This window comes from Gymnoscopelus braueri (genome assembly GCF_963280865.1).
Source record: "Gymnoscopelus braueri genome assembly, chromosome: 23".
Taxonomy (NCBI): domain Eukaryota; kingdom Metazoa; phylum Chordata; class Actinopteri; order Myctophiformes; family Myctophidae; genus Gymnoscopelus; species Gymnoscopelus braueri.
Window position 1 is genome coordinate 6,954,844 of NC_137625.1, and position 72,089 is coordinate 7,026,932.

At 41.9% G+C, this 72,089-nt stretch overlaps 1 protein-coding gene across 1 annotated transcript; it reads left to right on the forward strand.

Annotated features, from left to right (window-relative positions):
• Positions 1 to 8,632: 8,632 nt before the first annotated feature.
• Positions 8,633 to 50,046, forward strand: shisal1a (shisa like 1a). Its single transcript, XM_080421837.1, has 5 exons — positions 8,633 to 8,741; positions 22,542 to 22,755; positions 42,510 to 42,660; positions 43,333 to 43,565; positions 49,462 to 50,046. Coding segments are annotated over exons 1-5 (660 nt in total). The 5' UTR covers positions 8,633 to 8,680; the 3' UTR covers positions 49,463 to 50,046.
• Positions 50,047 to 72,089: the final 22,043 nt, after the last annotated feature.

Below are 72,089 nucleotides of genomic sequence, written 5' to 3' on the forward strand. Positions count from 1 at the left end.
CTGTGCCAAGTGAAGTTTCCCTCATCAGCCATCATAAATAAGTCAGAGCTAATTTGAGTTTCTGCAAAGACAATTATTCCTCCTACAGTAGTTGAGGTGACACTGACACCCATGCACACTCACATGCACGCTCGCATACACACTCGTATGCACGCTCACATGCAAGCTCACATGCACGCACGCACGCACGCACGCACGCACGCACACATGCACAGGCAACCCCTGCAGTGCTGCATTCTCTCCCACTGATCGCTGTACTGTGAACTTCTTCATCACAGTACAGAGATTATAGCTTAGCCACTTAAAAGTACATACTGTTTAGGTCTGTATGTCTGTACACTGTAAAGAGATTACAGCTGAACCACTCAAATCCTGTACAATTAGTTTGAAAGGGGTCACCCAGGGCTCTTGTTGCGTATGGGTCCTCTTGTACACTTTTAGTGTTAAATTGAGAAAGAGAGAGAAACAAAATGTAAATTCATTGCATTGATGCTTGATGATTAGTTCTGTAACAGTTCATGACCACTTAACTCACAATGTGTTCGACACATTGTGAGCTTGTAGATCTGCTATTTTTGGCTAAAGTTCCCCCCAGAATATGGACGCTGGGGTTCTAGTGGTTTAGCTTGATGAGTCTTCCTGTAACACCTGACAAGCAACAGAGGATCTCCGGATGACCACTGACATGCTGCTGTCCATTCACACAACATACATGATCATCATCATACTGTTGATGTGAGTGAGTCTAAACAAAGGAAAACATGACATTTTGCGCATGATGTCAGTGTAGTTTTATGTTTTTTGGGCAGATGTTGCAGGAGGTGGGGCCTTATTTCTAACAGAAATATCAGAACTTTTATCTATCTGTTCCACTAATTATGACAGAACTCTGATTACTGGAGATGCTAATCTACATGTTGACATTGTTTCGGATGTTGTGGCTATGGGTTTCCTACAGTTACTGCACAACTTTGACTTTATTCAACATGTTGTTGGGCCAACACATAAACATGGCCATACCCTGGACTTGGTGATCACTAAAGGTTTGAATATCACTGTTGACAGTATTATTGATAAGCCCGAACTAACAGACCACTATTTATTGTGTTTTAATATGACTGTCTCTGATCTAGGGAAAAACAATACAGAATATACTATAAAAAAACGTTTTTTTAGCTCATCTGCAGCAAACGAGTTTCCTCGTCATCTGGCGTGTGTGCAGGTGCCCCCCCTACTTGATGCTCCCTCAGTGAATGATATGGTTCAACATTTTAATCTCAAATTAGAGTCAGCTCTCGACATAGTGGCTCCTATGAAAACTAAAAAGAAACTTAACTCTAGAGTAACACCCTGGATCGACGCGCACATGCGCTCACTCAAGAAAGAATGTCGTAAAGCTGAGCGAATTTGGAGAAAAAACAAACTCACTGTCCACCTAGAGATCTTTAAGAAGTCAACAGTGGCCTATAACAAAGCACTGCGCTTGGCAAGGCAGGCATATTTTTCACGCATTATCAATGACAACAAGCAAAATGCCAGAGTCTTATTCTCTACCATTGAACATCTCTTAAACCCCCCCCAGGCTTACAAGGAGTCGCTCCCTGCTTCTAAAGCTAAGTGTGATGAGTTCGCATCCTTTTTTGAAAACAAAATTTTTAGCATTCGAGCTGGTATTATGAATGCTGCTGCTAGCACTGCAAATGCGGCAAATGGTGCATGGTGCAAAAATGTAGATCCCTCCAGAGGAAGCCTAATATCATTCTGCGCAATTAATGAAGAGGAACTCTGTAAAACTATATCACAGATGACATCATCATCTTGCTCACTGGATGTAGTACCCACCCCGTTTCTCAAAGAGGTTTTAGACAGTGTTATTGGAGATATCCTAAGAATTGTAAACAGCTCTCTACTTTCAGGCGTCTTTCCAGACTCACTGAAAACGGCTGTAGTCAGGCCGCTACTCAAGAAACACAACCTTGATCCATTGGTGCTGGGTAATTATAGACCAATCTCAAATCTGCCATTTTTGGGCAAGGTCTTAGAAAAAACTATCTTTCATCAACTGGATGTGTTCCTACAGAACAATAAGGTTCATAACAAATTCCAATCTGGCTTCAGGAAAGGTCATAGTACAGAAACAGCACTTGTAAAAGTAATTAATGATCTAAGGGTGTCCGCTGACGACAAAAATGTATCTGTTCTCCTACTTCTTGACTTAACCGCTGCTTTTGATACGATTGATCACACAATTCTACTACAACGTTTGGAGTACTGGATTGGTTTGTCAGGCACAGCCTTGTCTTGGTTTCACTCTTACCTAACAGGCAGAAGCTATTTTGTCAGTCTAGCTAACTTTGACTCAGACAAACACAACATCTGTTCTGGTATTCCACAGGGCTCAATTCTGGGTCCCTTATTGTTCTCCCTGTATATACTACCGCTGGGAGAACTCATCGCCGATCACGGAGTGAACTTCCATTTCTATGCTGATGATACCCAGCTGTATCTTTCAGTAGCTCCAGACGACCCCTGCGCTCTAGACCCATTGTTGACCTGTCTGTCCAGTATAAAATGCTGGATGAGTGAGAACTTTCTTAAGCTAAATGAGGATAAAACAGAAGTTCTCATAATTGGCTCCAGTGAGCAGAGAGAATAAATAACAAGTAGACTTGGTAACCTGGCTGTAGAAAGTAACACCACAGTAAAGAACCTGGGGGTGATTATCGATTCTGAATTGAATTTCAATACACACATTAATCATGTCACCAAGATTGCTTTCTTTCATCTTAGAAATATTGCGCGAATTAGAGACTATCTGTCGTTAGACGATGCAAAGACGCTGATCCACGCTTTTGTTTTCTCTCGGCTTGATTACTGCAACGCACTCTACTCTGGCCTGCCAAAGAAAACAACTGACAGATTACAACTTGTTCAAAATGCGGCAGCCAGAATTTTAACTAAAACCAGGATGAGAGAACATATCACTCCAGTTCTTGCTTCACTACACTGGCTCCCGGTTGTTTTTAGGATTGATTTTAAAATTATTTTAATAGTTTATAAAGCTCTAAATGGTCTGGCACCTACCTACCTCTCTGACTCTCTAGAGAGATATGTTCCAAACCGGGCCCTCAGGTCTTCAAGTGCTGACCTGCTCGAGGTGCCTACAATGACATATAAAAAATACGGTGAAGCAGCATTCTGCTTTTACGGACCGACAGTGTGGAATAAACTCCCATTACACCTAAGACAGGCAGCCTCTGTCGATAGCTTTAAAGCACAGCTCAAGACCTATTACTTCACTCTTGCTTTTAGCTGATTCTTTGGTTGATTTTTAATTCCTCACTGTATTCCCTATTTTAATGTTGTTTTATGCCTTTGCTTTTGCCTTTGCTTTTATTTTATTTTATTTTATTTTTGTTTGCTTTATTGTTAAATTGGTTCTAACTGTAATTGTATTCTTGCTCTGTAAAGCACTTTGAGCTGCATTTCATATCATGAAAGGTGCTATACAAATAAAGTTTATTATTATTATTATTATTATCCTCACATGACATCTGTTGAAGAACACCTCCCATTTATAGAGCCAGATCCACTCCCTAGGGAACACACCGATGACTCACTGATTCATGATGAAAAACACAGTGTGTGTGTGTGTGTGTGTGTGTGTGTGTGTGTGTGTGTGTGTGTGTGTGTGTGTGTGTGTGTGTGTGTGTGTGTGAGAGATTGAAACAGACAGACAGACAGACAGACAGACAGACAGACAGACAGACAGAGAGGGAACAGAAGTGGCGAGACACTGTTCAGAGACTTTACTATGTAGAAAACGGAAACAAGACAAAATAACAGACCAGTACAAGTCTCACAACAAAATCCTGAGCGAGTACAAATGGTTACATTTGTACACTCTCGTTGGTTAAACTTTTACACTCTCTGAGTTACAAATGGATGAATTAACACTGAGTATTTGACAGTGTGTGTTTAGTTTATTCCCTGTTAGAAGCCCATGTAGGGAAAGTAAAGTCTCCACTGTGGTCCTGGTGACCCAGTAGGTCGCCATGACGACCACGTGCTCATTATGGGATGCAAACTGCATCCTCTCCTCTCTTTGGTTGTCGGCCTTCACCAGTATCTGTCTGATAAATCACACTCTTTAAAATTCTCTGCCACTGAGTTTACAGTAGCCATGTTGTTTTTCGCTATTTTAGTTGTCTAGAAATTGCATGAATGTATTTAGGCTATTATGATTTTACTTTTCTGTGTGTCTCTGCTACCCCCCTCTGTATGTCTCTGCATGCATTTTCGCACGCATGCACACACGTGTTTGTGTGTGCGTGCTTGCGCCTGTGTGCACATGCACCAGGGGCGTCACTACCGTCACGCAGACAACGCGGTTGCGTTGGGGCCCATGACGTTAGGGGCACCTCCCCAGCCAGAAAAAACGAATGAATTAAAAAATAAACCTGGGTGGGCCCTTAACATTGTAATTGTTAAGTAGTTGTTACAAAACCGTTGTTTATGTACCCAAAATCCGTCACAAACCTGCGAAAAAAGTATCAGAAACCACTAATAACCGCAAAATTTTCGCGCAGTCCGGGCACACGCGCGTTCATGAGGGCCCGCTGTGACCACCTCGCGTCGGGGCCTACTGTTGCCTCGTTACGCGACTGACATGCACGCACTTGTGTGTCAGTAAATCGTAAAGCTGTGGCAGTAATTCTTCTAGTCTCAACATTTCTCCCTGCCGATATAACACCCATGAGGTCGCATTGGCCTGTGTTGAGTTTTGACTTAACAGTTGCAAAATATATACATTCAAATGGGACTTTTCATGTACAGTAGTAAAATGACATGCGCCATCGCAATAATTAAAGACATCTTACAGCAGGATACAAGCGGACAAAATGACTTTTCTCAGGAGGGTGGCTGGCGTCTCCCTCAGGGATAGGGTGAGAAGGTCAGTCACTCAGGAGAGACTCTGAGTAGAGCCACTGCTCCTTATTTGAAAAAGGAGCCAGTGAAGGTGGTTTGGACATCTAGTACGGATGCCTCCGGGGCATCTCCCTAGGGAGGTCCTCGGCACACGTCCAACTTGCCAGAGGCCACGGGGCAGACCGAGGACCAGATGGGGGGATTATAATATCTCCCACGCTGGCCTTGGAACGCCTCTGGCAGTTAGAAGTAGCTACTGTAATGTGGCCAGGGAAAGAGAAGTCTGGCATTTTCTACTGGAACTGTTTCCTCCACGACCCGACTCTGGATAAACAGTAGAAGATGGATGGATGGATCTTAAAGCAGATGTTCCAATGAAGACCATTAGAACATTACAGCTGGCAAAGTTGTAATGTCTGTACAGTATATGAACCACATGTGTGCTAACCATAATTTGAATAAATAAAATAGAAAATCGGTGCACCCTGGTGACTGACAGTTGGCCCCCTGTTCAGTAAAAAACAGGCAGTGACATCGTGACTCTGTTTGTCGTCCTCTCTCTCTCTCTCTCTCTCTCTCTCTCTCTCTAGTGTGCCGTTTAATCATTCATAAAAAGTCTTACAAATTATTAATAATGAACGATCGCATTACACACCGTGTTTAAATATTGCATGCACACACAGTAAAAATCATCAATGTTAATTTACACATTGCTGACTCCGAGAGGGTACAAAATGTAACCAGATGGACCCTCAGAGTTAGATTAACACTGTGTCACGGTCACATGTCTCTGTCATTCCCATTTCCCCTCTGTTACACTCTTCTCCCCAGTGCCTTGACTGTTTGAGTCACCTAAATTCACCTGTGCCTGAGGCTATACATCCCCACAGACTATAAGTACCATGCTAACTGTGTGTTCGTCGCTGGTTCACAGTTGCATGTCTGAGACTTTTTTCTCTTTGTTCCAGAGTTGTTTGTGAGTGGTTGTGTTTCCTGTTAAAGGTGCATGTCTTGCAATGTCCATGTTTGTCTTGTAACATCTGTCGAGTAAAAACAGTAAACAGTTAAAGCACTATATTCTGATAGTAATCATAGCGTTTGTTAAAACCCATTAAAACCGGGAAAGCATCTGTGTCATTTTAGATTTTAGTGTTGGCTATAAATAGAAGATATACAAGCTCACAGTGCATCACTTTGTGCTGTGCTGCGAGCTTGTACATCTGCTATTTTTGAACATTTTTGAAAGATCTTAAAAGTGTGAGAAAACTACCGAGGCATTTGTAGAATCGGCCTCAGGTCTTAATGCGTTAAGTAACAGGGCTCTCCCCGTCTCTCCTCTTCAATAAACATAAAATAGATGTTCAGATGGGTCACCAATTTCATCCAATCTGAAGAGAGATCTGAAGAGAGATTTATCAGTTTTATTTTATACTGTAGTGTTGCAATTTTGTCCGCTCACTTTTTGTTTGTTTGTGTCATCACTTCAAATTGAATTTGTACATACATGAGTTCAACCACTTTAACTCTATACATCGGCTACGACGCTGTTGTGAGCTTGTAAATCGGCTATTTAAGAAAAAATGTAAATCACAAATTATTTTCAGATGAGGGTCTGTGGACAAATGCATATTCATTTGGGGGTCTTTGATTTGAAAATGTTTGGGAACCACTGTTGTACAGTATGTGGCTTTTTCAAACCATTAAAATGCTTGGGGTTTCAGTACAGCTGTGTTTGGGCAAAGATCTCCCTGACCCTGCATGGTAGGATCTAATGAGAACCATGTCCGTTGGTTTTTCCTCTCTGACTGACTGTAGCCATCGTTATGATTGGTTCAACATCTGTGTAAGTTGTGGTCATTCTCTCTCACACACACACACACACGCACGCACGCACGCACGCACGCACACACACGTTTGTACAAATTAGCATGCAACAAATGTACACTCAACTCACACTCATGCAAGACTATTAGAACAAACACTGTTGTTGTGAGCAGCACAAACATGCATTATGCACACGCACGCACACACACACGCACACGCACGCGCGCACGCACACGCACACGCACACACAATAAGCCATGGTGGTTTCCTGTGTGGGTGTATCACCATAGTGAGTTTCCAGTCTGCTAAACCTTGTTCTCGATAGCTGAGTTTATAAAGTGTGTGTGTGTGTGTGTGTGTGTGTGTGTGTGTGTGTGTGTGTGTGTGTGTGTGTGTGTGTGTGTGTGTGTGTGTGTGTGTGTGTGTGCGCGTGTGTTTGGAATGGAAGGAAAACATTGCATTGTATCGATTCAATTCACAATGCAACCTTTTGTGTATTGATTCCAACTAATAGGAGGTGGTTGGCAGCCCTGACCGAGCCAAATAATGTTTAACAACTCTTGGAAAAGTATACAACCGCTGCAGTCATTGTGTGTGTGTGTGTGTGTGTGTGTGTGTGTGTGTGTGTGTGTGTGTGTGTGTGTGTGTGTGTGTGTGTGTGTGTGTGTGTGTGTGTGTGTGTGTGTGTGTGCGTGCGTGCGTGTACAGTACAGTGACTGCTGCTCTTTCATCATCCGCAGGTGTGTGCTGAGGCCAATTCAGAGACGTGATCGACGGCAAAGGATCCTGGGTACCAGCAGCTCAAAGAAAACCTGGTGAGCAAAAGTGGATTCCTTACCCCCAAAAAGCAGTCCTTTCAAATCAGACACCTGATGTGCTAGTCAGCATAAGGTGGAATGATTATTACCAGAATAAGGGAATATTGATAGCCTACTGACACCAAATATGTTCTACGCAGGGGCTGTGTGTGTATGTGTGCTTTAAAAACCCTTTTTACTTGAATTGGCCAACTTTTACAACTTTGTGCCGGTGTGAGAACAGCCAGGTCCTGCGGATGTTGATACCGCTATTCTGCAACAGCTCCGAATTCTGAGCACCATTTTCAAACCATAGACCCCTAAGGAACCAGCGGCAATACTTCCTTGCGGCTCTGCTTAGACTTGTTGGATTAGCTGTCACCCCTGGTATTGCCACCTCAGGCTTTCAGAAAGAAAGAAAAACAGAAACACAATTTGAATACGTTTGAAGATGACGAATCGCTTTATTTATTTCACAGCACAGCACTGCCTGTTGAGACACCCGCAGCTACAGCCAATATAACCGGTTGCAATTGGAGCCCAGGGGTGCCGCAACAACGAGACCAAGCGTGAACTAACCCTCCCCCCAAGACAGAAGGTCCGACTGCGGCCGGATTCACTGGCACTCACAACAAGAAGTTGTTGTGGACCTTCCATCCGTCCATCCGTCTCCAACCGCTTATCCGGAGTGGGGTCGCGGGGCAACAGTTCCAGCAGAGAGCTACAGACTTCCCTTTCCCAGGCATCATTAGCCACTTCAGCTTTTGGATTCCGAGGCGTTCCAAGGCCAGTGTGGAGATATAAACCCCCATCTGGTCCTTGGTCTGCCAGGGCGTCTCGTCCCAGTGGAACGTACACCAAGGACCTCCCTAGGGACTGGGAGACGATCAGGAGGCATCCATACTATATGCCCGAACCACCTTTAGCTGGCTCCTCTCCAAGTGAAGGAGCAGCGGCCTTACTCCGTGATTCTCGCGGATGACTGAACCTCTACACGCCAGAATCTGGTGGAGGGTAACATCCAAGGATTATCTTACTTAAAAGACAATTGACAATGAGGGCCGTTTGATTTGTGATCTTTAGAAGAGCCCGCTCCACCATGAGCCCTACATGAAGATCTGAAGGTGACCATGACCCAGCACTGGTCTGCTCATGTCCAGGTGGTTCTGTTCCTCCTGCTAACAACCGCAGGTAAAAAAAACACTCTCATTCTCATTTTTTTTCCTTTTTATTATCAGAATTTCTTACGCGCCTATAATGACCTATAATGACCTATAATGACCTCGCCTATAATGAAAATAGGAACACCGGGGTCAATTAGTTAATGTGCAGGTTGTTCCCTACCTCCGCTGTTATCTGCTGCAGGAAATCATTCATCATTTATATGCCGCTCTCTCTGCCTGACTCCACTTTCTCTGCTTGACTCTTGACTTGTCTAAGTTTTCCAGGCTTTGCAAAGATTACTGTTTGGTGATACTGTGATCTATCTTTCTTTTCATGTGCAGGCAGGTCAATTACTCCTTTTATCTGCTGTGGATACACTGTTGTTCCATCATTTTATCCTTTCATCTTCCAATTCCATCTCCTTTCATGTCAGGGTGGCGGCGTTCATTCTACTCTGGACCGTATCTCACTATCTGTCCATCTGTCTTTCTATCCATCTGTCTGTCTGTCTGTCTGTCTGTCTGTCTGTCTGTCTGTCTGTCTGTCTGTCCATCTGTCTGTCTGTACATCTGTCTGTCTGTCTGTCTATCTGTCTGTCTTTCTGTCCATCTGTCTGTCTGTCTAAGGGTCGTTACAAATTAACGATTCAACAAACTTGCCGGGTAACATGACGAAACGGACACGTTTTCGGCTCTATGGCTTCATCAGCGTGATGATTACGCTTGATAAACAAGTACCAGAAGGACAGAATGTGAATGCTGGCATAATTCACTGTCTGTCTGTCTGTCTGTCTGTCTGTCAAAGTGCATCTATGTTTGGAGGAGATAATTATTGCACTATAAGACCTTTTGCTACATCATCTTAACCTCTTTAAACCCTATATACGTCATTGAACGGGGGATCCCCAGGGGTCTAAATGTGTGCCCCTCCTTTGAGTCCTTTGTAGCGTAGTGTCTGGATTTAATGAATGTGCAATGAGGCATAACAATTTACACAGATTTCTTTATTTTTTGCGATCTGTACAGGAATGATTACAGGTCCAGTGCCAACATATTTTTTCATATTGTCCATGTCCTTGGCTCTCACAACCGGCGGGAAAAGTCTGTCCTTGAGTGTTGAGCTTTGAGACACCTCACACACATGCCAGTCTGCATCAGTTGCTTTGGCAAGCTAAACTCTGCTAAAGCGATAGCATGTAGTGAACTGCAGTACAGATTCTAGACACAAATGAAACAACAATCCTCTCTCCAGGGTAGTTTCGCTGAGCACGAATGCTCTTTTTCAGCAATGCCCTGATTCTCTCTCTCGCTCTCTCTCACGCACGCATGCGCACACACACACACACACACACACACACAGTTCCACCTGGAGCTGCTCAGTGGCCAACACATCTAACTGTGGTTGTACTGGGCAGCTTCACAGTTACACACATATACACACGTGGGAGCTGCCCAGTAAAACCACAGTTAAATACTGTTGGCCACTGAGCAGCTCCGCTGGAGCAGCTGGGAGTTCGGTGCCTTGCTCAAGGGCACTTCAGCGCTGGGTGTTTAGGGATGTTGGTCATTCACAACCCTCTCCCACATGTTTCCTGCAGTCCAGGGGAATTGAACCGGGAACCCTTTGTCCACAATTGTGTTCCTCTTAGGTCCATTTAGGTCACCACTGTGCCTCTCTGCTGCCATTCCTCCTGTACTGCACCTTTTTTACTTTTACTGGAAAAATGACAAATTAATGTGCATGTACGCATGTATGTGCATGTAGGTGTTTTAGTAGAGAGTGAGAAAAGAGCTCTTTAAAGTACAATTAAACTTTGGTAGAGTTTTGGGTTATGTAGTTACCTTGATGATGTAACTACAAGGGGGCCACCTAATATTTGAGTGATAATATGTATATTATATATATATATATAATATACATATATATACAGTATAATATATATCATTATTATTATTAATATTATTTTCACATTCACCACTTGAACCCTAGCATAGCATCCTTATTCTGGGGGTAACATTCGTCAAAAATTGCTCACAACGCGTCTCTTGTGATCTGCTCTTTTCGAGTTATATTAAAAATAAAAACTAACGAAAAAACACTTATGATAGAGCTGTCAAACAAGATATCTATATGAAATCTATACAACATCTGCAACACAATTTTATACAATATGTAGTGGAGGGTCCCTGCTTAAAGGGATATTTCACTTTCAAAAAACTTTGGGTCATTTTATCGTCTACTCAGGCCTTTGTGAGCCCAGTAGACAGTTTTTAAGTTGCTTGATTCAGTATTTAGATATTTGATATTCATTTTATCAGACACGCCCCCTTCCTATACAAACCCATTATATTTTCAAACTCAATTTTTAACATGTTAGACTCATCAAAAACACCCGTCCTTGGTTCTGGTGACTCACCCTGCCCTCCTAATACGCGAGTGTTTTTTCATTTATTTTTAATATTTCTTTTGGAAATTGAAAAAAATTAAATACAATAAAAAAATTAAGGGTAGGGTAAGTGATTTTCTTTGGTTAAAATAAGTGTTAAATAGCTCCATATTCTGATAGTACTCATTGCTATAGAGTGTTTGTTCAGTAAAAGGAGTCTCCTTGTCTCTCCAGCTCTTTATAAAACAGAAAATGCATTTTCGTTTCAGTTTCAGTTTCATTTCCAATTTTATCTAATCAGGATAGAGAACTCAATCAGGATATAGATTAAACAAGTGAAATTGGAAGTGATGACACTAAGAAATAAGCAGGACAAATTGGAACTGGAACACAATAAAAATGAAGCTTAAAAATGGGTACTTTCTACTGATTGGCTGAGATTTTGACACCTAGCGGAAAATGTATTTTCTGTTTATTAAAGAGCTGGAGAGACAGGGAGACTCCTGTTACTGAACAAACACTCTATAGCAATGTTTACTATCAGAATATAGTGCTTTAACCTTTTAACAAAATACTTTTTGTTTTAACCAAAAAATATCACTTAGGCCTACCCTACCTTTAAATAAAATAAATGAAAAAGGTAATCCAAAAAACACGGCCCCCTCGCGTATTAGGAGGGCAGGGTGAGTCACCAGAACCAAGGACAGGTGTTTTTGATGAATTTAACATGTTAAAATTTTTATTTGAAGTTATAATGGGTTTGTATAGGAAGGGGGCGTGTCTGATAAAATGAATATCAAATATCTAAATACTGAATCAAGCAACTTAAAAACTGTCTGGGGGGCTCACAAAAGCCTGAGTAGACGATAAAATGACCCAAAGTTTTTTTGAAAGTGAAATATCCCTTTAATTTCTCTCTCAGCTAAGGGGCCGTTAATTGGCCTGAAAATCATTAAAGACTCCTGGCTAAGACAATGATCGATAGTTGCCAGCCCTGTACTGGATCAGAGTTTCCAGATCTGTATCTTCTTCCTAAGTATGCAGATGCAGGGGTATAAGTGGTTTAACTGTAGATGGCAGGTCTGACTGAGCTGTGTTGCCAGCTCCACCCAACTCTCAGGTTTTTCCAAGGTCTTTTTAGGACAAGATGGATCTAAAACATATGGGCTTTTAATATCTGAAAAGCCCCTATTAACTGGTTCACTTAATTGGTGCTAAGCCTCGCTCTCTGCATGCGCGTGCGTGCGTGCGTGCGTGCGTGTGCGTGTGCGTGTGCGTGTGTGTGTGTGTGTGTGTGAGAGAGAAAGAGAGAGAGAGGGCGAGCATGCATGTTTTTTTTTCTTTCTAGTTTGCCTCTATTGTATATGAGAGCAAGAGAAAGGTTAGAGGGGGTTACGACTCTCACACACAAGACTAAAAAGAGGTATGGGAAAGTGGTATGTGAATGAGAGGGCGACATTCAGATGGACAGACAGACCCAGACAGACAGACAGACAGACAGACAGACAGACAGACAGACAGACGTTTGGCATTATTAAAGAATATTAAGTCATTCAAGCCCTGTGCTCCCATTGTGTAGTGCTAAGAATGTGCTTTGACTTTTTACTGAAGAAAAGGTGTGTGTGCTTGCATGTGCATGTGTGTACTGTATTGTGTGTGTGTGTGTGTGTGTGTGTGTGTGTGTGTGTGTGTGTGTGTGTGTGTGTGTGTGTGTGTGTGTGTGTGTGTGTGTGTGTGTGTGTGTGTGTGTGTGTGTGTGTGTGTGTGTGTGTGTGTGTGTGTGCGTGCGTGCGTGCGTGCGTGCGTGTGTGTGTGTGTGTGTGTCCACATGCACACAAATCACTCCATCATGTCCAGCTTACTCAGCTCCAGGTCACACTGGGCAAGACCTAGCCGGTTGAGTGTCTAAACGGAAGTACCGGTGGGCCGTGAGGATGCTGCAAATGCTGCCTATTTTCGGCCCAAGATCCTATAGCCACTATTTGGGGATTTAGCATTGCGCAGGGGGGGCGTTCCCGTGCAAAGGTTGCTATTTTCGGACACCAGCCTTATCCCTAAAACACCTGCACTACCTGTTACATTATGCATAGGTGTGGTTTGGGCGTTACAATAATAAAACCAGATGCCATTGCCTTTAAGAGAAGAATGCGCAAGCCATTATCCCCAGTGCAATCTTGCGCCCTTTCCCTCTCTGCCCAATATGCCATGGCTATGGAAGAGCGACGTTGCCTTGAACATTTTTTTTTTGATTCACAGAATCATCAGCCACACATTGCTGGTTATAGAGAACTTTAAATGACAGCGATCTGCTTGTGTTCTGGATTAATCAAACGAACTCTGCAGCCGCACTGGGGCGGCGAAACATTGGACACTATACCCGACATTTGCTTCATACGCTGTAGCCTTTGATTGCCTTTGAATAAAACCATATTTGATCGACATAATTGTGACCCACATGTTGCTGATTATAGAGAATTTTAAATGATTGTAATCCGTTATTTCCTGGGCAATGGATTAATGGCATGGCGCGACGCGCGGCACAAATCATTGTCTGCTTTGAATAGACTATCATGTTATATAAACACAATTGACACAAGGAATTGACACTCTCACTTCTGCTGATTATAGGAAAATTAGAATCACAGAGATACGTGGGGAATTAGGAGAGAAGGAGACCTCTGAATGTTGTGCCGTTTGCCGTGCGCCCAGCTTGACTCCCAACATGTCCATTGCAGGCGAGCGCTCTACCAAACGAATTTGGCATAGCCGGTGGTTTTCGAATCCACTATGCTCTTTCCCAAATGTGTGTGGGTAAGATAGCAATTTTAGGGAAAGCGCAACAACACGCCCACGGGCACACCTCCAGATGCACATAACGAAGTCGGCATAATGAATAGCGGGTATACCGGCCGCAAGACATGATATCAAAATAATTAATGTAGTAAAATGTCATGGTATTTCTTTCTTTAAAACCTTGAAAAATGTGTTGTCATTTCAATTGAATAATTGATCATTAAAATAAACATGCTCTGAAAATCCACCCATTTGACCACTTAACACCAGCCTGTCAGATGTGGTCAGATGGGTGGGCCGTGATCACTTTTTGAAGTGGGCCCTGATCCAGAAATGGTTGAGAACCACTGCCGTGTATTACAGATAAAGAATCTAGATAGATACGTTATTAGATAGAGGATGATGAGTCTACGTCACACCTCATGTACTTTGGGCATTTCTTTCCATGACTTACAGTATAAATAATTAACCCATTTAGACAGGGAAAGCATCTTTTGTCATTTTGGATTTCTTTGGCTATTCAAAAAATAGCAGATATACAAGCTCACTGCTTGTAGATCTACAATATATTTTGAGATGGGGTCCGCGGCCAAATACATATCCTTTTGGGGGTCCTTGACATGGAAAAGTTGGAGCACCACTGATATAGCAACATACTGTTAGGATTTAGAAAACATTGCATTTGGCAGCAGACACCCATCTCAAAAAGTTTTGTTCCAGGGACCCCCCCAGAAGCAAAGATTTGAGTTACAAATGTTCACTTTCAAAATATATATATTCAAAGATTTGCAAAGAATTTCACGATTTAAAAAAAAAATAGCAGATCTACAAGCTCATAGCACGGCACTCGGTGCCGTGCTGGGAGCTTATATATCTGCTATTTTTTTATCTATAAAATGACACAGATGCGTTTCCGGTCTTAGTGGGTTAATGAGCCAAGTGTCCTCGTGTTAGGAGCTAAACAAAGCAGGCACGCTGACAGTAGTGGACCCCATGAGGCGTGCACGAGCGAGTGCCTGCACCTAATGGTCGACTCTGTCTGTCGACTATTTCAAAATTGCACATGTTTTTGTCTGCCATCAAAACCAACATGAAAAGTAACGTGTTAGGATGGCTCAGAATACAAGGACACTTCGCTCTTTCATTATTCATAATGTCTTCCCTTGCCATCCTAGGGGGACAAACATACATACAATCTGTTTATAATGAGTGTTTTTGGAATGTGTGTGTTGATGTTCCATGTGTCTGTTTACAATTACAGTATATATATGGCAGAAATACAATAAAATAAATGAACTTAATCTAGGTTGTGCAGCTTCTTAATTAGTTTGTAGAAAATGCATGCATTCCACTAAAAGCATACTGTACCAACTGCCGTACATTCAGCGGTCTGTATTGTTGTTTGAAGCGTTTCCATGCCTATAGGGAAAACCCTCGTTTTGTGAATAGAAATGCAGTGTGAGGTGATGTTGAATGGAAAGCAGTGTGAGGTGCTGTTGAATGGAAAGCAGTGTGAGGTGATATTGAATGGAAAGCAGTGTGAGGTGCTGTTGAATGGAAAGCAGTGTGAGATGCTGTTGAATGGAAAGCAGTGTGAGATGCTGTTGAATGGAAAGCAGTGTGAGGTGATATTGAATGGAAAGCAGTGTGAGGTGATATTGAATGGAAAGCAGTGTGAGGTGATATTGAATGGAAAGCAGTGTGAGGTGATATTGAATGGAAAGCAGTGTGAGGTGATATTGAATGGAAAGCAGTGCGAGGTGATGTTGAATGGAAAGCAGTGCGAGGTGATGTTGAATGGAAAGCAGTGCGAGGTGCTGTTGAATAGCAGCCAGGCAGAGTTGTTCCCTTACTTTAAATTCTATGAGGTGTTAACAACAAACAGCAAAGCACATGCACTGAACAGTATCACCACCAGAGAAAAGAGTGTGCGTGTGTGCGTGCGTGCGTGCGTGCGTGCGTGCGTGCGTGCGTGCGTGCGTGCGACAGACAGACAGACAGACAGACAGACAGACAGACAGACAAGGAGAGAGGGCGAGAGATAGCTAGATAAGAGAGAGAGAGAGAGAGAGAGAGATAGAGAGAGACTGACAGAAGGGAGGGAAAGGAACTTTTCTTTGTGTATTGTAATTTTTTCCATCTTTCATTCTCTCTTTCTTTCTTTCTTTCCTTCCTTCCTTTCTGAACCGACCAAACTTTACTTCACTTGTTACCTACTTGGCCAAGTGCGCGTGTGTGTGTGTGTGTGTGTGTGTGTGTGTGTGTGCGCAGTGTGCACGCGTGCAAATGTGTGTGTGTGCGTGACTCAGACTTTTTATGAGTTCAAGATTAGGCTCTGAGTGTTCTTGGCCGCTCAAATTGACAACCCTGCTGATTTACTCAGCCAATTACAGCTCGCTTTTAAACCCGAGCTCACTAGTGATTGGCCCTCGACCAGTAAGCAGTCACATGAAAGAAAGAAAGAAAGAAAAAAGCTTCATTATTGATCAGCTTCCTGTGAGAACACGTACCTCGTATAATATAAACCATTCTTTGACTGATGTCATTTTCTTTACCTCTTCACCTCAAAACAAAATGAGCCCGTTTGTACACATAAGCACTGAATAACTGCCAAACAAAAGCCAGCAAGATTAACCACGTTCTACCTGGCATCCGTATTTTGGGCATGTCATTCATTATAGGTTAAAATTCGAAAAAAATGTATAGAAAGAATTAAGCAAAATAGAAGATCTACAAGCTCTTTATGAGCTTGTAGATCGGCTATTTTCACTGTGCGACACCATCGAACGACAAAGCATAAAATAGGGCTGAAGTGGTACTTAAACCGTATACACACATCAGTGACCAGGGGTCCCCCCAAGGAAGTTACAATGGGTTTGTATAGGAAGGGGGCGTGTCTGATAAAATGAATATCAAATATCTAAATACTGAATCAAGCAACTTAAAAACTGTTGACAAAAGCCTGAGTAGACAACAAAATGACCCAATTATTTTTAAGAAGTGAAATATCCCTTTAACATGACATGACATAACACAGATCTTTATTGATCCCACAGGGGAAAGTTTTGCTTGGTAGTGGTAGGTGGGATGCAAAATGACACAAGGGTAAGCAAACAATGTCAACACCGTATCAACAATATACAGCAATATCAGACAATGTACAGTATCTGCATTGTACAGTATCAATACAACATCCAAACAGTATCAACAATATTCAGCAATAGGCCTGTATAAGATAACCTATCCGCCAGATGTTCATTTAACTCTTGAGAGTACATAAATGGAACCAAATGGATCTTTCATGTTAATTTCCACTTTGAAAGTGTAGAAATGGAACCAAATTAAACCAATTTTTGTGTTTTTCAACTGGCCAAAAAAGTAGCCAAAGCTAAGTTAGCCACGGTGGCAAGGAAATGACTCTAGTGTAAAGCACTTTGAATTGCATTGTTGTTGAAATGTTCTATGCAAATACCCTTGCCTTGCCCACGATTATAAATATAAAGTGCGGGGAGCCTGTGTATGTGGGATGTGTTTTGAATAATCGTAGTGCGTGGGATGTGTCAGTGTACTGTACTGTACTGTACTGTACGTCCTGTATTCATAAATGTGCATACATACTGTACAGTGTGTTAAATGTGTATAAAACCTGGATGGAGGGAATTAAGCTCACATAAACGGATGCTCTCGTACAATTTACAATTTAGGCATTTAGCAGACAATCTTATCCAGAGCCACTTACAAGTGTGACATTGGAATAAGCAGAGTAAACATGAACTCCAGTCAACAAACAACAAGGTAAATAATCACATAGAGTGCAGAGAGAACTGTGTATAGTGCCTCAAAGAAACAAGGATACCAGGTAAACAATGAACTTAGCATCTGTCTAAAGGAAACAACATGCTATCCTGTCTAAATAACATTCTGTACATTTGTGGCCGAGAAAAAAAAACTAATTTAAAGTATGAAACAAAACATGAGAACGAATCCCCAGTGGCGGCTGGTGGATCTTTCCCTAGGTAGTGCTACACCAAAAATCAAGCCAACAGTAACATGTACTATGTTATCACACTAGTTTATTTTGATAGGCCCTGCCCTAGTAGTAGTTTCATTCATTTGTGAAAGAAAATGAAAAAATAAGTACTACACCTTTTTGTTCCTTTTTGGTCAATAATAAAATACTGCTGCATTATATGATTCATATCCATTCATCGCACAACAAGTCACCTCCGCGTTGTGGGCTTGTACAGTACATCAACGATACCATAATGCATCAAAGCATAACTCAGTCAGCATAGACATAATAGGCATAGAAAGTGAAGCTCACCAGTTGGAATGAGCTGTTCTATGTGTATAGATATGTATGCGCTAGAGGCGCAGCAAGCCAGCGCACACGGAAGACCCTTTCACTTGCATTGAAGAGTGAACTATACGCATGCGCGAACTAACATTGCGAGTCAATGGTACAGATTTTTGCGCACACAGCATTAAAGGTAGGGTAAGTGATATTTTTGGGTTAAAACAAAAAGTATTTTGTTAAAAGGTTAAAGCACTATATTCTGATAGTAATCATTGCTATAGAGTGTTTGTTCAGTAACAGAAGTCTCCCCGTCTCTCCAGCTCTTTAATAAACAGAAAATACATTTTCCGGTAGGTGTCAAAATCTCCGGTAGGTGTCAAAATCTCAGCCAATCAGGAGAAAGTACCCATTTTTAAGCTTCATTTTCATAGTGTTCTGTTCCAATTTTGCCTGCTCATTTATTAGTGTCATCACTTCCAATTTCACTTGTTTAATCTATATCCTGATTGAGTTCTCTATCCTGATTGGATAAAATTGGAAATGAAACTGAAACTTAAACGAAAATGCATTTTCTGTTTAATAAAGAGCTGGAGAGACAAGGAGACTCCTTTTAATGAACAAACACTCTATAGCAATGAGTACTATCAGAATATAGAGCTATTTAACACTTATTTTAACCAAAGAAAATCACTTACCCTACCTTTAAGTTTAGGCACAGTAGAAAGTTTTGTATCTACATTTTATGGCAGATTATACATTTCACACTCTAGTCATTAACTATATAATCTCTCAAGAACAGATTCAGAGCTGCGCTACTGAATCTGTCGGGAGCCCTGTTCAGAACGTGTGAGCGTTGGCCTACAAGTGGGCGTGCCTTCAGATCAGGAAGCAGGCCGCGCTTTACCCAATCAAATGTAGTGGCCGGGATTTACACCTGTGCGTTCGCTTCCCACTGAAAACAAACCCAAACTCATCTAACAATTATAGCGTCCTCGGAGCCGACAAAACCACGGAAGGTTAGTAACATTTTAACTTGTTCTTTCATCATAGAAACAAGTGGGCTTATAACCAAAATGATCCATGTTCTTTGGGAGAAATGGTGTTAGTGTTCGGTGGAGAAATATTGTTAGTGGGAATGAAAACATAGGCGCACCACCGGAAGTGGAGGGCTGAGGGCAGACCAAAACGCTGGTTTCCAGTCACTCCCCCAGCAATCTGGGAACCCAGATCCAACTGAAAATGAAAAACAGCGACCTCTGCTGTTTGTTCTATGTCTGTTGGCTCTGGGCGGAAGAAAACGTAACACCAGTGCGCAAGGAAACCGGGGTTTTGGTCTGCCTTCAGCTTTCACTTCCGGTGGGTGCCACTATGTTTTCATTCCCACTAACAATATTTCTACACGGAACACTAACACCACTTCTCCCAGAGAACATGGATCGTTTTGGTTATAAGCCCACTTGTTTCTATGATGAAAGAGTAAGTTAAAATGTGAATATCTTTCCGTGGTTTTGTCTGCTCCGCGGACGCTATTGTTAAATTAGTTTGGGTTTGTTTCGAGGGGGAAAGATCGACGGACATGTGAATCCCGCCCACTACATTTGATTGGGTAAAGCGCGGCCTGCTTCCTGATCTGAAGGCACGCCCACTTGTAGCCAATGCGCACACGTTATGACGAACCTCCCCGACAGATTCCAACGGAGTGCAGAATCTGTTCTTGAGAGATTACTCCCCCAGAGTCAAATGCTAAAGCGAAAAATGCTGGGGGCGCTGTTTTTCCTTTTTATTTTACTATGGGTTCCCAGATTGATTAACTATATAATATTTACCTTGTTGGTTTGATCATTTAAAAATATAATATAATATATTTTAAAGTAACATTTATTCAAGGAAGATCTAGGTTTAGGAGATGTGTGGTGTGGTGCACTAGCGCCCTCTATTGACAGGCCGTGACTGCAAATCACCAAGATCTATCTGCACAGTAAACTAGTATCAAGTGTGTGAGTGTGTGTGTGTGTGTGTGTGAGTGACTGTCTGTGTGTGTGTGTGTGTGTGTGTGTGTGTGTGTGTGTGTGTGTGTGTGTGTGTGTGTGTGTGTGTGTGTGTGTGTGTGTGTGTGTGTGTGTGTGTGTGTGTGTGTGTGTGTGTGTGTGTGTGTGTGTGTGTGTGTGCGTGTGTGTATGTGTGTGGTGTTGGCATTCCAGGAGAGGGAACTTCTTAATTTACGTCATGTCTCTCCTTATCTGTCGCTGCTCTCGTTAACTTCCTGCTCCGTTCAGCCAGCATCATCTAAATGCAAATGATGCACGCTTGCACGTGTGCATTCTGTACCATCAGAGATTTAGGGAATATTGATCGGTGAATAACAGTTATCTCCCTCTATCCTTCTCCAAACCTCTGTCTGTGGGTTTGTCCTTCTGTCCTCATCCAGTTTTCTCGTCAGCGGGTTCACTAATCAATATGAACTTGCCTATACGCATTGACCATTGGCATATCAAGGGAGCGAGGAACCCATTTCTTCACTTTTCCCAAATTGAAGATGTTTATTAACATTTCTGTGAACCTCTCACTCAGTTAAGACCCTGCTGTGGGTGGAAATGCACTCGTACATGTATCTCCTAAGCGGGTCGACCAATGCACATGGGCATTATGCAGGGAGGGCCGTTCTCTTGCGCTTTTTCTCCTCAATTTGTTGATACGTCTTCAAATTGATTAAAGTGAACTTGTAAACCAAATTTAAGTTTCTTATTTAAAAAAATGTTGTCACAGTCTATGGCATCTATAGTGGCAGTTTGCGGTCCCATGTCTCTGGTCAGCACATAGTTTGAGTACGCATCCCCAGTTATGGATTAGTCCAAATTAAATAGTGTAACGGTAGCCTGGAACTGTATCCAAACCATTACAGTGAATTCAGTTTAAATAATTGAATGCAAATACATAAATAACACAACATTTGTAGACAGCAGTTGTATTGGGCAACATCGCTCATGACTGCAAAAAAAGTAAACAAAATTATAATCATCTCTACAATTTAGGGGAGCTTTATTTCTTTGCAATTTCACAGATTCAATGGCTCTTCTTATTGTGTGTGTGTGTGTGTGTGTGTGTGTGTGTGTGTGTGTGTGTGTGTGTGTGTGTGTGTGTGTGTGTGTGTGTGTGTGTGTGTGTGTGTGTGTGACTGAGAGAGAGAGAGAGAGAGAGAGAGAGAGAGAGAGAGAGAGAGAGAGAGAGAGAGAGAGAGAGAGAGAGAGTTCTAAGCAACCAAACAGCCAGGGAAACAAATGGCTGACAGAAACATGATCACTTTCCTGTCTCTCACAGTCGGGAAATCAATATTCTCTCAAACACTGCAGCTTCAATGTCTTTTTGTTTAGTTTTTTTCTTTCCTCTTGTTCTCAAATTTCCTGTTCTGGAAAATCTTTTGAATCTGAGATGCTGTCCTTTATCCCTGGGCAGTTTGTCTGTCTCTCTATCCCTCCTGTCTCATCCAAAACACACTCCGTCCATCAGGTGCTTTAAAGGTAGGGTAAGATATTATTTGATAAAAAAAAAAGAAAAAAGAAAGGTATTGGTTAAAAGGTTAAAGTATCATACTCTGATAGTAATCATTGCTTCAGTAACAGTGGTCTCCCTGTCTCTCCAACTCTTCAATAAACAGAAAAACCCTCTATCCTGATTGGATATAATTTATATCACATCTTGAAAATGCATTTTCTGTTTACTAAAGTGCTGGAGAGATGGGAAGACTGAATTTTAACAAAAAACATCACTTACCCTACCTGACCACTGCCTTAGTGGTTCGCAAACGTTATCATGTCAAGGACCCCCAAAATAATATTTGTCCACGGACCCCCGTCTGAAAATATTTAGTACCAGGGACCCCCATACAAGATTTGTGTTGTTAAAATGTTCAAATGGCTGAAATTACAGCCAATTTGTGGTGGCCATAGCTGAGTGTATAGTGACGCTGCCTGGGCAACCAGAGGTCCTGGTTGTCGCCGGTTCGATTTCAGGCCAGGCCATCAATTTGTCAATGTGTGTCCCTGAATCCCTGAGCAAGACTCTTAACCTAAGCTGCTCACTGCTCCTAGTAGTTAGGATGATGTGTAAATGCAGAGGATGAAATTCACATACAGTATGTGCATATACATTTATACATCTACAGTGACAAAAAACACCCCAAGGAGTGGGACTAAATAATTATAGTATAGGGTTAAAGTGGTTAAACTGATGCTATCTTAACTCATTTTGCAGGGGAACCCCGTGGAATCCCCTCAAGGACCCCTTTCTTTGGCGATATACACTTATGATTGATTGTAACGCCGGTGTCAAATCCCCCCCTCTCTCTCCATAGCACTCTCGGCCCACTTCCGTGTGTGCGAGCCCTACACCGACCACAGGGGGCGCTATCACTTCGGCTTCCACTGCCCGCGCCTGTCCGACAACAAGACCTACATGTTCTGCTGTTACCATAACAACACGGCCTTCAAGTACTGCTGCAACGAGAGCGAGTTCCACAGCGTCACGCAGCTCAACCACACCTCCACATCCGATGGATTCACACACAAGTAAGATTCACCTGTAGCAGGGGTCTGCAACGTCTGTCAGGCCTAGGACCCCTTAGCTGAGAGAGAGATGAAGCAGGGACCCCCACTATATTGTATACAATCGTGTTGCAGATTACATTTTTTCATAGATAGCTTCATAGGCGTGTTTGACAGCACTATCATCAGTGTCGTGTGAATATATATATATATGTTTTCTTCCTATATGTTATTGTTGTTGTTTATAAAAATAGCAGATGTACAAGCTTACAAAGTTTGGAGATCTCCTATTTTCGGTGAATGTTCCCCCCATAATAGGGATGCTGGGTTCAAGTTCCTATCACACAAAGATCTGATGGCCCAGTAACTCTGAGCCCTGTAGTAACTCTGAGGTCCCCTTTGCGGCCCCAGACCCCCTGTTGAATATGAACAAGTCGAATCAGCGGATTCAAAAAGTAGCTACAAATCAGCAAATCCCCATGTACTATGGAGTCATCTGATGTCATCATAGTACTGACATCATAGACTGGCCTGGACTCCATATTTGGAAATGCATGACACGGTACTGTGCATAAATGTACACAGACAGACAGGCCGATACAGAAATATCCATATATGGACATAAAAAGGACGCAGACAGACAGAGGGGTACAACAGGTGCCCGGACAGCGGGTACAATGGGTATTGCATAACCAGGTGGGTCATGCATTCCCAACTTGCATCGTTTCAGACTTGCTTTGTATCCCAGTAGGCCGATGTACCGGTCACCGGTCTAGTAGTGTCAATAGCCGTTCTACAAATTTGGCTATTTTCACTATTTTTGAAATAGGACTAAAGTTATTTCATAATGTCAGCCGGGTCTCAAAAATGCAGTGCAGTCAAAAGTTTCCATTTCACAATGCCGGGCCCCAGCCAGATGCTATAGCTATTTGGGGGTAGCCTGGCTCCACCCCCTAAATCGCTTGCCTCGCATTCAGGGTCTGGTGACGGTGTCGAAGGTGGGGGTTTCACGGTTGAAAATCTGTACGACGAATCGGGATCGGGATAATCCAGTATGAACCAATCGGCAAAGAGTCCAACTTTGGCCACGCCCCCAACTCAGAAAACGTCTGCACTGAGAGGGCTTTCAGACTGAATAATGGAGTGAGACGAAATGAAAATTCAGGCTGAGTGTCAGGCTAATGTGGGGGTCCTTGGCATGGAAAAGTTTGTGGACTCCTGCATTAACTCACCTGGAGTCTGAACACACAGATGAAAGTTTAGATTTAGTTCACATTATGTCTGCAAAAGTGGAACTTCTGTATTGACTGATGCCACTTTTCGCCTCTTTGAGAGAGATTTGCACACTGCATTTGCCTAACAAGCTGCTGTGCTGTATCCATGCTTTGTTGTTGTTGTGAATGCCATTTATACGTCTTGCAGCACTGTATATATCGCATTAAGCCCCATTTATAGTTTATAATATGACAGTGTTAGCGGCCGAAAATAGCAGGTTATTTTCTGAAAGTGAAAACTCTTTATTCTCTCTCTTTCTTGTCTCTGTCTCTGTCTCTTTGTTGTTTCATGTAATTATGAAACAAAAAGGCTGGTAAACGAGGCTACTCTCTCGTCCCTCTCCCCTCTCTCCTCTCTCACTCTCACTCTCTCTCTCACTCTCTCCCCCCATACTGTAGTTCCCATCATTAGCTGAGCGACATGGGAAAACTTGACAGTGAAATCTAATTAGGTGCAGTTCTGTCCATTGTTTATTTATGTCCTGTTTGTTTTCAGGAATGACCACAGCTTCTCAGATTATCCGCTCCACCAGACAATAGATTTCATTTATTTATACAAGAGAGAGAGAGAAATAGAGATAGGGAGTCCATTCTATTCACACACAAGGAAAGAAAGAAAGGAAGAAAGACTCTCTGAGGTTGAGACTATAGTTCACAGTAGCAGCTATGTTACTAGCTACAGAGTAACTGTCTACAAGCCATTTTCAATGGAAGCCAATGACATAAAGATACAAACTAGCTTTTGAAGCTCGCTGCAACATAACGTTGAGCTGTTTTCAGCAGAGTTTTTAGGGATGCAGTGAAGTGTCAGTCAATCATATGTTTTTGTTTCATCATTTCGACTACCCTTCCCTCTCCACAAAAAAAATCTCGATGTCAGACAGTTCCCTGTTCTTTTTAAACCCAAGCCTTGAGCATTTGTAAAAGCATGTACTTTTGAATACTTGACAGAGCAACTTTCACTTGCAGTGGTGGAGTAATACTGTATTTGACCAGGAGTACTCAAGTACTGGGGTTGAGTACTTTGTCCCCCACTGCTCATTTATGTGATGGTGAATGTGTGTGTGTGTGTGTATGTCAGCATGTTAAGTTAACGATGGCTTCAAGTCACAGTGACGCGTTCTTTCATTCCCAGAGAGGGAAATCAATTCACACCTCCTCACAGGATTAAATCAGACACTCACGTACGCTCCAAAACGTCACACACACCGCGTGACTGAGCTCAAATAAACATTTACACCATGACACACACACGCACGCAAACGCGCACCACACACATGCACGCATACTTGTAATGGATTGCCCGTTCCTGTCCTGTACTGTTCAGAAGTCGGTGTTTGTTGTGTGTTCAATTCATAATCTTTGTTTAAACCCACTGACAGTCTGACCCCATCCATCTCTCTGTGTCTCCGCTTGTTCAAACAATGAATTCTTGCTAAGTGAACCGTACACACACACACACACACACACACACACACACACACACACACACTGTATAATCGTCTGTGTTCATTCAGAGTGTACAAATGGAACCAAATGGACCCTTACGGGTCCATTTGGTTCCATTTGTACACTCTCAGAGTTACATTTTACAGTGCACTGTATGGCAAACAGAGAAAATGATAATAAATGTCCTTCTAAAACACCAGGCCTCAACCCAAAGCCTTAGGTTGGTAAGATCAGAATCGGAGAAAAATAAAAAGACAAATTCAAAGACATTAAAGGAGCATTTCACCCCTGGAAGAACTTGCAGTCACTCAATGTTAATAATATATATATTAATTATATATTATAATATAGTAGATAACAGTAGCAAAATTTCAAATTTGCACCCTATGGCCCGAAAAATATAGAAGTCTTGACTTTGACTGGATGACTGGGGTTTGGCTGCATTACTACAATGACCACAATGCTTTGTGGCACTGCACTTCCTTGTGGGGAGGAGGCTGCGTGGGGGCGTGGTCTACATTGTAACTTTCCCCTCCCAGTTCTCACTACAACAACATCAACAAACACATACAGCACATTGGCCAGTGTTGCCATGTCTGCTTATTATAAGCGGCTGGTTTCTAAAATGTAGTTGATATTTGGGCTCGTTTCCAAATGTTTTGATTGTTGTTTAAACCAGTGGTTCTCAAACATGTTCATGTACTTTTCCACGGACCCTCATCTGTGCACTGCGCGCCAACATATTTGCCAGGGAGACCCTACCAAAAATGTGTTGTTAAAATGTTTAAAAAATATTCCACATTTTGCACTTTTTTCCCCTCAAGATTGTTTGGAAAATAGCAGATCTATACAAGCTCACACTGCGTCACATCGTTACGCGTTGTGAGCTTGTAGATCGGCAATTTTCAAATAACCCATGTCTAGGTTTCAAGTGCTCTTGGCACAGGTATTTTCTTTTGGGCTTGTTTTCATATACCTGGTTGCTTATTTCTCTCACAAGATCTGGCAACAACACTGAATGCTGAAGAATGATGAATGTTACGTTCCAACTTTTCCGACTTTTTTGTCTACCTTTGGATCACAAAACACGACATCGAAGCCATGTTCTTTCTTGGACCACGTGAAATCTGCCTCTGTTGAACCAGTACAGTTGGACCAGTAGGCCTACCCATTGCAAGTTTGCTATATCTACCCAGGATGTCAGTCCCATCATCACCGTGTCTTTGTTGCGCCAGCAAGGTGAAACTATAGTCTTGGCTGCTGTTGTATTGTGTTCTGTATTGATTTGATTGTATCTTATAGTAAACTAAATATATCATGTATAAATTAATAAATTATTATTTTTTTCTACATTCCATCCCACCATGTAGACAGTCCGGTGCTGGTGACGTGACGTCCATCTTCTACTTGGGAGTCGGGACATCCATGGAGATGCAGCATATAGTCAACAATATAATAATAAAACAAAACGCTTCATACTCATGTCATGTGTGACTCCTTATCTCTGAGAGCATAATGTTTCACTGTCATTTCCAGTTAAATTATTTGGACTAAACTTATAGAAAACATGGGCATTACTTTAGAATGACATGCTAATGTTCAAATACTCTTGTCATACACAGCCTAATCGTTTTTTTTCTCTTTTTTCAAATGAGACCGTTTCATGCTTTCAATTGGTGTATATGGATAATATTAGATTTTACTATAGCCTATTGTATCTAAGACTAGTAAAGTTGAATCCAATGTGCTGGGGTCCCCAGAAAAATTATGATTACATGTAGAAGTAAAATACTAACAGAATGTACAAGAGTTTTTCACTATTATATCTGTAATGCTTACAGTCATGTAATTATGTACCATTCTGCCAAATGAAAGACCATCTCCTATCATGAAACAGTTCAAAAGAACCCTTATAGAATTGGGTGTAAATACATTTTGTCATTATAAATGCTTACACAATGTAGAATATACCAATGAGTAGAGCAAGCAGTGTGTAAATGTAACCGTTTTATTTAGAAAAAATATATATGGCTGTAGTGTCCCAGGTCTTCATCTGCAGTTCCTTCATTTTTGCAGGCTGATGACAACTTTCTGTCCTGTCATTGGAAAGAACACATTAGATTAGATTTAGTGTTACGTCCCAGATGGTGGTCCAGGAGGAAGGGACGGTAACATATACCCAAATTATATAATTGAGACAGACAGAAGTTGAGGTTAACTGAAAAGTTGTTTATTAACAAACTAAATGGACAAAAAGTAAATGAATGCCAAGTCAACAATACAGGGAGGGTCAGGTGGTGCCAAAGGAAAGAATGTAGTAAAACCAAAACTCAGTCTAAACAAAATAAAGATACTACTTACTCACAAGAGAAACAAATCCTTCCTACTCTAACAAAGAACAGAAAATACAATGGGTGGCACTCACCTCTAGACTAGTGGGATTAAACACTGGACTTACCTACGTGCAATATGTACAGGGTACCCCAGAGCTAAACTGCCCCCCCCCCTGTACTAAACGTTTGGCAAAAGGTCAGAAAGTCTTTATAAGACTGGAGGTGAATTAGTTAGGACAATACATGGAGCAAACAAATGAGCTGCTGGAAGCATGGTGGGGAAGAGAGAAAGATGGCCGCCGTCACAGGTGCTTTATATATGATGACGATGGAGGTGATTGGTGGAGTGATGAGGGGAAGGACCAACCGGTGGTGAGAGGCGGAGTTGAGTTGAGTGAATGGGCTGGACCTGAGAGTGAGTGACAGAGAGCAGCAGGCAGAGAGTAGCAGGGAGAAAAACACCATACACAGTCTCCCCATAAACATACAGTCTCCCCAAACCCATACACGTAACACCTCCCACCCTAAAGACACAAACAAAATGTTTGTGGCTACAAAACACCACTCTTACAGACTGCGGGAGAGAGCGTCTGCTAAGACATTCTCGGAACCTTTCTTATGACGTATTACTAAGTTATAATTCTGTACAATAAGGGCCCAGCGCATGAGTCGCTGGTTCTGGTTATACATCCTGGATAGAAAAACCAAGGGGTTATGGTCTGTGTAAGCTACCACAGGAAGTATACTGGACCCTACATACACCTCAAAGTGTTGTAATGCAAACAGAAGTGCCAGTGTTTCCTTCTCTATGGTTGAATACCTGAGCTGGTGTTTGTTAAACTTCCTAGAGAAGTAACAAACTGGATGGTCGAGTTCCTGGTCATCTGTTTGCAACAAGACTGCACCGGCTCCAGTACCGCTCGCATCTACTTCTAACTTAAAAGGAAGAGTAAAGTTTGGAGCTGAGAGGACAGGTGCACTACATAAGAGGGCTTTTACGCTCTCAAAAGCACTCTGGCACTCACTGGTCCAGACAAAGGGCCTAGAGATACTGGTTAGGGCAGTGAGCGGAGTCACCACTGAGGAAAAATTCTTACAAAAACCACGATAGAATCCGGCCATGCCTAGAAAACGGCGCAATTCTCTTCGAGTGGTAGGCCTCAGGAAAGCAGTGATGGCAGAGACCTTGGCATCAATGGGCCTCACTTTTCCTTGGCCTACCTCTTTACCAAGGTAGAGAACTGTGCCTTTCCCAAACTCACATTTGGCTAGGTTGAGGGTTAAAGAAGCATTTGCTAAACGACTAAAAACTTCTCTCAGGGTTGACACATGTGAAGTCCAGTCTGAACTGTACACTACAATATCATCTAGATATGCCTTACAATGGGGGACATCCCCCAATACCAGATTAATGAGCCTCTGAAAGGTAGCAGGAGCATTACACATACCAAAAGGCATCACTGTATATTGGCAGAAATGATCAGGTGTCACAAAAGCAGAAACTGTGGATGCTTGATGTGTCAAAGGAACCTGCCAATATCCTTTGAGCATATCAAGCTTACTCACATAAGTAGATGGACCAATCTCATCAATACAGTCATCAATCAGTGGCAGTGGATGAGCATCTTGTACCGTTACTGCATTCACCTTACGAAAATCAGTGCAAAACCTTGGGCTTCCATCTGACTTGATGTCTAACAAACATGGGGAACTCCATGGACTGGAGCTAGGCTTAGCAAATCCATGTTTTAACAAATACTCAACCTCTTTTTTCATTGTCTCCCGCTTAACAGGATTAACCCTATAGGCCCGCTGTTTGATGGGCCTAGCAGTGGTTAGTTTAAGGTCATGTCGGAGAACTGAAGTTTGAGATGGAATATCACTGAATAAACTTGGAAAATCCAAAATCAGATTCTCTATATCACTCAAGTGATCCTCTGGCAGGTGAGACAGAAAGGAAGGTAGATTCAACAACATTTCAGAATTTGCTAGTCTTGCACCCTGTGGGGTTGCGTTGCGCAACACCAGCCCATCATCATCAGGTTGAGAATCGCAGACCTTAGAATTTAATGCTACACCTAAAACTGCAGGCTCTGGAGACCTAGTTGGAACTTCATCCCCAGAGTGATACAGCTTTAGCATGTTAACATGGCACACACGGGACTGGCGCCTTCGGTCAGGGGTGCGAATAACATAGTCTGTCTCACTGATTTTTTGCTCTACCAGATAAGGACCAGAGAAGCGAACAGAGAGAGCGGAACCAGGTACTGGTAACAAAAGTAACACTTTATCTCCTGTGTTAAAGGAACGAGCAACAGCTTTCTTGTCAAAGTGTTGTTTCATGGTCACTTGAGAAGAGGCTAATGCATTTTTGGCTAAGGAACAGGCCTGCTTTAAGCGTTCTCTAAACTGATTAACATACTCAGGGACTGATTGAGAAGTTGCTTCGACATTAACCAACTGCTCCTTAAGGACTTGGAGGGGGCCCCTGACAGTATGTCCAAAAACTAGGCTAGCAGGACTGAAACCTAGTGACTCCTGAACAGTTTCACGAACTGCAAACAAAACAAGAGGAATGCTCTCATCCCAACTTGCTTTTGACTCAAGACAGTGTTTCCGCAGCATTGACTTCAGTGTCTGATGAAATCTTTCTAATGCCCCTTGTGTCTGAGGGTGATAGGCACTAGACACCCTGTGTTTAATGCCTAAAGTTTTAAGCACTTGTGCAAACAGTCTCGATTTAAAATTAGTGCCTTGATCTGTTTGCACAAACCGAGGTAGGCCAAAGGTAGAAAAGAACTTGTTTAAAGCTTTAATGACCACTTTAGCAGTAATTGTGCGCAGGGGAATGGCTTCTGGGAATCTGGTTGCAGCACACATAATTGTTAGAAGATACTGATTCCCCGACTTTGCTTTGGGTAAAGGACCCACACAGTCAACTATGACTGTCTCAAAAGGCTCTCCTATAACAGGAATAGGATGAAGAGGTGCAGGAGAAATAACTTGGTTTGGCTTACCCACCAGTTGACAAGCATGGCATGCACGACAGTACTGAGCAACATCATGTTTCAGTCTAGGCCAGAAGAAGTTCTTCAGGACCCGGTCATATGTCTTGGTTACACCAAGATGACCGGACCAGGGATGGTCATGAGCCAAGGACAGCACCTTTTGTCGATACTGTTGAGGTACCACCAGCTGGTGGCATGTGCCCCAATCCAACCCCTCTGCAGCAGGATTAGACCAGGCGCGCATTAGCATACCATCTTCAAGATAGTATGCCACCTTCTTGGCTTTTGCTTCCTCTTTGCCTAGAACAGAGGCCAAACACTTGGCAAGGGTACTGTCACCCTGTTGCTCTACCATGTACTGTGCACGGTCAACCGGCAGGTTTAAATCATGAGCATCTTGCACTCCCACACCTTCAGGTTCTACATTAACTGTGGTCTTTGTTTTTTCTACCAAGGCCTCCCCTGTGTCTGAACCTAGGAAAGACTCAGACAAATCAACGCCAAATTTCTTTCTCTGAGCTCTAGTAACTACACATGCCGGAAACACATCAGGGTACTGCTGGAACACTTCATCAGACACCGAGTCAATGGTTGGCTTGTCTATCACCTCTGGTACTGGCACTACTTTACCACCTGCAATGTCATTAGACATTATGAAGTCTACACCCCTCACAGGCAAAGCATTGCGGACAGCCACTTTGAAAAATCCACTCACCAATTCAGAGTGTACGTGGACTCTATGCAGTGGTACTGGAACAAATCCCATTTCAATACCTTGCACTATTGCATTAGACTGGCAGGAGGAACTCTCAGACAGTGACAGTACATCAGCAAGGATAAACGATTGTGACCCACCAGTATCCCTCAATATCCTAACTGGCTTCTGGTCTTTAGGATCCCCAGTTAGAGAGACTAACCCCTTAAAAATGAAAGGTTTGAAACAATCATCTTGTGCACTTTGCTGAGGGGGAGGAGCCCCCGTGCGGGACCCTGAGATAGTCTTAATCAAACTCACAGGTTTTGTTTGCGAAGGGCCAGATGAAAAACCAGGCGATTGTTTCCTCTTTAACGTTAAACAATCAGAAATTAGATGGCCTTTTCTACGGCAATAGTAACACTCACGTTCTTCCTTTGAGGATGAGAATTCTCCTTTTGCTTTTTCAGGCTGTGAGAAACCTTGATCTGTTTTCACAGACTTAAACACAGAGGGCTTGGCTGCTTGATAAGGCCCAAACACCTGCTTATGGGTGAGGACAAACTCATCAGCATGAATGGCTGCCTGTTGCAAGTCTGACACCTTTCTCTCATTTAGATAAGTGACTATCTTTTCTGGCATTGAATTTTTAAATTCTTCCAACAGGATCAGCTCACGGAGAGAATCAAAGTCCTGTACTTTAGTGGCAACGCACCATTTGTCGAACAAAACTCCTGTCTCCCTTGCAAATTCCACATAGGACTGACCACTGGCCTTTTTGTGGTTCCTAAATTTCTGTCGGTATGCCTCAGGCACTAATTCATAAGCACGTAAAACGGCACCCTTAATTTTTTCGTACTGTAATGCATCCTCTAATGACAGAGAGGAAACTACTTCTTGAGCTTTTCCACTCAATTTGCACTGAAGCAAAACTGGCCAAACATCGTTAGGCCACTTTAAAGATTGCGCAATGCGCTCGAAGACACTGAAATAAGAGTCAACCTCTGACTCCCGGAAGGGGGGTACCAAAGCAACATTTTTCGCTACATCAAAGGGGCGGGTTGGTACAGATTGAGAAGAAAACTGTTTAACTTTTTGCATCTCAACGTCAAGTTGCTTCAATTTAACTTCCTTCTCAGCGTCAATTTCTAACCGCCTTAATTCTAATTTGTGATCATACTCCGCATTCGTAGCTCTTTCCTGAGCTTCCACCTGAAGGCGGGCAATACGAACTTTTATCCTAGCCTTGTCACTAGAAACACTTGATCGAGTGGACAATGTAGGCGACACAGGAACCTCAGGCTCCTCCTGGTCTCCACCTGGTGGAGCTTTTTCAGGTGACCCATGTTCGACAACACCTTCTACCTGCTCTGCAGGAGTAGGTGGAGGAACAGTCAAAATCTCTAACTCAATAAGTTTCTCCAAAACTGAAATCCTAACCTCTGGCTTAAGTATTGGCTTTAAGATGGGAATATTAAAATACGCTGCCAGGGCAAGCAAATCATCTTTCAAAAATAGGTTGAACTGTTCAAACGTTGGCTGATCAAGAAACGCTTTGATGTCAATCATGACTATGTAATAACACTGTTATAAAAAACTTCACAATTCACAACATCCATCTGTCGTTAGAGTCTCAATTATGTAATCAGGGTATTATATTTTGGGATCATGAGGATCCCGGACGAGCCCCCAAATGTTACGTCCCAGATGGTGGTCCAGGAGGAAGGGACGGTAACATATACCCAAATTATATAATTGAGACAGACAGAAGTTGAGGTTAACTGAAAAGTTGTTTATTAACAAACTAAATGGACAAAAAGTAAATGAATGCCAAGTCAACAATACAGGGAGGGTCAGGTGGTGCCAAAGGAAAGAATGTAGTAAAACCAAAACTCAGTCTAAACAAAATAAAGATACTACTTACTCACAAGAGAAACAAATCCTTCCTACTCTAACAAAGAACAGAAAATACAATGGGTGGCACTCACCTCTAGACTAGTGGGATTAAACACTGGACTTACCTACGTGCAATATGTACAGGGTACCCCAGAGCTAAACTGCCCCCCCCCTGTACTAAACGTTTGGCAAAAGGTCAGAAAGTCTTTATAAGACTGGAGGTGAATTAGTTAGGACAATACATGGAGCAAACAAATGAGCTGCTGGAAGCATGGTGGGGAAGAGAGAAAGATGGCCGCCGTCACAGGTGCTTTATATATGATGACGATGGAGGTGATTGGTGGAGTGATGAGGGGAAGGACCAACCGGTGGTGAGAGGCGGAGTTGAGTTGAGTGAATGGGCTGGACCTGAGAGTGAGTGACAGAGAGCAGCAGAGTCTCAGCAGAGTCTCCCCATAAACATACAGTCTCCCCAAACCCATACACGTAACATTTAGTTTACATGGATATCATCCGACGTGATACCTAATTTATTCTTAGTTGCATGCGCACCAAAAATAGCAGACCTACAAGCTCACAAAGTGTCGAGTCCGCGACGCGTTGTGAGCTTGTAGATCTGCTATTTTCGGGACCTGACGTCGTCATGTACTGAGTAGCTCTGAAACATGTCAGTCATGGCGGAGCTTCAACCTGGTGTTTGCACTTTCTACATGTACCGACCGTACATCTACATAAACGTTCATAAACGTTCATATTTCAAATATAAAGTGCTGACCCCATGCCACGGATGTTACAATTTGAATCAGGTGGGTCTAAGTACCAGTATCTTCCGTATTGTTTAATAAAAAGCATTTTAATCCAATCGGTGGCCATTTTCTCCTTATGCTTTCAATTACGCGACCCTATCGGTTGGGATGTATATTGCACTCTGACACATTATACATCTAAGAGAAAATGGCCACCATTCGGATTTAAATGTTTTTTTATTGAAAAATACGGAAGATACAGGTACTTAGACCCATCCGATTCCAATTGTAACATCTGTGGCCACGGGGTAAGAACTTTATATTTGAAATATGAACGTTTATGTAGATGAAAGGGTTGTGAATGGAGAAAGTGCCAAAACCAGGTTGAAGTTCCGCCATGACAGTCATGTTCCCAAAAAAAGACATGGGTTTCCGTGGCTACAGGCAAGTCAACAATAACAAACGTTCCGTTCACGCCACGGCTCCACAAGCTAGTTTAGTCTACCCGAGGGATACAACATGAGATTATAGTGATAGTGGCAACTTTACAGCATGTTTACTTACTCGAGAGACAAGCGTCCACCGTCCACGGTCCGTGTACATTCTGTCAGTTCCACTAGGAAACATCCCCGACGGGTTGTTGCTCCTCACTGTCCGCATCTGCGTGTGGGTCCGGGTACTAAAGTATAACTCTGATATGTTTGCAGACGCCATGATAGTACACATGTGAGGTAGCTAATGGGAGTGGTCGAGTGGGGAAAGAAGGTTGAACAATGTTACGGTGACACCTTCGGGGCCGGTCCTTTGAGCTAAGGGGGTTGGTTTGGATTTGAACTACACCTGTAGTCACCTGCAGTCATGTAGTGCGGACATAAGGTGAGAAGCTGCGGAAAACGTAATTTGACGCTATGGGCAGCAAAATCGGCGAAGTTTCCCTTTAAGATCAAAGGAGCTTGTGCTGACAAGAGGTTCAGGAAAGGGCTAGGCCTGTGGTGAAGGCTCAATTTCTGCTTTCTTTTTTTTCCAACAGTTTTGAACTTTTGCTCTTCGATTCATTTTCTAAACAATAATTCTTGGTGTTAATGTTACTCTTGAGAGTGTTGCTAATGTGAGAGCTAATGTAACCAAATAAGTGTTGTAAGGCATACTGTTACTGTTACCTGTGTTGTCTCACCTCTCTGTGATTAATAGTTTTCTCTACCTGTGTCCTGTTAGTGTCCTTGCCTATCCCTGTGTTGATTGTCAGTTGTGTTCACCTGTGTCTGGTTATCCCTGTGTCTATTTAAACCTCCCTGTATAGAGCACGGAAGCCTGATGTAATTTACATAATCCTACCTACATCGCTTTTTTTCCCTTCAAATATGAGTGACTGACTATCATAAACGATACAGAGCCACCTCCCTGACAATATCGCCGAAACAGTTTGTTTATTTTGGGACCACAATTCTTATATGAGACGATTCTAAGATGACACGATGTTATTCTCCATAGAGAAATTACTTCCGCGACCCAGGGGATGAACGAGTGACGTCAGGACTTCTGTACTCTATTCAGTGCTGACTTGCTAGTTTATAGTTGGTGTCCTTGTGTTCCTGCCCTTGTACAGTACGTCGTGCTTTATTGCAAGCTAGTACAGTGAGTTTCTGTCAATAAACCATCATTGAACTTGATCTGCCTGCCTGCTTGTGTGGTTCTGCACTTGGAACTCTTGTCTCATATCGTGACGCGAATGCATTTCCTTGAACGTCGTCATCTAGCCTTGTCAAAGTGCATCAGTGTTACCAAGGCCTTGGTTACCCAGGTGCTAGGGGACAAATCAATCAATAATTGAAAGTGTACTGCAGGCATTGGGTCGGTCGGCTTAACGAATCGATGTGGAGCTGGATTGTATAAGCACTAGAGAGGAGCTGCAGTGTAACTGTAAGTGGAGAGAACTAGAAGCGTGAAAAAAGTCTATTTCACACTTCAAACGTTTGGCACAGTCCACTAGGAGAGAGAGACACACACAGTCTAAAATCTTCAGTGTTAATTCAACTTTGTGTTCAGTGTTAATTCAACTGCATCTTAAACTCAAGAGTTTAACACATCAGGTGCCAGCATTTTTTCATAACAACTTACGTTGGGTGCCAGCATTCTCCCCATTGACTGCGCTTTGCTGTTTAAAGCTCTAGACTCCACGAGGAGCAAATCCATGTAAAAAAAAACATCCATTCATGTTGCGCGATGACCCTGGCTACAGCCTGGAACGATAACATTTCACTCGCGAGTTACAATGGGGGGGGATCGCGCATCGCGCATGACCGGTTTTCCCCACCGGAAACAGATTCGGAGATATAGGTGTTTTAAAGAAGGAAATAGACAGGAAGTGGATGGCAGCCATGTTTTTTTTTTCCGGTGATCTATCTGGCCTATCCTTCTCAAGATCACAATGGGTACTCCCAGAGCTGCTCTAGCCCCGCCCGTGTGGAGAAAAATGAAAAAAACAAAAAGACATATTTCACGGTCTGGACCGTGTTCGGCACCGGACCGCTACTCTGCGCAAACACGGTTCAGACCGTGTTTGGCACCCGATGTGTTAAGATGCACATCCATTTATTTGAATGATTAACACATGGGTCTTCAACAGCTCTCAGCTTGGAGATCGGCTGGTTTGGTGTAGATAAGAGGAGGAAAAGAGAAGACCAAGAACAGAGCGAAAGGTCAAGTTTACAAAGTATTGAGGGTTTAAGTTAAATGTCTGACAATGCACAATAAAAAACGAATAGAATACGCACATCACTTTGTTGAGGTGCTGGGTTGGAAAGTAACATTAAGAAAAATAATAAACCCGCACACTCATCTGCTCCAATGTAAATTTATTGACAACGTTTCGAGCCAAGGCTCTTCATCGGGTCAAACTCTATGTATCTATTAGATTTTTTCTCTATCTGATTACCCTGTGGTGTTGTTCCACCCACTGATTGATAACGTGACCTGTGGGTGTCTATTTATAAGTGGGTGAGGTACACACTTCTTGAGTTTGACCCTTGAGTTTTGATGAAGAGCCTTGGCTCGAAACGTTGTCAATAAATTTACATTGGAGCAGATGAGTGTGCGGGTTTATTCTTTTTCTTAATGATAATGCACATTAACATGAATCCAACATGTTAATAGAAAAGATGGTGTATAAACAAACAAAAAAAACTTTAATGTACACAACACTGAGGAGCTGTCAAACAAGTCTATGAATCTCTTTATGAAAACGCTCTACAACACAATGTTTTGTAGAGGGGGTCCCTGCTTCATCTCTTTCTCAGCTAAGGGGTCCTTGGCCTGAAACACTTTGAAGACCCGTGGATTAAAAGGTTTCTTATGCGGGAGACCCATGTTCCAATCCCTGTTCAGACATAAAAGTTAAAGCCTCAAAATTAGCGCTGAGGATTTTACTGTGTGTAAAGCAGTTCAGTGCTAAGCTTTAAGTGTATAGTACAAACGTTATTACACGCTAAAGACTTTGTCACGGCTCACTGGCAAGCAGATGGCGTAGCAACACTAATGGTACATTTATATCTGCTGCCTGCTGTTTATCTGTCTGTCTGCTTGCCATTTTTATTGAGCAACTGGTCTATACATTGGCCTGTCTGTCTGTCTGTCTGTCTGTCTGTCTGTCCGTCCGTCCGTCCGTCCATCCGTCCATCCGTCCGCTGTTTGTGATTTGTTCTGTTCTTTCTGACCTATGTCCACCTGTCAGTGGTTCTCAAAGTGTGCAGGGAAAAAGATTGTGAATTAACTACACAAAATAGTGAGAATACAAGCTCATGATGTGTCCATGTTTTACAAAATACTTAAGTATTTTTTAAAGCATATACTTTTTAATACTTAAGTATTATAAAACCCAATTACAAATTTGACTGAGCAACGTTTTCTTGTTCACAGTTGAGAGTAATATCTGACCAGGAGTATATCTATTCATTTCTTTGACTCAAGTACTGGGGCTGAGTACTTTGCCCACCACTGAGATACTAGATGGATGTGCTTTTCCATAGGTTCCTACTACCCTGTGGTGCAAATAGTTGTCATGTAAGCCAACACCCAGGTCAGAGGTAAAAAAGTTGCACTCAGATCAGTTAAACTCCAGAGACGAACTCTACAAGTTCACCAATTAATGCTCTTTCCTCTGGCTGACGTTTTGGCCTGGGGGGACTTAAGAACATTGGAGAGTTCATTTATTTTCTTTGATGTGAGAGCAGCTTTTGATCTTTGGCTGCTGGATTCCATTTAATGACTTACTTGTTGGCCTGAAAATGAACAAATGCCAGTGATCAGTTTGGAAGAGTTTTATTTGGGATGGGATGGGATGGGATGGGATGGGAGTGTCTGTGGATAGGATATTGTTGCTGTCAGGTGGCAACCTTGTATGTCCAAAACTGTTAAATGTTTTATTATTATTATACATATTTTTTTAAATAGTGAAAATAGACGATCAGCCATGCGACACGTTGTGAGCTTGTAGATCTGCTATTTTCACTACTTTTGTGCGACACTTATGATGAAGTAGGGCATTCATTTTATGAAAAAATATATAAAAAGTTGAAACATGGAGATACAAGGTTTTGGCCCGACAGTGATGAAATTCTGTTTCCCCTCCAATGTAAAACTATTTTTTGTATCTTTTTAAGTAAAAGGTCACGGTTGCTAAAAGCCATGACATTCTGTTTATATCTAGGTTTATTGTTATTTACTGGTAGCAAACCAAAAAGAGCCACAAGGGGGCATACAGTAATTATGTTAGTTAAGACTTCAAAGATATTTGTCCAGTACAGCTTAATTCTAGAACAGAACTAAAACAAGTGAGAAAGCATCGCAGGAGAATATTTAACACAATGGATCAACATTCTGGCAAAAGAAATTCTGGTCCAGTAAGTCGGATGTAATCATTTGAATTAAATCACATCTTGCACAATTTGAGGAGAGAATAATACAAACAAATGATTCCTTTCTCCATCCGAAAACCGTTACGTTTCAGGAAATGGAACAAAAACTTTCAGAAATTGTGAAAATAGCCGTTCTACAAGCATTTTCACTACTTTTGCATGACCCTCTTGTACAACAAAGTAGGGCATTAAATGACGAAAAAACACAAACATTTGCTGTTTAATGTTCTCCCAATCTGTCTTTAAATGTTTAAGTTTTTTGTTCTCCCCACATAAAACCTTTGAAATATGGAGATAAAAGGTTTCTGCCCGACAGCGACTATATCCAAAATCAATAGGGGTGCCACTGGCAGTGAAGGAAATGTAGTAAAGGTCTTCTATTTTCAAAGCTGCACAGCTATGTACCGAAATGTTATTTCCAGGCAGATTAAACCTTTGAACTAGTTGATCAAAAGAAAAAAGAAAAAAATCTATTGTTATCTTCAAGTTAACTGTCACGTCACAAGTTTACAGCGGTAGAAGTGTGGGTGAAATTTGTTTTCTTACAGGCTCCCAACGCTTTGAGGTTTCAGAAATGAAAAATCACAGAAAACAAAGTTAGAGTAGATAACAAGGCACAATGCCAGATATGCATAAGGTGCATGGTCGGAAATAAATGAGGCAGAATATCACAGTCTCTTGTGCAAGTACAGGCAGAAAAATAAAGGTGCCAACTACATTCAGCAGCAGTCAGATATGGTCATGAATAGGTCTCCCTCCTATCCACCTCTTGCTGTTATTCTCTCAGTTCTGATACATCCAGGGTTTGATTTGATCGGGGGAGATCCATGCCTCTCCTTTTGATACCCCCAAATGCAAAGGCATGGATTAGAGAGTCATGTGTTGTGAGCTTGAACAGTAAATCTGCTATTTTCACTGTGTTGGTACGAAGAAGTACATAGGGCTTAAGTGGTTAAGAAAATGTCCCCCCCTGTTGTTTTCTTTACAAATGCATCTTCTCTTCCCCCTCCCTCTCTCTCTCTCTCTCTCTATTTGACGCCCCCGCCCCCTCTTCCTCTCTGTCGATCTTCCATTCTCCTCCAGTCTGTCCATCTCTCCTTTATCCTGCTGCCAAGTCTATCTGTGTTGCCAGTGAAATCCAATTACCCGCTCTGGACTGTCTGGAGACGCGCGGCCCTCCCACTAATTAGCCCAATTGATTTAAAGCGCGGAAGCATTAGGGTCTATTCCCACCAGCACGGACAGACAGACAGACAGTCAGACTGCCTCTTCCTCTGTGTTTCTCTGTCTGTCTGTCTCTCCCTCTCTATTGGAGGATTACAAACTTTCTCCAAATCATGCATCCTACTGTAACTTCTGTCTTATCTTGCTACTTTCTTTCCCCACCTCTCTCTCTGACACACACACACACACACACACACACACACACACACACACACACACACACACACACACACACACACACACACACACACACACACACACACACACACACACACACACACACACAGGACTCACCTTCACATCGATACAGCAGCAAGGAGAAAAGCTGCAGTTGGGTTGTTATTGGGTTTTGTTAACTCTGATTGCTTCAGCCAGCTCGGAACATTGTTTTTCAGTAGAATTAATAATTGATTAGCCTAGTAGTTAATTAGCTATTCATTTGCTATTAATTAGTCCCATTCTGGGTGTGGCTGTTCGGAGCTTGTGCCTGTTTGGAACAGGCTGATTGCTTTGGCCCCCAGAGGTGTTGCTTGGCTTGCAGCGCTCTGGAGAACGGCGGTACAATATTTACCTCAGAGATGTAGTGGAGGAGTTTTCACTGTTTGTTTTGATTGCCCAATAACATCCCCGTCTACCAAAACAAACTGTCAAAACTCAAAACACCCAAATACAGCGAGAGGGGAGCAGCGAGAGGGGAGAGGTGTGTTTCTGCAGGTAAACACCACCGCACTACTGCTGGTATAGCGGGAAATGATGGGTAAAACATGTAAGTATTGTTTTGTTACGTAAACACCGGGGAAAGTTACTTACTATGCCTTTAAAGGTTTCATGACGTTCAGTTTTACCACACATTAAAAGTCTTTGTCATGGTCCTTCAAACGTGTATAGAAAGTTTTAACAAAAAATTCCACTCCATTGATCCATGGCAGGTGTTTTTCTCTCACATTTCTAAAGCCTTTTCAACTGCAATGAAAAAAGAAATCTTTGCCTGCGGGTGTCACTGGTGAGGGATTTTGCCTGTCATCGCCTCTGCTCCGCCCCCCCCAAAGGAAAGGATAGGGGAGGGGAGGGGCGAGGAGGAGAGTGGGCGGGATTAATCGACTGTGACCTCACTGTCGAAGGGCCAAGCTCAGATTACTTTTCAGCCTAATTATTCAGAAAACCCCAGACCCCAGACCACAGAAAAAAGATTTTTTAGGTGTATTTGAGGTCATAAAACCCCCAATATCATGTTTTTTGTTTGTTTGGTTTATGTATTTTTAAAGCTTAACCATGAAAACCCTGTTAGTTTCTTGTACTCTCCAGGGCATTAAAGTAAAACTCAAATCTGGTCTGCCGACTAAGGGTCGTTACAGATGGGGAGCGGTTGACGCGGGGGTTCTCGCTCGGATCAGCGGGGATCGCACCGCGATCATTATTGTTTTTTGTCCTCCAGTGCCTGGCGGGGGGGGAAAAAGCTGACCGCAACCCAGCTCTTGCCACCGGCGCACGTGTGCATAAGCGAGCACGAGAGCGAGAATATCACGCTCGCCTCACCCGCCCCTCAACATCTCCGCGCGTCCCAAATAATCACCCGCCTCTCATTGAAAATGAATTACATATGCGCGTCGGCCGCTTCCCGTCTGGAATGACCATAACTCTCCCTGAAAACAGGTCTGACACATGGCACGCAACCCAGACGAGGAGTGACATCACACTGAATGCCAATCAAAGCCTCACTAAATGCAGCACTAGCCAATGAGGAAGTATCCTTGTCCAGAAGGTGCTGCCATTCCCGTCTCCTGCTCCGGGTCAGTATCTTATAGCTTCATTTGGTTGGCTCAGCTGCCAGAGTTGAACCTCAAACACATATGAAGGCGTCGTGTGTTTCTGATTCAAATCTGCTGCTGAGCCAACCAAATGAAGCTATGACAAACTGACCTGGAACAGCAATTGGGAAAGCCACCTTCTGGAAAAGGGAACTACAATAATGCACAGAGCCTACTCTGGTGGATCAAACGGAAACATAATGCCGTGTGTAAATGAGGGCAAAAACAGAATAAAGAAAAAGACCCTTTCGCATTTTGTGTGGAGAAAAATACTAAATTCTGAGGATTTAAACCCCACCATATGGGACATGTCGAGCAATGTGTTTTTTCTCTGATCCTATCACTCTGTCTGTGTCTGTGTCTGTCTCTGTCTCTGTCTCTGTCTCCGTGTCTGTGTCTGTCTCTCTTTCTGTGTCTCTTTCCTCCCACACAGTAACTACACGGCTCTGATAGGTGTGTGGGTGTATGGTTTCTTGGTCATGGTGCTGCTCGCTCTGGACTTCCTCTACTATTCAGCCATGAACTACGAGCTGTGCAGGGTGTACCTGGAGAAGTGGGGGCTGGGAGGCCGCTGGCTCAAACAGGTACTGCACTGTAAGCCACTGGGACGCTTTCCTTTTCATTCTGAAATATGTCACAAAAACATACCAGAGTACTGTAATCTATATGTAACATAACAGAGTACTGTACTCTATATGTAACAGTGACTCTCAATGGACTGGACAGCTGGATCCGGGCTAAATAATAATAATAATAATCTGTCTCTCTCTCTGTGTCTCTCTCTGTGTGTGTCTCTCTCTGTGTGTGTCTCTCTCTGTGTGTGTCTCTCTCTGTGTGTGTCTCTCTCTGTGTGTGTCTCTCTCTCTCTCTCTCTCTCTCTCTCTCTCTCTCTCTCTCTCTCTCTCTCTCTCTCTCTCTCTCTCTCTCTCTCTCTCTCTCTCTCTCTCTCTCTCTCTCTCTCTCTCTCTCTCTCTCTCTCTCTCTCTCTCTCTCTCTCTCTCTCTCTCTCTCTCTCTCTCTCTGTGTGTGTGTCTCTCTCTCTGTGTGTGTCTCTCTGTGTGTGTGTGTGTGTGTGTGTGTGTGTGTGTGTGTGTGTGTGTGTGTGTGTGTGTCTCTCTCTCTCTCTCTCTCTCTCATGTTTGTCTCTGTCTCTATCTCTCTCTGTGTCTCTGTCTCTCTCTCTCTCTGTCTCTATCACTTTCTCTCTGTGTCTTTGTCTTTCTCTTCCCTCTGTCCATCCTCTGCCTCGCCCACAGGCACGGAGCCAGTGGAGGCAGCACCACGCCGCTGCGAGCCCCGGTGCGGCGCGGGTCCCTCTCTCCCCCCTGGGGGGCCTGGCTGGCTCGGGCCCCCTCGGACCCCACCAGCACCTCCAGCAACCCCCCCGCCAGCAGCTAGTCAAACAGCAGCAGCAACGACTCAGTCTGAGGGGAGACAGTCTACAGCACAGCCCCACATCACAGCACACACAGCAAGCCTGCACAGCATGGTGAGTGGGACTCAATCAGTGGTGGAAAAAGTACTCAAATGTTTTTCTTAAGTAAAAGTATCAATACTGCAATATAGAAGTGAGAGAGGAGTAAAAGTCTGGAATTCAAAATGTATTTGAGTAAGTACAAAAGTATTGCCATCAAAATATATTTAAAGTGCCAAAAATAAAAGTACTCATTATGCAGAATGCCCCATTTTCAAGTTTTCAAATGTATGAAAATCCTTTCGAAAATAGCAGATCTACAAGCTTACAATGCGTTGCGATGCGATCAATCTCTGATCCTACTCTCAGGTATACGGTCACAGAATGAGGGTCATGACCGAAAGAACAAGACTACGCACTAGTGATGTGCGGGTCGGGTTTTTTCATGACCCGCCCCGCCCCGCCCCGCCACGGAACCCAACCCGCCTCAACCTGCCCCACGAAATCTATGTACCTATGATTCTGTAAAAATCATGAAGGCTAGAAAATAATCTTCAAGTATACACCCCAAGTGTATTCAAACTGTTTTATTGTTATTATTCTTATTCTTATTAGGAATAAAGACAAAACAAGAGCATGTGATTTTTTTTTTTTTGCGTGTGAGAGCGGCTGACCCGCTCACCCGCAGACCGCATAATTGCCTCTGAAATCCTGACTCGACCACCCACGCCGCGGGTTGACCCACGGGACCCGCGGGTTACGGGTCGGCCCGCTCATCACTACTATGCACACAAGTGGCCAACATCAGTTTTCTCAGGAGGGTGGGTGGCATCTCCCTTAGGGTACAGGGTGAGAAGTTTCAGTCACTCAGGAGAGACTCGGAGTAGAGCCACTGCTCTGTTATGTGGAAAGGAGCCAGTCAGCCAGACAAGGTGGTCCTGGCAGGTCCTCCTTGGGGCACGTTCAGCTGGGAGGAGGCCACAGGGCAGACCAAGGACCAGATGGGGGGATTATCGGACACACAGAGCTGATCACAGTCCAATCCTACGCTCTTCAGACCGTGACATGTCTCTCTCTCTCTCTGTCTCTCTCTCTCACACAGATGTACTGTAGAGAGACAGACAGAGAGAGAGAGAGAGAGAGAGAGAGAGAGAGAGAGAGAGAGAGCGCAGTGGAATTCAGTGTGTATTATAAGCAGGCTTTGATGCCATCACAGTTGAAGCCAGAGGAGTCTGCTGAGGTGAATATTGATTGTGTTCCTATTCAGGAATGCCTGTGCGTGCACGTGCATGCACGCGATTCTTAAAAGGCTGAATGTCAGAAACATTCTCTCACACACACACACACACACACACACACACGCGCACACACACACACACACACACACACACACACACACACACACACACACCCTCTGCCTCTCTCTTTTCTCAGAAATCGTTCTTTGTGGTAGTGAAGTTCATGTTCTTGTTTGAACCAATTGCTTGTCAGTCTCTCAGCGTGAAGCAGCATCAACCCTGTCAGTGTCGATCAGTCCATCTACTGTGTAGCTCTTCCAGTGGGGTCCCCAGTGGTGGAAAAAGTACTCAAATTCTTTACTTAAGTAAAAGTACCAATACTGCAATATAAAAATACTCTGTTACAAGTAAAAGTCCAGAATTAAAAATGTACTTGAGTAAAAGTACAAAAGTATTGGCATCAAAATGTACTTAAAGTACCAAAAGTAAAAGTACTAAAATATTTGAAAATAGCAGATCTACAAGCTCACAACGCGTCGCAATGCGACGCGTTGTGAGCTTGCAGATCGGCTATTTTCAAATAGCCTAGGTATAAAATAAGGCTAAAGTGGTTAATGTATGTTTTTTATAATATCATAATTTATATCTGAAAAGTAACTAGTAACTAAAGTTTTCAAATAATTGTAGTGGAGTAAAAGTACAATATTTGCCTTTGAGATGTAGTGGAGTAGAAGTAAAAGTATTGGAAATTGGAAATACTCAAGTAAAGTACAAATACCTCAAAAATGTACTTAAGTACAGTACTTAAGTAAATGTACTTAGTTACTTTCCACCACTGGGGGTCCTCACATCATTTTGTGTATGCAAGCAATGTACTCTATGTAAGCAATCCTCTCTGAGAGAATCGTTTAGCAAGTGCTGTTTGAACCAAACTAAAGGAAAAAAGCATATGAGCACACACTCACTCACACACTACTGTCTGTACATCGTCTCTGTCGGGTGGAAACCTCATGTCCAAAACTGTCATTTTTCAGGATTCAAATTCTAAAATAGCCAAAAATAGCATATCGACAAGCTCTCGTGTGACGCTGTAGGATCGAGTAGGGCGTTATTTACAGAAAAAAAAACACAAAGTTATTATATGGCGATAAAAGGTTTCTGCCAGACAGCAACGATATATCAGTGGGAATAAACAGGAGGAGGGTGATATACTGAAGAACTGGTGTGTCACTGTGGTTGCATGTACACTCCTCATATAGCTGTGGATGAGAATGATGCTATACAGGAAAACAGCCTTCGTTTATCCCAAAATATTAAGCCCTATAGCATATTTGACAAAAATAGCCCATCTGCAAATTCATTGTGGCACGTTGTGGGCTTGTAGATTGGCAATTTTAGAACATAAAAAGAAAAATGAAAATGTTTTGTTGCCCGTGCCTTATCTGACTATAACTACCTGAAGGACATTTCCATGAGTGCTGGCATTCTTTTGCTAATATTGAACTCTTCTGAGTCCTAAATAGTTGATTACTTCAGACCAGTTAAGAAGTGCTCATTTTATTTTACTTGAGTAAAAGTAGCTATACCACAGTGTAGAAATACACTGTCACAAGTAAAAGTCCTGCATTCAAAATGTTACTTGAGTAACAGTGCAAAAGTATTAGCATCAAAATATACTTAAACAATTGCAAGTAAAATAACTTTATTATGCAGAATGTCCAAAAAATGTAAAGCTCACAATGTGTCGACGCGTTGTGAGCTTGTACAATAATTAATCACTTTTTGTAGTTGTATGTAATATATAACCATTTGTATAGTTGTATATATTGCAATAATAATGTGCGGTTGTCCCACGGCACACCTGGACTGGGTCTGTGTGCTCAGAAGTTCAAAAAAGTGTAGCGAAGGTGCTCTTTGGGTAGGGGACTGAAAACGTGCAACAAAGGGGAAAGATTTATTGATGTAGCTATTTCATAAAGGATTTTGTTAAAAAACTGGAATAACCAAACACCTGGACTTGTTTCACGGCACACACTTGTCTTTGGGAACCATTGCTCTAGTCTACATGTTCTGGGGAATTGAACAAACATGCATCTCCTGCCATGAACATAGTGGCCTGGCAGTGCGATGACAAATAAGTCTGACCTACAAAGTAGAAAGGAAATACCTTATGTGGCAAAAGTGTGATTTCCCTGAGCTGAGAAGGAACAGCTGAACTAGGTCATAGATGAGCTATTTAGGATCACACCATAACATCCTCATAATAATTATAATAATAATAATAATGATAATAACATTATTATAAATTACATGGAAAGGTAAAGGAGGTGACTCTGACACCTGCGAGGTAGTAGGTTTTAACTTAAACATGAGCAGAAAGTTGTAATGTTACTGTGGCTGCCGGTATCAGACAGTTTATACACATGTTATTGTATATATACATTTACTGTAACACTATCTATGAGGTCCATGTCAAGGATGCATGATTCTCGATACTCATAATCTGCTCATAACATATAACTGGTCATAATACATTTTATAATGACTTATGACAGATTATAATAGATTATAAGTATGTTTATAATGCATGGACACCCACAGACATGGGCTTAAGTGTTATCAAATGTACTCTAATCTATTCAGTGGTGGAAAGTAATGTAAAAGTTTTACTCATTTACTCAAGTACTGTACTTAAGTACAAATTAGGTATTTTTACTTTACAGGAGTATTTCCAGTTGTCAGTACTTTTGCTTCTACTCCTACATCTCAAAGGCAAATATTGTACTTTTACTCCACTACAATTATTTGAAAACTTTAGTTACTTTGCAGATATAAATTATCATATTCTAAAACATAATTTAACAAATTTAGCCTCATTTGATACATTAATTTGTACGCCTCGCATACAAATTTGACTGAGCACCTTTCTCTTGTAATGGAGTAATATTACTTTGACTCAAATACTGGGGTTGAGTACTGTGTCCACCACTGCAGGTGGTCTTGTGGGAGGCAGATTACTGTCCGTATCGTAGGTGGTCCCCGCTGACTTAATTTGGATAACACACAGCGAAGGTTCATTCCTATTCATGGTGACCTTTTTAAGGACCCCGCGCGATATTACTTAAACACTTTCCAGAACGAGCAAAGCTCATAAAACTTTATATCCAACAAGGAATGGGGTTTAAGTGGGCCACATAAATCCACATCCAGCAACCTGCCAAAGTCTTTGGCAAATGTATCATTCCTTTCTCCTTTCTACTCAGCCTCCTCAGAGAGGCATACAGACCCTCACACTGAGGTACCATCTGGATCCCCATCAGAAAACCTTCAACTGGGACAGTAGACGACTAATTGGACCGGGTCTCGGCTAGTTAACCCATTAAAGACCGGGAGCGCATCTGTGTAACCACTTTAACCATTATTTTATACTTTGGCTATTTTTGAAAAATCGTGAAAATGTGCGCAAATCTTTGAATGTATATATATTTTTAACTCAAATATTTGCTTCTGAGGGTCCCTGGAACAAGATATTTTGAAATAGGGGTCCGCGGCCAAATACATATCATCTTCGGAGTCCTTGACATGAAAAAAGTTTGAGAACCACTCATTATAGCAACATACGTTTAAAAAAAAACATTTAGAAGAGATTTGTAAAATCCACAGAAGCAAAGATTTGAGTTACAATGTTCGCTTGAAAAATATATATAGTCAAAGATTTTACAACAGAAAATAGCAGATCTACAAGCTCATAGCACGGCACTCGGTTGAATAGCCAAAGACATCTTAAAATGACACAGATGCGTTCCCGGTCTTAATGGGTTAAATTATGGACGGGCCCCCGGAGGAACTGGGCCAGATGTCACTTGTCCAATTATACAGAAATATTGATAATTAGTGTTTGTGCCAATACGCCTAACGGTGAGAAATGACCGGCGTGTTCCGGGGGACCTCAGTGTGTCCCCTCTGTCCCGTTACGCTGCCATCTGCTGGACAGTGGAACTGAAAGGTTTTGAAGCATGACTTCAGGTTAATAAAGGCGTTATCGTCTATTCTATTGAGCAGTGGTTCAAGGACCCGCCCGCTAACTCTGAGAGTGTACAAATGGAACCAAATGGATGCTTACGGGTCCATTTGGTTCCATTTGTACTCTCTCAGATTTACAGACCCTTGAGGGCCCATTTGGGACCTGTGCCCCTGGGCCCCACTTTGAGAATCTCTGATCTTGAGGATACAACATTTTGAGAATACTTATGTACAGTGGTGGACTTAAGTACTCAACCCGAGTACTTAAGTCAAGTATACTCCTTGTATTCAGGTACTGGAGTACATGCTTTAAGAAAATATTCAAAAGTACAAATTACAAATAATATTTTCTTTTTAATATCAATGCATTGCTGTATCAAGACACAACACGTTATGATGTGAGACGTTGTGAGCTTGTAGATCTGATATTTTAGCTATATTTGATATAGGGCTTAAGTGTTTAATTGATAATGTACTTTTTCCCTTCCTAGAAATGTAGTGAAGTACAATATTTGTCTTTGAAATTTAGTACTGTGAAAGTAAAATAAAAAAGAATTTACTCCAGTAAAGTACAAACACTCAGTACAAACATTTGCTTAAGTTATTAAGTACAGTACTCAAGTAAACATACTTTGTTACTCTCCACCACTGCTTGCTTACTGACTGACTTGTTGACTCACTTACTCAGTTTCTCCACTTCATCTTGACAGAAACACCTTGCTTGGATGCACAGCGCCAAGACGAGTTGAGGGAAGGTGACAAGGACTTACGGAGAGTAGAGGAAAGGAGACATCGATGGACCATTAGGACTCATGTCGTGCCTGGGACTGGGATGAAGGAGACTCTGGAACCACTCTGGGTCATTTCTAGAACCCTCTTTCCTTTCTGCCTTATCAGGTCTCGTGATGTAGGGGTTGGCTAACTTTAGCATATGGTACATATCTGTGTGCGTCTATATGTATACACACAGATTAGACCAGATTAGCATTTAGACCTAAGGGTTTTGGAGTTCATGGAAGCTCTGTGACCTTTAAGAAACAATTCTGTGATGTCTGATTTATTCTGCCGCAAAATGACGTTCACACAGACAGACGTAGCGAGGAGTTAACTGCACCGGATGTCTCAGCGGGCAACGTGGGTGGAGTGAAGCGCCGAGGACAGTGAACGGAACGACAAAAGCTTAGGCTACAGCCTGATTCATACTTTGTCGCACGACCGTGTCACGCGTCGAATATATCCGACCTACAAGCTTACAACGCATCACGGATGAGACATGTAGTGAGCTTGTAGGTCGGCTTTTTTCGACACCCAACACTGTCGTGCGACCGAGCATAGATTAGGCTCAACAGTTGTGTGAGTGTGAGTGTGAGTGTGTGTGTGTGTGTGTGTGTGTGTGTGTGTGTGTGTGTGTGTGTGTGTGTGTGTGTGTGTGTGTGTGTGTGTGTGTGTGTGTGTATGTGTGTGTGTGTGTGTGTGTGTGTGCGTACGTGCGTGTGCGTGTGTATTTCACAACTGCTTTCAACTGTGTTTCTTTCAATCTCTCACTTTCAGTTTTTTGCTTCCTTCTCTCCTCTTTCACACGCAGTCTCCAAGCTTATAAATATATCCTTGGCCTGTGCGTCTAGTTTGAACCTCTACGGAGCCAGAGATATCTGGCTTCTGTCCCCGAATCGCTGTCTTGGGTTATTTATGGCGGCCCTAATTGGCATAATGGCTCTTTTATTGACGGGGAGCTAGAAATAAACACATTAAAAATGGATCAGTGGCATTGGCAGTTGATAGTTATGGTCTGAAGGCAACATTTCCACTTGATCGATCTGCTTTTGATTGCCATAGCCTGAAGGATTATGACTTAGTTGGTAGTAGAAAGAATACAAAAGAAAAAGATGGTTCCAAATTGTGCATAATTGGAGGCTAATAAGCCTTTGGGTCTGGGGGTTTATATTAATAACACATTGTGTATTAAGTAGAGGCTTTGTCATGTTTATGTGAGGGAAAATTGTGAAACCAAGTTTGAAAGCATTATTCAGCCAACTCATGCCCCTTCTAAAGGAGCACTTCACCCATTTTCAACTTTATCTTCATATGATTGGTTATCACTAATGTTCATCATAATATGACACCATTTCCATCTATTCACGATTATTAGAGTATAAATTAAGCTTAAAGGTTCTATGATATTCATTTTCACTTTTTTTTATTTTTTATGTTTTTTGGGGGGTTTTATGACCTCAATTACACCCAAAAAATCTGAACTTTGAACATTCAGTGGATTTTCTGTGGTCTGGGGTTTTCTGAATAATTAGTCTGAAAAGTAATCTGAGCTTGGCCCTTTGGCAGTGAGGTCACAGCCGATTAATCCCGCCCACTCTCCTCCTCGCCCCTCCCCTCCCGTATCCTTTCCTTTGGGGGGGCGGAGCAGAGGCGATGATTGACAGGCAAAATCCCTCACCAGCGACCAGTGCAGTGATGAGCTGTGGATTTTTGAACTAGGGGGGCTATATTTTCTGACGTCACGTGCACGCGCATGTGCACATAGCCAATCAGCTCAGTGCTAGTTGAAATACTGTATTCAACATGTGATTTTTAATGTAATTATATCTTATTATTTAGTTGCATTGTTAATTTGTTGTTTTTATTTTTGTTTCAATTAATTAATTATTATATTTTCCTTTTAGTTTTATATACAAGCCCTTTACATAGACTCACCCACACATAAGTACTTAAAATAATCAGACAACTTGTCTTTGTCTTGTCTCAGAGAACTGGGTCCTCTTCTAAGCGATCCCCTTCACACTCTGCAGTGCAGAGACTGTTGTCTCTCATTGTGAGAGGAATGTACACATTCAATTCAAGTCCATGGCTTTTTTCGAGTAGCCTAATGTTATGCAAAGCAGCCAGGTAGACGCTATTGAGAACGGCTCGCCGCTGACGGCGCGAACCTTGAGAGGCTATTGTTTAAACTTTAAGGTGTTAAGACCGCAGCAGACGGTGCGTGCTCGCGCGTGCATGTGGAGCTCCCAGCCCCCCAGCCAGCGCCAGAACTAAGGGGTCACCGACCCCCCCATAGCACCCCCTACAGATTATATTGTCTACTTGAATTCACATTTTATGGATTTTTAGTTTGTGGATGTTCTTTAGCTTTGCACCTATAGAGCATGGGGAAAAACACGATACAGTGCATTTAATATGTAACTAAATGTAACTGTATTATCAAATATTTTTACACATTTAGTCATGTCAACAGTGTTCTGCAGTAAATCCATATTCAGTATATCTCTGCTGTCCGGCAGGAACCAGCCAGCTAACTCCAAAATGATCATTTTTCAGGAAATGAAAAAAACGAAACAAAAAGTGGAGTTAGGAGGTTTTGTTCATCATTGATAAGAACAGCTGAATGGACCTCCAAGCTCACAATGAGGTTGGAGGTCAAAAGGGGGTGGAGCCTGGAGTCAGCAAAACCAGCTAACTCCACCCCCCTTTGCTGGAGTTAGCTGGTTTAGCAGAGAGTTTGAGGATCCAATGGAGTTAGCTGCTTTTTTCAGAAGCGCTTTTTAATACTTTTCATTGGTTCAATATTTTTTTTTTACCAACACACAGACGTCAAGGGAGTTCAATAGCCCTGATTTACCACTTTTTCTCCCCAATTTAGTCGTTATGGCAATGAATTCCTCCCCCCACACACACATTTGTGTGTTGTCACTGCTGTCGTATCCTACTGACTCATCTGCCAGTGAGGAGCCCCCACCGGGAGGACTCAGAGCCTCTGTCCTACTTCTCCCGCCCAACACTCCCTGCTGACACATGCCGCCCCAGCCCATAGGAGTACGTGCGGTGACAGATATCACCCTCCCTGCCCGTCTTCCCCCCCCCCACAATTACGGGCCAGTTGTGCTCGACAAAGTCAGATGCTCCGCGGTGGATTCGAACCCCCAGCCTCTGCGGTGGACGGTGGTGGGCAGGTACTTTATCACTGCGCCACCCGAGCGCTACTCATGTTTTTGGGCGGTGAAACCGCCCCTATATGTGAGGTTTGGACATTTGCACCCCCCCCAACCCTGCGCTGTGATTGGCCACCAGTGTACCCCCCTAACCCTGCACCGTGATTGGCCAATCACAGTCTATTCAGGACTGTGATTGGCTAGTGAAACATGACACATGTGCATAGCCCTATAAATAGGACTATGCACTTAAAAAAAACACATTTATGTTTTTTTTAAAGTTAGGGGTGTACAATGGTTGGTCCACAATATTACTTTTCTTTAAGTGAACTTCCATCACTTTGATGACCACTGTGGGCGGTGTGGTCACAGTGGTCATCAAAGTGACCACTGTTTATTTCATAAATTAATGGCCTACTTTGTCAAACTACAGTGTTGCACAAAAGTAGCAAATATAGCAGATCTACATGCTCACTATACGCGTTGTGATGCCGATCTACAAGCTTGCATAGATCGGCTGTTTTTGCTATTATAGAAATGTTCTTACAGTGACAGTGAGAGTGGTGAGTGCGTGGGTTTTTATAAATATTGAAACAATGAAAGGTATTAACAAGAGCTGGTGACTAAATGATAACTACATTGGAACCATTGGAACACAGGTTTATTTTTTTCATTTCCTGAAAAGTAGTTTTGGACATACAAGGTTTTTACCCGACAGCGACAATATAGAAATGCTTTTCTTATTTACATTTTTTACATTTATGGTACATTTTCAGTGGTTTCACTTGGTTACAGATTTCTGACAAAATATTTCTACACAGATAGATAGATATAGATATATATATATATATAGATACTATCTATCTATCTATCTATCTATCTAGAGATAGAGATAGAGATAGAAATAGAGAGATAGAGATATATAGAGAGATATATAGAGAGATATATAGAGAGATATATAGATATATAGATATATAGATATATAGACAAAATATGGCAAAGTTGTTGAAGCAATGTTTCTGCAGAACACAGGTAATATGACGATTAATGGATAATATTAGATCATTGATATTTGTCATTATGTGAAGTAGTCATTGTGCAATGATTTAGACGTTTTTTTCCCATGGGTGTAAACCCATGGGAAAATAAATCTTGCTCTAATAGTTACAAGAATAGATTGTGACGAAGTAATTTGAAATTATGAAATTATATTTAGTTTTTACAACTAGTTTACAAGTTACCTATACTGTAGCTTTCAAGTCCAGCTGAAATGGCTGGACTTGAAAATTCGACCATAATATTGTATATAGTGGGGTCTGGGGACCCCCACGGGCTCCTGAGGGGGTTCCAGGGGGTCCCCAGCAAAATGAGTTGATATAGCATCACAATCAGTTTACCTAAACCCTATATATATCGGCTATTTGTAAATAGTCGATCTACATGCTTGTGACCTTGTAAATCTTGAAAAAAAGATTTATCTACACAATTTTTTTATGGGGGTCCATCATCACACAAATTATTTTTAGATGGGGGTCCACAGCCAAATAGGCTATACATTTTGGGGTCCTTGACATGAACAAGTTTGAGAAGCACTAAACTAGTGAAACAGGGGCTGTGTGTGTCTCAGCCAATCACAGCGATGGTGGCGGGTCAATCGGTCAGTCATCCCGTCCCCTAGGGCTATGGGATCTAAATCCAACGATGCACAAGGCAGCACTGAATTCAATTTGTTACTGTGTTGCCTATTTCTAACCTCAAATGTTTTCAGATCTATATTTTAGGTTTTAAGTTTAAAATGAGAACAATTTTAACACACCTTCCGGCCGCCATCTTTTTTTGTTTCGTTTCAAAAGAGTAACAGCACCCTCTACTGTCTATCATAAATGAATCAGCTCTGTGTGTAAGAGGGACATGAGCTATGTAATGGGATTGGCAGGTGCAAGATCATTTTAATTGGTCTTGACCTGTCCATGCAAATCACGCATTACATTTTTGTCTGAAAGGAAGTAACTAAGATTTTGATATAAAACAAATTACACAGAAATTTAGTTTTATCAAATTATTTTGTCATCTGTTGTTAACTATGTCTTCATTTTGACCACGGATATGCTCTACAAAGGTATGGATTTTTATTTATTTTGTGTTTTTAAAGGACGAGATTGTTTCATGATGATTATTAAAACAGAGGATTGCTGCTGTCTGTAAATGTTCAGACTGGTGAGAAAGGAAGGCTCATTTTCTTTATGATAATATTGTGTTTTCACAAATAGGTGTGTCATCAGGTTTAAGCGTTCCAAAGGATATTAAACTCCCTCAACCAACAAATGACTGCATGAAGTCATCTCCCTTCCAGTAAGAAAACTTCGCAAAATTGCAGTTCCCATGTTTTCTTTTGTTTTTCCTTCCTGCAGCACTGCTATGATGTTGATCTAGTCTAGGGCAGTGATTCTCAACCTGTGTGTCGGGACCCCCAGGGGTCCCCAGATGACAGTGGAGTGACAATTTAAGGACTTTTAAGACTTCAAAAAAGAAAAAAAGACCATAACTGCATCAAAGGAATTAACAAACTATAAAAATTGGTCAAACACCGGCCAAATTGTCATAACTTAAAAAAGGCAAAAAATATGAAAATAGCTGATCTACAAGCTCACAACGCCTCAATTTCTGATGAACCCAGTCAAACAAAATGTAATGCCTCAACTCGACAATTCCAAGTGCTTGTCATGGTGGGGGGTTCTCAGTTCAAATATGATTATTTTGGGGGGTCCCCAGTTCAAATATGATTATTCTGAGGGGTCCCCAGTTCAAAAATAATTATTTTGGGGGGTCGCGGCCTGAAAAGGTTGAGAACCACTGGTCTAGGCCTAGGGCAGTGCTTCTCAAACTGTTTAATTTGAAAGACCTCCAGTTTGGTATGCATTATGGACCCCCATAACTCGGAGAGTGTACAAATGGTCATTTGGTCCTATTTGGTTCCATTAAATTGCCGATCTACAAGTGCAGCTTACGAGCTTGTAGATAGGCTATTTTCAAAATCCTATGTATAAAACAGGGCTAAAGTGGTTACGCTGATTTTGATGCTATATTAACTAATTTAGCTGGGGACCCCCTGGAACCCCCTCAAGGACCCCTGGGGGTCACGGACCCCACTTTGAGAACCACTGAACTAAGTGACATATTGACATAACTTTAGTTTATTTGAATGGGTTACACATGACTACTCTAACCACTTAAACCCAAGGTTCCCCAGAGCTCTATACTAAGCCTCCCTCCTTTTTCCCTCCTCTACACCAGCGCTACTCAACCCGCGGCCCGCGGGCCGCATGCGGCCCAATCGCAGCGTCTTGGCGGCCCCCTCATGGTCAAAAAAAAAAACATTTTTTTTCTTTTTTTTTTTTTAAGCACAGGATAAAAATATACATTTCCGTTCAAATATATGGGTTGCTAAAACATTTTTCAAAAACAAACAGACAGACATACATACAGGTGCGTCAATTGTTACAGGTATAATGCATAGTTTTCTATGCATTTCGGGTTTTTGGGGGGGTTTGACCCCCAAATTTTTCCGGCCGCGCGCCCAGGTTAGGTGTCTGCCACTGGACATACACACAACACAAAATAAACTGGTACAGTGAAAAGAATATGATGTCAAAATGTACATTTTCTTGTGCGTTACAAAATCGAAAAATCCAAAATAGGACCGTCATTTTTATGGTGGCCCCTTGGACTTTTGGTATTTTGCTGAGTGGCCCCTGAGCCATCTTAAGTTGAGTAGCCCTGCTCTACACCATATCTCTTTGCCGAAAATAGCTGCCTTATACAAGCTGACAATGGGCCACCATAGCATGACACGATGTGATCTTGTGGATCGGCTATGTTTGCAGTGTTCGCCTATTATGACATGTCCAGAATTGGGACGCGAGGGCTTTAAGAGGTTAAAAGCTGTACTGAAACTAACGTGTCACCTTACAAGATGATATAAACATTACTAAAACAAAAAGACGTTCTTTCTCTTTAAGAGACACGCTAATGACCTACTGTATATAATGCTTTATCCATAATGGGTCACGAACGACCTAACCGTTTTGATATAGGCTTACAGTATATATACAACAAATCATTGATCATAAAACACTTTGACATAGTTTGTGAATATGGGTGTTTTTTTCCGAACTATAGCTAGAATGTATCTGGTGTGTGTGTGTGTGTGTGTGTGTGTGAGAGTGTAAAGTACCCAATAGTATAATTGCACTTGTTGAGATTTGTACCGTCACCAACAGGAAGAGTTAATAAAGTTCTATCTTTTGCAGTGTGAGTCCTTGGTCTCTCAGTCTGGATATCAACATACTTTTGTACAAATGCATTTCTTAGAACGGGGGTCTTCAGCGGGTTACTACAGGGGGGCCATCAAATCTTTGTGCGATAGGATTTATTTTCTTTTTTTCTGAACCCAAGCATCCCTATTCTGAGGAGCAGCATAGGGATGCTCAAAAATAGCAGATCTACAAGCTCGCTTGTAGATCGGCTATTTTCGGCAAAGAGGTTCGGTGTAGAGGGGGGGAAAGCAGACTAAGTACATAGTGAAAGGTCAAGTTTACTAAGTATTGACGGTGTAAGTGGTTAAATGTCTGAAAATACACATTAACATGAATCCAACACACACGGATGATAGTGCTGCCAAACACGTCTATGAAACTATCTATGAAATCTATGAAAAAGTGTCATCTGCAACACGATTTTATACAATATGTAGTGGGGGGGGGGGGGTCCCTGCTCAATCTCTTTCTAAGCTATAGGGGGTCCAATTGGCCTGAAAAACGTTGAAAACCCCTGTTCTAGAGGGTTTCATAATTCTCTCCATTTACCTGCCATGAAATAATGAGAGAAAATAGCGAAGGTGAGAGCGAGGATGACAGATGGAGGATGCACGGAGGGACAAGAATGACAACTGGATGTAAAGAGAGAGGAGGCCAGGTTGACAGAGGGATAAAGGTAAAGAGAGAGGTAAAGACAGGTAAAGAGAGAGGACGCCAGGTTGACAGAGGGATAGAGCTGGTGGTTCCCAAACTTTTTAGCTCAAACCAAAAAGAGAAATTAGACGTTTGCCCAGGGACCCAAACTAGTGAAAATAGCAGATCTACAAGCTCACAACGCTCACAACGTGTCACCGCATTGTGAGCTTGATATAATTGGCTTTAATTGGCTACTCTAAATTTTAAAACGTTTTATAAAAAAATATATATATTTTGAAATAAAATATATATTTAATGTAGGAAACGGAAAAAAATGGGTCATTTACTCGAGACCCATAAAAATGGGTCCCCAACCCACTGTTTGGGAAACAGTGGGATGTGAAGAGAGAGGACGTGTGATGACCACTAAAGTGTCATCACATGATGTTTATGTCATTATTTGGTTTGAGGATGTTTTGAGAGTATCTGTATTTTCTTTTTCCATTTGAAAACAGCTGTTTCTATTTCTATTGTGATTTATCTGCTTGAGGAGGAACAGTCTGGTTCACCTCAGGGACTGCAGCCAAGAGCCTGAGCGTCTCTGTTTCTTCTCATAACTGAAACAATTCAGTGAAAAGAGAAGCCACGTTTTTCCTGTTTTCCTGCCTCAGGTTTGTCCTGTGTTGCAGGTTATTATATAACTCCGCATTGCAGTCAGAGCTGCAGACTCACTCCCAATTTTCCGCCGTAATCTAAAGACTCACCTCTTCAGACTCCACATGCCCCCCTAAGACTTCACTCTCCCTGTACATCTTCTCTCCACCTTTTCTTTCTATTGATGCTAACGACTGACTAAGATATTTATAGACTAGTACTATGCAGACATATCTTGGTCACTTTTTCCTCATGTTTTGTTTCTTCGATTTTTCTCGACATACTGGACATACACACAACACAAAATAAACTGGTACAGTGAAAAGAATATGATGTCAAAATGTACATTTTCTTGTGCGTTACAAAATCGAAAAATCCAAAATAGGACCGTCATTTTTATGGTGGCCCCTTGGACTTTTGGTATTTTGCTGAGTGGCCCCTGAGCCATCTTAAGTTGAGTAGCCCTGCTCTACACCATATCTCTTTGCCGAAAATAGCTGCCTTATACAAGCTGACAATGGGCCACCATAGCATGACACGATGTGATCTTGTGGATCGGCTATGTTTGCAGTGTTCGCCTATTATGACATGTCCAGAATTGGGACGCGAGGGCTTTAAGAGGTTAAAAGCTGTACTGAAACTAACGTGTCACCTTACAAGATGATATAAACATTACTAAAACAAAAAGACGTTCTTTCTCTTTAAGAGACACGCTAATGACCTACTGTATATAATGCTTTATCCATAATGGGTCACGAACGACCTAACCGTTTTGATATAGGCTTACAGTATATATACAACAAATCATTGATCATAAAACACTTTGACATAGTTTGTGAATATGGGTGTTTTTTTCCGAACTATAGCTAGAATGTATCTGGTGTGTGTGTGTGTGTGTGTGTGTGTGAGAGTGTAAAGTACCCAATAGTATAATTGCACTTGTTGAGATTTGTACCGTCACCAACAGGAAGAGTTAATAAAGTTCTATCTTTTGCAGTGTGAGTCCTTGGTCTCTCAGTCTGGATATCAACATACTTTTGTACAAATGCATTTCTTAGAACGGGGGTCTTCAGCGGGTTACTACAGGGGGGCCATCAAATCTTTGTGCGATAGGATTTATTTTCTTTTTTTCTGAACCCAAGCATCCCTATTCTGAGGAGCAGCATAGGGATGCTCAAAAATAGCAGATCTACAAGCTCGCTTGTAGATCGGCTATTTTCGGCAAAGAGGTTCGGTGTAGAGGGGGGGAAAGCAGACTAAGTACATAGTGAAAGGTCAAGTTTACTAAGTATTGACGGTGTAAGTGGTTAAATGTCTGAAAATACACATTAACATGAATCCAACACACACGGATGATAGTGCTGCCAAACACGTCTATGAAACTATCTATGAAATCTATGAAAAAGTGTCATCTGCAACACGATTTTATACAATATGTAGTGGGGGGGGGGGGGTCCCTGCTCAATCTCTTTCTAAGCTATAGGGGGTCCAATTGGCCTGAAAAACGTTGAAAACCCCTGTTCTAGAGGGTTTCATAATTCTCTCCATTTACCTGCCATGAAATAATGAGAGAAAATAGCGAAGGTGAGAGCGAGGATGACAGATGGAGGATGCACGGAGGGACAAGAATGACAACTGGATGTAAAGAGAGAGGAGGCCAGGTTGACAGAGGGATAAAGGTAAAGAGAGAGGTAAAGACAGGTAAAGAGAGAGGACGCCAGGTTGACAGAGGGATAGAGCTGGTGGTTCCCAAACTTTTTAGCTCAAACCAAAAAGAGAAATTAGACGTTTGCCCAGGGACCCAAACTAGTGAAAATAGCAGATCTACAAGCTCACAACGCTCACAACGTGTCACCGCATTGTGAGCTTGATATAATTGGCTTTAATTGGCTACTCTAAATTTTAAAACGTTTTATAAAAAAATATATATATTTTGAAATAAAATATATATTTAATGTAGGAAACGGAAAAAAATGGGTCATTTACTCGAGACCCATAAAAATGGGTCCCCAACCCACTGTTTGGGAAACAGTGGGATGTGAAGAGAGAGGACGTGTGATGACCACTAAAGTGTCATCACATGATGTTTATGTCATTATTTGGTTTGAGGATGTTTTGAGAGTATCTGTATTTTCTTTTTCCATTTGAAAACAGCTGTTTCTATTTCTATTGTGATTTATCTGCTTGAGGAGGAACAGTCTGGTTCACCTCAGGGACTGCAGCCAAGAGCCTGAGCGTCTCTGTTTCTTCTCATAACTGAAACAATTCAGTGAAAAGAGAAGCCACGTTTTTCCTGTTTTCCTGCCTCAGGTTTGTCCTGTGTTGCAGGTTATTATATAACTCCGCATTGCAGTCAGAGCTGCAGACTCACTCCCAATTTTCCGCCGTAATCTAAAGACTCACCTCTTCAGACTCCACATGCCCCCCTAAGACTTCACTCTCCCTGTACATCTTCTCTCCACCTTTTCTTTCTATTGATGCTAACGACTGACTAAGATATTTATAGACTAGTACTATGCAGACATATCTTGGTCACTTTTTCCTCATGTTTTGTTTCTTCGATTTTTCTCGACATACTGGACATACACACAACACAAAATAAACTGGTACAGTGAAAAGAATATGATGTCAAAATGTACATTTTCTTGTGCGTTACAAAATCGAAAAATCCAAAATAGGACCGTCATTTTTATGGTGGCCCCTTGGACTTTTGGTATTTTGCTGAGTGGCCCCTGAGCCATCTTAAGTTGAGTAGCCCTGCTCTACACCATATCTCTTTGCCGAAAATAGCTGCCTTATACAAGCTGACAATGGGCCACCATAGCATGACACGATGTGATCTTGTGGATCGGCTATGTTTGCAGTGTTCGCCTATTATGACATGTCCAGAATTGGGACGCGAGGGCTTTAAGAGGTTAAAAGCTGTACTGAAACTAACGTGTCACCTTACAAGATGATATAAACATTACTAAAACAAAAAGACGTTCTTTCTCTTTAAGAGACACGCTAATGACCTACTGTATATAATGCTTTATCCATAATGGGTCACGAACGACCTAACCGTTTTGATATAGGCTTACAGTATATATACAACAAATCATTGATCATAAAACACTTTGACATAGTTTGTGAATATGGGTGTTTTTTTCCGAACTATAGCTAGAATGTATCTGGTGTGTGTGTGTGTGTGTGTGTGTGTGTGAGAGTGTAAAGTACCCAATAGTATAATTGCACTTGTTGAGATTTGTACCGTCACCAACAGGAAGAGTTAATAAAGTTCTATCTTTTGCAGTGTGAGTCCTTGGTCTCTCAGTCTGGATATCAACATACTTTTGTACAAATGCATTTCTTAGAACGGGGGTCTTCAGCGGGTTACTACAGGGGGGCCATCAAATCTTTGTGCGATAGGATTTATTTTCTTTTTTTCTGAACCCAAGCATCCCTATTCTGAGGAGCAGCATAGGGATGCTCAAAAATAGCAGATCTACAAGCTCGCTTGTAGATCGGCTATTTTCGGCAAAGAGGTTCGGTGTAGAGGGGGGGAAAGCAGACTAAGTACATAGTGAAAGGTCAAGTTTACTAAGTATTGACGGTGTAAGTGGTTAAATGTCTGAAAATACACATTAACATGAATCCAACACACACGGATGATAGTGCTGCCAAACACGTCTATGAAACTATCTATGAAATCTATGAAAAAGTGTCATCTGCAACACGATTTTATACAATATGTAGTGGGGGGGGGGGGGTCCCTGCTCAATCTCTTTCTAAGCTATAGGGGGTCCAATTGGCCTGAAAAACGTTGAAAACCCCTGTTCTAGAGGGTTTCATAATTCTCTCCATTTACCTGCCATGAAATAATGAGAGAAAATAGCGAAGGTGAGAGCGAGGATGACAGATGGAGGATGCACGGAGGGACAAGAATGACAACTGGATGTAAAGAGAGAGGAGGCCAGGTTGACAGAGGGATAAAGGTAAAGAGAGAGGTAAAGACAGGTAAAGAGAGAGGACGCCAGGTTGACAGAGGGATAGAGCTGGTGGTTCCCAAACTTTTTAGCTCAAACCAAAAAGAGAAATTAGACGTTTGCCCAGGGACCCAAACTAGTGAAAATAGCAGATCTACAAGCTCACAACGCTCACAACGTGTCACCGCATTGTGAGCTTGATATAATTGGCTTTAATTGGCTACTCTAAATTTTAAAACGTTTTATAAAAAAATATATATATTTTGAAATAAAATATATATTTAATGTAGGAAACGGAAAAAAATGGGTCATTTACTCGAGACCCATAAAAATGGGTCCCCAACCCACTGTTTGGGAAACAGTGGGATGTGAAGAGAGAGGACGTGTGATGACCACTAAAGTGTCATCACATGATGTTTATGTCATTATTTGGTTTGAGGATGTTTTGAGAGTATCTGTATTTTCTTTTTCCATTTGAAAACAGCTGTTTCTATTTCTATTGTGATTTATCTGCTTGAGGAGGAACAGTCTGGTTCACCTCAGGGACTGCAGCCAAGAGCCTGAGCGTCTCTGTTTCTTCTCATAACTGAAACAATTCAGTGAAAAGAGAAGCCACGTTTTTCCTGTTTTCCTGCCTCAGGTTTGTCCTGTGTTGCAGGTTATTATATAACTCCGCATTGCAGTCAGAGCTGCAGACTCACTCCCAATTTTCCGCCGTAATCTAAAGACTCACCTCTTCAGACTCCACATGCCCCCCTAAGACTTCACTCTCCCTGTACATCTTCTCTCCACCTTTTCTTTCTATTGATGCTAACGACTGACTAAGATATTTATAGACTAGTACTATGCAGACATATCTTGGTCACTTTTTCCTCATGTTTTGTTTCTTCGATTTTTCTCGACATACTGGACATACACACAACACAAAATAAACTGGTACAGTGAAAAGAATATGATGTCAAAATGTACATTTTCTTGTGCGTTACAAAATCGAAAAATCCAAAATAGGACCGTCATTTTTATGGTGGCCCCTTGGACTTTTGGTATTTTGCTGAGTGGCCCCTGAGCCATCTTAAGTTGAGTAGCCCTGCTCTACACCATATCTCTTTGCCGAAAATAGCTGCCTTATACAAGCTGACAATGGGCCACCATAGCATGACACGATGTGATCTTGTGGATCGGCTATGTTTGCAGTGTTCGCCTATTATGACATGTCCAGAATTGGGACGCGAGGGCTTTAAGAGGTTAAAAGCTGTACTGAAACTAACGTGTCACCTTACAAGATGATATAAACATTACTAAAACAAAAAGACGTTCTTTCTCTTTAAGAGACACGCTAATGACCTACTGTATATAATGCTTTATCCATAATGGGTCACGAACGACCTAACCGTTTTGATATAGGCTTACAGTATATATACAACAAATCATTGATCATAAAACACTTTGACATAGTTTGTGAATATGGGTGTTTTTTTCCGAACTATAGCTAGAATGTATCTGGTGTGTGTGTGTGTGTGTGTGTGTGTGAGAGTGTAAAGTACCCAATAGTATAATTGCACTTGTTGAGATTTGTACCGTCACCAACAGGAAGAGTTAATAAAGTTCTATCTTTTGCAGTGTGAGTCCTTGGTCTCTCAGTCTGGATATCAACATACTTTTGTACAAATGCATTTCTTAGAACGGGGGTCTTCAGCGGGTTACTACAGGGGGGCCATCAAATCTTTGTGCGATAGGATTTATTTTCTTTTTTTCTGAACCCAAGCATCCCTATTCTGAGGAGCAGCATAGGGATGCTCAAAAATAGCAGATCTACAAGCTCGCTTGTAGATCGGCTATTTTCGGCAAAGAGGTTCGGTGTAGAGGGGGGGAAAGCAGACTAAGTACATAGTGAAAGGTCAAGTTTACTAAGTATTGACGGTGTAAGTGGTTAAATGTCTGAAAATACACATTAACATGAATCCAACACACACGGATGATAGTGCTGCCAAACACGTCTATGAAACTATCTATGAAATCTATGAAAAAGTGTCATCTGCAACACGATTTTATACAATATGTAGTGGGGGGGGGGGGGTCCCTGCTCAATCTCTTTCTAAGCTATAGGGGGTCCAATTGGCCTGAAAAACGTTGAAAACCCCTGTTCTAGAGGGTTTCATAATTCTCTCCATTTACCTGCCATGAAATAATGAGAGAAAATAGCGAAGGTGAGAGCGAGGATGACAGATGGAGGATGCACGGAGGGACAAGAATGACAACTGGATGTAAAGAGAGAGGAGGCCAGGTTGACAGAGGGATAAAGGTAAAGAGAGAGGTAAAGACAGGTAAAGAGAGAGGACGCCAGGTTGACAGAGGGATAGAGCTGGTGGTTCCCAAACTTTTTAGCTCAAACCAAAAAGAGAAATTAGACGTTTGCCCAGGGACCCAAACTAGTGAAAATAGCAGATCTACAAGCTCACAACGCTCACAACGTGTCACCGCATTGTGAGCTTGATATAATTGGCTTTAATTGGCTACTCTAAATTTTAAAACGTTTTATAAAAAAATATATATATTTTGAAATAAAATATATATTTAATGTAGGAAACGGAAAAAAATGGGTCATTTACTCGAGACCCATAAAAATGGGTCCCCAACCCACTGTTTGGGAAACAGTGGGATGTGAAGAGAGAGGACGTGTGATGACCACTAAAGTGTCATCACATGATGTTTATGTCATTATTTGGTTTGAGGATGTTTTGAGAGTATCTGTATTTTCTTTTTCCATTTGAAAACAGCTGTTTCTATTTCTATTGTGATTTATCTGCTTGAGGAGGAACAGTCTGGTTCACCTCAGGGACTGCAGCCAAGAGCCTGAGCGTCTCTGTTTCTTCTCATAACTGAAACAATTCAGTGAAAAGAGAAGCCACGTTTTTCCTGTTTTCCTGCCTCAGGTTTGTCCTGTGTTGCAGGTTATTATATAACTCCGCATTGCAGTCAGAGCTGCAGACTCACTCCCAATTTTCCGCCGTAATCTAAAGACTCACCTCTTCAGACTCCACATGCCCCCCTAAGACTTCACTCTCCCTGTACATCTTCTCTCCACCTTTTCTTTCTATTGATGCTAACGACTGACTAAGATATTTATAGACTAGTACTATGCAGACATATCTTGGTCACTTTTTCCTCATGTTTTGTTTCTTCGATTTTTCTCGACATATGTTAATAATGTGATTGAGGTGGCATGTTGTTTAGACATACTTTACCTGGTATTTTAAAATGTGCAGATGCTTTTTAGATAGCATTGTTTAGACAGATTCTAGGTTCATTGTTTACCTGGTATCCTATAGTTTCAAATATAAATGGTATTAGCAGGTTAAATACAGATGCTATAGGTTCATTGTTTACCTACTTTCTTTGAGGCATTACAGACTACACTCTGCACTTTTCTTTTTTTTAGAGTAGCCAATAATTTTTCTCCCCAATTTAGTCGTTATGCCAATTGATTCCTCCCCACACACATTTCTGTCAAAGCCGGATGCACCACAGTGAATTCCAACCCACAACCTCCGTGGTGGTGGGCAGGGACTTTACCACTGCGCCACCCGAGCCCTTTGCCTTGTCTTATTGACTTTGTGCTTACTCTAATTATTTCGATGTCACTCTGTATAAGAGCATCTGCTAATTGTCAATTGTAACTGTAAGCATTGGTGGAAAAAGTACTCAAATTCTTTACTTAAGTAAAAGTACCAATACTGCAATATAAAAATACTCTGTTACAAGTAAAAGTCCACAATTCAAAATGTACTTGAGTAAAAGTACAGAAGTATTGGCATCAAAATGTACCGTACTTAAAGTACCAAAAGTAAAAGTACTAAAATGTTTGAAAATAGCAGATCTACAAGCTCACAACGCGTCGCATCGCGACGCGTTGTGAGCTTGTAGATCGGCTATTTTCAAATAGCCTATGTAGGAAATAGGGCTAAAGTGGTTAATGTATGTTATATAACATCATAATTTACATATGCAAAGTAACTAGTCACTAAAGTTTTCAAATAATTGTAGTGGAGTAAAAGTACAATATTTGCCTCTGAGATGTAGTGGAGTAGAAGTAAAAGTATTGGAAATTGGAAATACTCAAGTAAAGTACAAATATCTCAAAATTGTACTTAAGTCCTAACATGTTCACATGTCATGGCAATAAAGTCTTCTGATTCTGATTCTACTTAAGTGAATGTACTTAGTTACTTTACACCACTGACTGTAAGTGTTTACCTGTACCAGACAGCAGGTTGACAGAGGGATGGACAGAGATGATGACATGCAGGATGGAGGTATCATGGAGAGAGAGAGTGAGGAGTGACAGGTGGAGGAAACCTTGCACACAGAGCAGGAAGGGAGAGAGAGAGAAGGATGTTGAAGGAGAGAGGAGGGGATGGAAGAAGGGATCAAGGGCAGACAGTCAAAGTCGAGGCAATGAGGACATTTAACCACATGAACCCTAGCGTCCCTTTTTGGGCAGATCTACAAGCTCACATCTGTACTGCAGTTCGCTACTGTACATGCTGTCGGTTTAGTAGTTTACTTTGCCAATATAACTGCTTAGTTTGCCTTGGATGATACAAGAAACGTATGAAGACAACGGTAGCACAAAAAGTTTTTATTGACCACTTGAACCCTAGTTTTCCTATTCTGGGCATGTCATAACAGGCACATATTTGCCAAAAATAGCCGATCTAGAGCTTGATCGGCTATTTTACTGGAACTACAGGACACACAGGCTGTACACTATCTGGTAGTCCAGGAACTGAGATTCAAAGATGTGATTTGGAAATCATGTAAACACACACATTTTGGGTAAAAATAAATAAATAAAGGTTAAAGCTCTATATTCTGATAATACTCATTGCCATAGAGTGTTTGTTTAGTAACGGGGGTCTCCCTGTCTCTCCAGTTTTTTAATAAACAGCAATTACTTTTTCAGGTGGGTTGCCAATTTCAGCCAATCAGGAGAGTGCGCCCATTTATCAGCTTAAATTTGATAGTGTTCTAGTTCCAATTGTGTCTGCTCATTTCTTTGTATCATCACTTCCAGTTGAAGTTGTTTATTCTGTATCCTGTATGAGTTCTTTCTCCTGATTGGATAAACTTGGTATCCCTTGTCCCATGTTTACTGTTTACTAAAAAGCTGGAGAGTCTGGGAGACCCCTGCTGAACAAACACTAGCTGATCGCTTTGATTGATTGATTGAATATTTTATTAGGCAAAAAATGTAAAACAGCACAGTTACATTTAAAAAACTTTGTCTAAAAGGTCCGTTCATAAAAGTCCTTGCGGTCTTGTTTCCAATGAGGTCCTTGAAATGCAATTCATAGACATATATAGTGGCACCACAGTTCAAATATCATTAAAAAAAACAGGTAAAAGATAACATTATGTACATCAAAAAATTAAAAAGGGGGGAAAAAATAAGAAAAGACTATGTACAAGAACAGGGGGGGGAGTCGTCTGTCCAACGGGAAAATAGTACAACGCTATCAGAATTTTGAGCTATTTAACACTTATTTTAACAAATTATAATCACTTACTGCACCTTTAACTTCATGCTGGCACACAGAAACACCTACAGTAAATTAAACATTGCCACATTATGTCCAATTATCGTTTATCGTTTATCCATTGTTTATGCATCTGTGAATAATGTCTATGATAATCTTTGTCTGCTTTCTGTCAATCTCAAGTGGTGTTGTGAGTCACTGACAAAGCAGTTGCTACGTGGTTGCTACCCTGTCACTTGCAACAATCTGACTGGACATCGCCCAAAGTGAAATTTGCTTCTCATTTACATAAAGTAGAACTTTTTTGAAGCACTTTAAAAACCTCCTCGCTCCGACTAAGTGTATCTGCACCGTTAGCCTGTTGTGTATGACTCACAGTGTACTTGATATTACTGCCAGCCATTTTCCAAAACAAAACTGTGATTTGTTAGATTTTTTAAAGATGTAACTGGATTCAATTAATTTCACTATGAGACTTGAAACTTGTTTGAGAATGGAAAGCAGATAAGCGGAACCTTTTTAAAGAGGGCTGCAGAATAATCAATGTCGTCTCATAATGCAAAGTGTGCAAGCAATTAAAACTTTCAGAAATCTAGAAATATTATTGTGAAATGAGGTTAACATTATGTTGGTTGACGTCAACAAATATCAGCCCCACCATAGACAGACAGACAGACAGACAGACAGACAGACAGACAGACAGACAGACAGACAGACAGACAGACAGACAGACAGACAGACAGACAGACAGACAGACAGACATCCGCCGGAGTTAGTGTCAAAGTGTCCTTGAGAAAGACACTGAACCCCTAACAGCTCCCAGTATTGGTGCCTAGCATGGTTTCCTCTGTTGGCAGTGTGTGAATGTGTGTGAATGTAACGTACATTGTAAAGTGCTTTGAATAAAGGAGAGCTCTATATAAATGCACACTGTACGATACATACATTGCACATAGATTGGTTCATCTTCTGAAGTAAAAGTTATAATGTTCTGTGAAGGTCAGGTTGTGGGTTTAATATCTCCATGAGTCCTATTGAAGTGTACTGTACTTCACCAACTGAAATGAACTCCATACTGTATATGCTTATTGATGAGAGGAGCATCTCTGGAGAGGAACATCTGCAAACGTCAACCAAAAATTAGATTATGGAATTTCATATTCCTCTCATAACACTGATGGCGAATTCCACTTAAACCCGATACTTCCCTTATCAGACAACTTCACACTGATAGCAGCCAGTATGCGCACAGGCTGGATGCAAAATAACCTGCAGAAAGCTCCTGTACAGCTAACTGAAAGCTGGCACACAGCAACACCTAAATGAAACCCAAGACAAATAGGAAACTAAGATCCACAATCTCCGGTTTACTTCCCGTACTGTATCTGCGGGGCGTAGGTGGTCTTGCCTTTAGGTTGGAGTCTGTTAATTCCTATTAATTCCACTTAGGAGACCATTTTTATGCCATTTGTGTATTATTTCACCTCTAGTGGCTAAAGTCGGGGTGGCGGATCTTCCTAAATATCCGCCATCTTTGATTAAACACACCCACATTTAACATCATCACCTACAGCTGTGTTTACCTGTCAACATGTCTGCTGTTGACAGGTAGGAAGAATCAATAGAAATGAGAGGGCCATAAAAATTTGAGAAAACCATTAATTGGATTCAACATTAACACATTCCATGCCAGAGGTTAATCTCATAATTTACTCACCAGTGCCAACGTTTTATTGTTGTTTTTTTGTTTTTTTCACGTCGCCATAGAAGACCTTGTTAAAATCCTTAAGATTGAGCTCTGCACTGTTTGTAAACATTGCCCAGATCTCCCTGCGTCTACCAGAAAAAAACATGTGTCAAACGGAGCTCCATGGTTGTAGTTAGAGCAGTTTACCTTAAACAGTGATATGCGAGGAGAAAAAACTACAAGGAGAAAATTGAGTTTCAGTTTCGTCATTAGAACGAGGGCCGACGGGATCGGCAAAACCGGATCCCAAATAATTCTGTTTCCGGTGGTCAAACCGGAACCGGAAATGGATCAAAAAATTCCGAAAGTGCACCTCGAGTGATATCAACGCGAACAGGCGGTTCGCGTAGATCTACGCGATTGGCACGTGGCGGCTTTAAATAGGTTTGCGTAGATCTACGCGATTGGCACTCAATGTGTTAAAAGCTTCATCATTTTCCAGTGATGGAACAAATGATATGGCATAATTGGGACAGATACTGATGTTTAGGTGATGTTCAGCACTGCACAATACATGTAAAACAAACTTTAAACATGGAGGTTGATTTCATGGGTTCTTTAGGACAGTGAGGCATGCCATGTTGAGCTTCAGAAGACTCATTTTACGCATTTATATAGCACTTTACATAGATTGTGCATTGCATTCACCCATTCACACGCCACTCTACTGGCCACTCTACCCCTGAGCCACTGCCGTCCCATGTCTCACCATGCATTCTGTGAGTTTAAGTAACTATTTCATTTAATTTCACGAAGTCTGTGGAGCATTTGCTTCAGTGTTTATCCGTTGCTACTTTTAAATTGGTTTGAGTTATACATGACGGCTTTATTGTGTTTTGATTGTTTATCTGCAGAAACTAGGATTTGAACTATACAGCTGATTCCATTTTCCTGCAATAGGTGTCACCTCAATTTCACGTTGGAGTCACGACTATTCGACGATCACTGATGGGGGTTAGCGCTGTCTTATACCATCCATCCATCTATTCATTCAACATCACTTATCTGGTAAGCTTTTCAGAAGAACCTTTAAGTAAGAGGCATTTTAGAAATACAAATTTGGGGCGCTATTTCTCCTACAGTGCATTGCAATGATTGAAATACATTTGCATTGCCATACACGATCAGATAACTCAATTACTCATTCAGCAGATGCTCTTATCCAGAGCGACTTGCAATAAGCAAGGTAATCACATACATAGAATGCAGAGTGACAGTGTGCCTCAGGCAACAAAATGTTATAATGTTATATATATATATATATATATATATATATATATATATATATATATATATATATATATATATATATATATATATATATATATATATATATATAATTTAGTTTCCTGAGGCACTACACTACACTGTCGGTTTGATTCGGAGCAACAGAGTCTCAAATTAGTGTAGAGAGAAGGTTTTTAGACAACACTGCTGTGAGTCAGACCTGTTCCTTCACAGGGGTGAAAGGTCACAAGAAGGATGTTTGATGGGCGGCCTCCTGGGTTTCATGTGATATAATTGGATATTAAGGTCAAAGGGTGTGTCTGGGGCTTTAGAGAAAGTTCTACTCTTTCTCTCAAGTTTGAAGAGGCGTGCGTGCGTGCGTGCGGTTTACAATTACATAATGATTGAGGTTGGGGGTATAGTAAGGATTAGACATTTAGATATTAGAGTTAGGATAATATTATTATTTTTTTCGTAGTTGTGTGCTGGTGTCGTGCACAAAAAATAGCAGATCTACATTCCGACAACGCGTTGTAGTGCAACACGTAGTGAGCTTGCAGATTGGCTATTTTCGGCTTTAGGCTCACAGTGAAAAATGACACAACATTTTTATGGCATTCATAAAATTGGCGTTCTGACTGAAATGTCCATGTCCTCACAACGTGCGTGCGTGCGTGCGTGCGTGCGTGCGTGCGTGCGTGCGTGCGTGCGTGCGTGCGTGCGTGCGTGCGTGCGTGCGTGCGTGCGTGCGTGCGTGCGTGCGTGCGTGCGTGCGTGCGCGCGCGCGCGCGTGTGCGTGTGTGTGTGCGTGCGTGTGTGGTAGAGAGGATGACAGAATGAGACCGGGATCAAAAATAGAAAGTGAAGAGCAAATACAGGAAAGATGAAGGAGAGAGGAAGGGTCAATGAATTACAGTTGAACTGAGGAAGTTAAAAGTTGAATTGAAGAACGAAGTAGGAAGGTAAATGGTGTTAGTAGGTTTTACACAGTTTAATAGGACACAGGCCTATCCCACGATTTTGTAACCCTATTTTTAACACGCAGTGCCAATTGTCTATGTAATCCTGGGCACTACTTTCCCTCTGCCAACCTAGGGAGGCCAGGGCCGAGCTCATGCCTCCTTCAATGCATGATAGCTAACTGACCTTCTTGTCACCTGACAGGGGAGAGTTTCCCTGGTTGGACGTAGCGCGTGGAAGGAACACGTTATTCCAACCAGTTCCCTTCCCCTCCATCAGGCGCCCCGGCTGGCCAGGGGGAGGCAGTATAGTGACCAGGATTACTGCATGTTTTTGTGAGGGTACCTACCCTAGG

Excerpts from the sequence above, each read along its gene's own strand:
- shisal1a (XM_080421837.1), top strand. The coding sequence starts at position 8,681 with ATGACCCAGCACTGGTCTGCTCATGTCCAGGTGGTTCTGTTCCTCCTG. Across the intron at positions 8,742-22,541 it reads CCTCCTGCTAACAACCGCAG|CACTCTCGGCCCACTTCCGT; the intron begins GTAAAAAAAACA and ends CTCTCTCCATAG. Across the intron at positions 42,661-43,332 it reads GAGGCCGCTGGCTCAAACAG|GCACGGAGCCAGTGGAGGCA; the intron begins GTACTGCACTGT and ends CCTCGCCCACAG.